The 72,089-nt window shown below is 47.3% G+C and overlaps 3 protein-coding genes across 3 annotated transcripts; 2 read left to right on the forward strand and 1 right to left on the reverse strand.

The window, feature by feature from the left end:
• The first annotated feature begins 4,112 nt into the window (after positions 1-4,112).
• On the forward strand, positions 4,113-4,515 carry LOC147978594 (E3 ubiquitin-protein ligase SINA-like 7). Its single transcript, XM_087514810.1, has 2 exons — positions 4,113-4,232; positions 4,315-4,515. Exons 1-2 carry the CDS (start codon positions 4,113-4,115, stop codon positions 4,513-4,515), a joined length of 321 nt encoding a protein of 106 aa, XP_087370936.1.
• Positions 4,516-4,518: 3 nt separating this feature from the next.
• LOC147978595 (uncharacterized) lies at positions 4,519-5,010 on the forward strand. Its single transcript, XM_087514811.1, has one exon. The coding sequence runs from the start codon at positions 4,519-4,521 to the stop codon at positions 5,008-5,010; it is 492 nt and encodes a 163-aa protein (XP_087370937.1).
• A 33,399-nt stretch (positions 5,011-38,409) lies between these two features.
• LOC147978596 (uncharacterized) lies at positions 38,410-39,000 on the reverse strand. Its single transcript, XM_087514812.1, has one exon. It carries the CDS (start codon positions 38,998-39,000, stop codon positions 38,410-38,412), a length of 591 nt encoding a protein of 196 aa, XP_087370938.1.
• Positions 39,001-72,089: the final 33,089 nt, after the last annotated feature.

Genomic DNA, 72,089 nt, shown 5'->3' on the forward strand with positions numbered 1-72,089 from the left:
AAATATCATTCTTACCTAAAGGAAGGTTATGGTGCCAATATGGATGATGAGGATTGGAACACAGATCTCCCTTTGTGTAGTTCCACCAAAATGAATCAATTGTTCCATTCTGACATTCCAGTTAAACATCACAAAAGTCACTACTTTTAAGAGGACCTTTTAAGAAGAGTTTTGTGCAGTGCACCAAAAGGTCGCAACAGCAACCAGGTGAAATGGATATCCCTGTTTACACAAAAAGCTACAGAGGAGACAGTCAGAGTCTCAAACAATTACAGGCAAAAACATTTGGCTAAACTTGTCATGGCTTATAATAGTGGCATGGCTTCATTTTTACCAGGGGCATTAGATTAAGAACAACTAAATATTTGGTATAAGGGCATGGGATAGTGGGTGCACCAGCAGTCCAGCACCATGTACCTAAACAGGGACATAAAGTGGTGATTCATAGTTTGTTGCCCCGAGAAACAAACATCCAAGAAACATATCTGGGTGGGTCCCATTTTTTCACCCTAGCCACCTACTCCTATGTGTGGATAGCAAATCTAGTCCTGGTCATACCACTGTGTTCAGCGTTACCCCTATATTTCCCTTTTTGACCAAGAGACCGGTTGGATGACCAGTCTGTACTACTTTCACCCCCTTCCCTTCCTGTTTGTACCAAGTTCGATGTACTATGTTTGGTTCTAGCCCTAGTATTGCCATATTTTGCCACACATTTTTGCCAACCTTGCCTAAGTTTAGGGGCTGTTTGGTTCTAGGCCTAGTATTGCCATATTTTGCCACAAAATGAAAGCCACAAGTTGGCAAGCCTAAGGGAATATTGCCACACTTTTTGTGTGTATGCCATGTGGGGTTCAAGTGTGGCTTGCCTAAGGTGTGGCTTGAACCAAATGCTCACCTAGGTTAGTCAAACTTGCCTAATCTTAGGAGTGGTAACCTTTGGCAAAGTTAGTCACAAACCAAACAGCCCTTTCTTGTTTGAACCAAGTACAAGATTCGACTCCATGAAGTAGCTTTACCTCTAACAATAGAAAAAAATAGGTGACGTTGGACCATCCGATCGAGAGGGGCTGAGAGGTAGAAAATGATGCACATGCAGTGACATAGAGAGCTGGGGAAGTAGAGCTAAGGCGGTTTCGAAGGAAGATATACCTGAAGGTCGTCGAGATGTGGATAGGTGGGCGGCGGGAGGTCGGATCCGCCCACACTAGGGCAACGACGAAGGGATCGAAGGACCTCCCGCACCGGCGCTCGGCCAGAGATAACGATGCGGCCAGTAGTGGGTCTCCTCCCTCGCTGTCGACGATGGCCTAAACGCTGCCCGTCCCGCCCTTCACCGGTGGGGGATACGTCCGGATCTCTAACCAGCGATGAGGATAGAAAGACAGTGTTTTTTGAAGGGAGAAAGATAGTGTTACCACCCCTATCTTGTTCAGATCTGGAGAGGATGAGAGTGTGTGAATAGAGCAACCCTATCAAGCAAGCGCGGAGGCTCCAGCCTATATATACGTAGTGGGGTTGTTTTCCTTTTTCACTCCAGCAAAACAATCGTTTAAAATTGTGTACTACGTGCCAGGTCGCCGTTTTTTTAGTTGTTGATTGTTTTTTGAGATAGCTACCCGCTTGTTCCAAGTGGTGTTACGGTGTGCCAGGTCGCACTTTGTATCGTTCAAGTCTGGTACAAGTCCCTCCATTAAATGAACAACCACCCCTCGTAAAAATTGTGAACAAGCCCACAACTAAAATTATCGGAAACGTGGATTGCCCCAACATGCATTATTATTTATATTTTTTACTTCCTCAGTTCCTATATATAAGTCTTTTTTATTAGCCACACTTAAGACAAGAATTTTTTTTATTAGCAGTGAACCCCACATGTCATAGACACAAAAAGTGTGGCAAGATTCCCTTAGGCAAGCCAAAGTGTGTCTAACAATTTGAGCAACTCAAGTTAGGCAAGTGTGGGAAAAATAATGTGGCAACATAAGACAAACATAGTCACAATCCAAACAGCCCCGTAATTTTTTTTGACATGCATGTAAATTTGGTTAGTTAAATTTATAGTCAAAATTTGGCAAGGTGCATCAAATCAACACATGTAAGTATCAAAAGGGAAGTCACGGCATGCATGCATGTGTTGTACTCCCTCCGTTTCCAAATATAAGTCTTTTTAGAGATTGCAACAAGTGACTACATACGAAGCAAAATATGTCTACATACATCCATATGTAGTAGTCCATTTGAAATGTGTAAAAAGACTTATATCGAGTGCAGTGCTTTGATGTGTTGCGCTAACTCGTACAAGACCGAGAAGTTTGATTAGTACAATGCCCTCTCCCTCGCAGACTGAGCTCCGGTGCCTTAACTGCACCTGCCTTTGGCTGCATGACAGGTGGGCCAACCACCTGTTGGGCCCACCTATCATAGACGCAAAGGCAGGAGCAGTAAGTCAATGAAGTTGTGTCCCTCCCTCGCGCATGAGCGTGGTGACTGGCAGGACTAGTAGGAGCTTTCGCTACACGCTTCTTGACGGCGGCGAACTTGCAGATGGAGTTGACCATCATGTCGTCCATGCAAGAGGCGAAGCCGGCGTCAGCGAGGGCTATGACGCCGGCGGTCGCCAGCACCGTCTGGAAACGCTGCACGGTGCAGGGCTGCAGGCCGGCGCCTTGGCACAGCCGACTGCCACTCGCGACCATCGCCTCCATAGGTGCTTCTGGCTTTTGGTCACTTGGTCTGAGATTGGAGTGAGCAGTGTTGCGGAGAGACTAAGGAGTAGATGGATTGGAGTGGTGGGGCGCCTTTATATGATAATCCAAACTCTGTTGCATTCACATCGTGCTGGCTCTATTCTGCTTCTCCAATTAATTCCCTCTGCATGTAGAGTAATTTGAGGATGCATCATTGACCGTTCAACGTCTCAGGAACTGCTACCCTCTCCCTCCTTGGCATTCAAGCACCTATGGAGGCGACTGCCGCTCGCGTCTATCGCGTGTCAGGAGACGTTCCCGTCGCTGATGAGGTGCCTATGGTGACTTCGTAAATTTCAAGATGATAGTATTAGTATACTCAATATTGTGCACCACGACCAAGGCCAAGAGGAAAACGAGAGAACTACGTATTTATTTACGGTGTAGATTCACTCATTTTGCTCCATATGTACTCCGTCTCGGTGTAGTCTAGTCACTTGTTGAAATCTCTAGAAAGGCAAATTCTCCTTTCTGGTTTACAGGGCTATACTAGCAAGTACTCCCTCCGTCCGAAAATACTTGTCATCAAAATGGATAAAAAACATGTATCTAGAACAAATAGACATTTAGATACATCCCCTTTTATTCATTTTGATGACAAGTATTTCCGGACGGAGGGAGTACTATAATAGTGGGCTCACATAGCAATTTTGTCTCATGCAAGAGCCTGGCTATATGCGTGCTCCATGGTTTGCAACTGCACGTTCAGGTTGCACTTGGCTCTTCGCCTCTTTGAGAAGACGAACAATGATGTTACTACTACTGCTTTTACAGTATCGAATCCACTGATGCATGTTCGTCCACCGCGAGCGGGAGGGATAGCTTGTTGTAGTACTATAAGCAAAACCATGTCCTTGTCTGCGAGCCACCTCACGCATGGGCGAGGAAGAAGGCGTGTAGTAGTAAAATCAAGCTTCTCCTCGTTGTACGAGTTGACGCTGAAAGACCCGCAGTGTACAATACTCCATTTGCTACAATCTCTAACATTTACCCCACCACAAATTAAAATATATATTCCTGTCTTGACCAGATGAGCGTGCAAACTAGAATCACCAGGATGACAGTTAGGGCCAGAAGATTATCTTAATCAAAAAAATATAGCATGGAGCCGACCCCAACGATTTTAAGCTTACAGCCACGGTATACGCTATCCTAGACTACTCTACACATGAAACTGCCACACGAGCGTCCGGTCTGCGCTTGGCTCTTCGCCTCTTCGGGAGTACTACTGCAGTGGAGGAGTACTACAGTATGCTTCTGGCCATCTAACACCGATTGAACTGCTGCATGTCCACTGCGTACGGGTGGGAGAGCATGTAGCAAACGAAAAAGCTTCTCCTAGTCCTGCGAGCCACCACGCTCATGGGTGAGATCATGCAGACGGAACAGGACCCGATGATGGAGCTCTCTATGGTCTCGATGGACCTCACCTTGCTACACTGCCCCTTGTGCCTCCGCCTCTTGCAGCCTCCAGTGTATGAGGTTCGAATACACCTCGTCCGTTCGGCTGATCGAGCAAGGTGCAGGTTTCTTGACTGATGTGTTGTTCGATTGCTTGGTGCAGTGCAAGGGAGGGCACCTCTCTTGCGCGGACTGTCGCGTCGAGCACCCCGGGAACCAGCGGCAGTGCCAGAAGTGCGAGCGCGGCGGTGGCTTCGACGCGCGGAACACGGCGGTGGACGCCGTTCTCTCCTCGGTGAGGGTGGAGTGCCCGCACGAAGGTTGTGGGCTCTACGTCACTTACCACAAACTTGCCGATCACTAGAGCATGTGTCCGCTCGCGCTCTGCAAATGCCTCGTGCCCGTCTGCGGCTACGAAGGCCCGCCGCCAGTGCTCTCCCACCACATCAACACCGTGCATCCCATGCCCGTGCACAAGATCCAGTACAGCAAGGCGCTCCAGCTGCAAGTGCCACTTTCGGAGCCACGGCTCTTGCTGTTCACAGAGGAGGACGGCCGCTTGTTTTTCTTGGTCGGCGGCGTGCTCGACATCGGCACGCCTATCGCCGTGTCGGTCGTCTGCATCAGAGCCAGGGCGTCCCCACTGCCGCACTACGTGGCCAAGCTGTGGGCGAACAGCCCGCCGGGGGAGCCCAAAGGCAGGACCGACGCTGTCAAGGTGGAAATGGAGGTGACAAGCAGCAGGGATCCCGGCGACGTTGCCGTGCAGGAGCTGACCTACTTCACAGTTCCACCCAAGCTGCTGGCCAGGGCTAAGCTGGTGTCCCTCCACATTCAGATTGACATGCTTACGTCCTAAATGATTCTACAGTGCCTTCTGTTTATCTTAGTAATATGCTAATATAGGGGTTAGCTCGATCTACTTTAGCTTAAGAGATGGTGGGTTTTGGTGGCGATGCAGCAATTACCTCGACATCAGATCAGTAGTGAAAGTAATTTCGAATAGTTGAATGGATATTTTGTGTCTGTTGGATATAAAGATCCTTTGGGTAAGAAGTAACAGCTTATATGCTTTTTTCGAAATGGAACAACGACACTAGTATAATTTTTGTTGACATGCACTAGTATTTTTGAAACGGACGTCGGGCTGTAGCTAGGCAGTTGGGATGCGACATCGGCCCATACCGCGGTGACCCCTGATTGGGACGCACCGACTGTGGATTTTCTCCCTCGCTGATGTCGACCGCGTCTACGCAGAACATTGTTCCCTTCCCCCAGCTGTGGGATTAGGCCGGATATGTGACCAGCGGTGTGGCCACCGTCGTTCTATGCTTGTGAAGAGAGCAACCCAAGCAAGCAGGCTTGTAGCTTAGGCTCCTGCTAGTGTATATATAGTGGTATTCTTTTTCTCTCCGTATCAACCATTTTATATTGTGTACGTGTCATTGAAGAGTGAAATGATGGTTGCTTCTTCCGACTAACTTACTGTGTGATTTGACTGCTCCTTTAGTGGCCCGTACACGTACTCCCCCTACGTGTATGCAACAGTCACACATACACATGGACGCAAAAGCGCGCGCTACGCCCTAATGCATGCATGTCCGAGCACATGACAGAACACACACGGTCATGCTCAAGTGCTCAACCTACACGTGCATGCACACACATACTCAGCCAGGGTAAGCTAGTGACCGTATAAACACCAGAAAATGTATATATTGAGCGCAATGAGCGAATTATGAAGTCCATTGACCGTATTTTTACAAATATACAGTGACAGACAATGTATTTATCTCATTTGAAATTAATCCATATTAACCGGAGGGGAGGCAGTATGGACTAGCATTACTTTGTTGTGTCCCAATAACTTGCCGAACGAGGAGAAGCTTGCAGGACGGCAGAAGCTTGCGCGCAGTGGCTTGTGGGATAAGGAGAAACTTTTTACTAATGCAAGCTCTCCTTCGCTCAAGCGGTGGACGTGCAACAGTTAATTTGGTGTCAGATTGCCAGAAGCATACACTGTACGAGTACTATTATTGTTGCACTTCCTGAAGAGGCGAACAACCAAGCGCAAAGTTTACTAGTACTAGTACTACTACTATAGTCTATAGAGGTATGTACTATACTAGTACTAGGAACCGGATGGAGGAGCGTCTGCACTCTTATTATATTTTTAAAGTGTGATAAAGGATTCTTCAACACATTTGGTTCTCTTCGAGGGTTCTCGCATGTGATAATGGAAGTTCATTGCATGGAACACTCGCCACAATTCTCGCTTAATTCTGGCTCATATCCTGTTACAAATAGGAGCGCTCGGTAATATTTCCTCGTTTTTTGTTATTCATCATGTAAACAGGTCAGCAAACCTTGCGGCGCATCTTTGTGCGAACCATGCTTGCTGCACTTTGAATGTGGCTGGGAGCTGGCTTGATGAAACACCTCGCTTCCTACTTCTTTTTGTGGGGTACCTCGCTTCCTAGTGACTAGTGTCTTGGCTGATTGTCCTAAGAATGCTTATATATATGAATAAAGCTCTCTCATTTACCCGCAAAACAGATTAAGCCATATTAACCGAAAAGGAGGGAGTATGGACAAGCACTACTTGTTGGTGTGTCCCATCAACTCGTAGAACGAAGAGAAGCTTGCAGGACAAGGTGAAGCTCGCTTATGACTTTTGACTAATGCAACGTACCCTCGGCCAGGCGATGGACATGCATCAGTTCATTCAGTGTCAGATTGCCAGAGGCATACACTGTACTAGTACTGAACATGCGGAGTACCATCATTGTTCGACTTCACGAAGAGGCGAAGAGCCAAGCGCAAGGTTTAGTAGTACGAGTAGTACTACTACTACAACCGCATGGTGGAGCCTCTGTACTATAATTTTTTTATTATCTGATAAAGTACACATTTATTCTAGAGAAGGGCGGAAAATGGTAGCCCAACATGTAATGATGATATCGATCAACCATGCTCGAATATATCTTGGCCTCCATGCGAGCCCGTCTGTGTGTTCTCGCTCCTCGTCTCTCTCAAGGAACAGTGGGTTGGCCATTTTGCTGTCAATTGAGATCGGTTTGCTCACACTCCGGTCCCACATGTCAGTGATATGCCAAGAGGAGGTGCGTTGACCGACTGGCCATATGTGTACTTGGTTTTGCACCTTCATACTACTCCTCCCTCCGTCATAGTTTACAGGGCGTGCTTCATTATGATGCATTTCCACCACCAGAGAGACTTTAGACGCATTCGGTTTAATGCTCAAGTAATTAGGGTGTGGTAACCGCAATTTTCTCTCGATGTAGTACTATGGAGTGGAGTAAGTGCATGCATGTGTGTACCCGGGGTGGAAGCACTGCATGCATGTGTGTATGCATTATTTCCTCTAGTAATAGACGCCGTGCTATAACTACCAATGCTATTTTTCAGGCTGATCGCTAGTCGCCTTGGTCCCAGAGATTTTCTCTTTTTCTGAAGCACGCTCTATAAGCAGTGACGGATGGAATAGTATGAGCGGATTCAAAGAAGAGCGTATTGATGGTTGCTTCTTCCGGGCAACTTACAGTGGGAAAGGTGGGGCTTATGATTTGACTGCTCATTACTCACTATTAATGTGGCGCAACGACCGGTCTGAGTCTCCCATGCGGCTGTGCACTACCCCCTCGGTTCTTAAATATACTCCGGAGTATTTGTCTTTCTAGAGATTTTAACAAGTGTCTACTCAAATATTTGTCTTTTTAGAGATTCAAATGGACTACTACATACGGATGTATATAGACATATTTAGAGTGTAGATTCACTCATTTTGCTCCATATGTAGTCACTTGTTGAAATATCTAGAAAGACAAATATTTAGCAATGGAGGGAGTACACATACGAAGCAAAATGAGTGAATCTATGCTACCTCTTTTAGCACTGCGTTGGTTTTCCCCGAAGAGAAAGGGATGATGCAGCAAAGTAGCGTAAGTATTTCCCTTAGTTTTTGAGAACCAAGGTATCAATCTAGTAGGAGGCTACGCGTGAGTCCCTCGCACTTGCACAAAACAAATAAATCCTCGCAAACAACGCAAATAGGGGTTGTCAATCCCTATAGGGCCACTTATGAGAGTGAGATCTGATAGATATGATAAGATAATATTTTTGGTGTTTTTATGACAAAGATGCAAAGTAAAATAAAGGCAAAGTAAATAGCAAAGTAAATAACTAATGAGTAGGAGATTGATATGACAAAGATAGACCCGGGGGCCATAGGTTTCACTAGTGGCTTCTCTCGAGAGCATAAGTATTCTACGGTGGGTGAACAAATTACTGTTAAGCAATAGACAGAATTGAGCATAGCTATAAGAATATCTAGGTATGATCATGTATATAGGCATCACGTCCGAGACAAGTAGACCGACTCCTACCTGCATCTACTACAATTACTCCACTCATCGACCGCTATCCATCATGCATCTAGAGTATTAAGTTAAAAACAGAGTAACGCCTTAAGCAAGATGACATGATGTAGAGGGATAGACTCATGCAATATGAAGAAAACCCCATCTTGTTATCCTCGATGGCAACAATACAATACGTGCCTTGCTGCCCTTACTGTCACTGGGAAAGGACACCGCAAGATTGAACCCAAAGCTAAGCACTTCTCCCATTACAAGAAAGATAAATCTAGTAGGCCAAACCAAACTGATAATTCGAAGAGACTTGCAAAGATAACCAATCATACATAAAATAATTCAGAGAAGATTCAAATATTATTCATAGATAGAATTGATCATAAACCCACAATTCATCGGTCTCAACAAACACACCACAAAAAGAAGATTACATCGAATAGATCTCCACAAGAGAGGGGGAGAACATTGTATTGAGATCCAAAAAGAGAGAAGAAGCCATCTAGCTACTAACTATGGACCCGTAGGTCTGAGGTAAACTACTCACACTTCATTGGAGGGGCTATGGTGTTGATGAAGAATCCCTCCGTGATCAATGCCCCCTCTGGCGGAGCTTCGGAACAGGCCCCAAGATGGGATCTCGTGCATACAGAAAGTTACGGCGGTGGAATTAGGGTTTTGGCTCCGTATCTGATCGTTTGGGGGTACATGGGTATATATAGGAGGAAGAAGTACGTCGGTGGAGCAACAGGGGGCCCACGAGGGTGGAGGGCGCACCTGGGGGGGTAGGCGCGTCCCCTACTTCGTGGCCTCCTGTTACGTGTCTTGACGTAGGGTCCAAGTCTCCTGAGTTGTATTCGATGAGAAAATCACGTTCCTGAAGGTTTCATTCGTTTGGACTCCGTTTGATATTCCTTTTCTTCAAAACTCTAAAACAGGCAAAAAACAACAATTCTGGGCTGGGCCTCCGGTTAATAGGTTAGTCCCAAAAATAATATAAAAGTGGATAATAAAGCCCAATAATGTCCAAAACAGTAGATAATATAGCATGGAGCAATAAAAAATTATAGATACGTTGGAGACGTATCAAGCATCCCCAAGCTTAATTCCTGCTCGTGTTGGAGAACGTAGCAGAATTTTAAAATTTTCTACGCATCACCAAGATCAATCTATGGAGTCATCTAGCAACGAGGGAGAGGGGAGTGCATCTACATACCCTTGTAGATCGCGCGCGGAAGCGTTCAAGAGAACGGGGTTGATGGAGTCGTACTCGTCGTGATCCAAATCACCGATGACCTAGCGCTGAACGGAAGGCACCTCTGCGTTGAACACATGTACGGTTGGGAAGACGTCTCCTCCAACTTGATCCAGCAAGGGGGAAGGAGAGGTTGATGGAGATCCAGCAGCACGACGGCGTGGTGGTGGAAGCAACGGTGTTCTCGGCAGGGCTTTGCCAAGCTCAGGGAGAGGGAGAGGTGTCACGGGAGGGAGAGGGAGGCGCCAGGGGCTAGGGTGCGGCTTCCCTCCCCCCCCCACTATTTATAGGACCCCTAGGGGGGGCTCCGGCCCTAGGAGATTGAATCCCCAAGGGGGGCCGGCGGCCAAGGGGGGTGGAGTGCCCCCCAAGCCAAGTGGGGCGCCCCCACCCCTAGGGTTTCCAACCCTAGGCGCAAGGGAGGCCCATGGGGGGGTGCACCAGCCCATCTGGGGCTGGTTCCCCTCCCACTTCAGCCCATGGGGCCCTCCGGGATAGGTGGCCCCACCCGGTGGACCCCCGGGACCCTTCCGGTGGTCCCGGTACAATACCGATTACCCCGAAAACCTTCCCAATGGCCGAAACTTGACTTCCTATATATAAATCTTCACCTCCAGACCAATCCGGAACTCCTCGTGACATCTGGGATCTCATCCGGGACTCCGAACAACTTTCGGGTTACCGTATACTAATATCTCAACAACCCTAGCGTCACCGAACCTTAAGTGTGTAGACCCTACGGGTTCGGGAGACACGCAGACATGACCGAGACGACTCTCCGGTCAATAACCAACAGCGGGATCTGGATACCCATGTTGGCTCCCACATGCTCCTCGATGATCTCATCGGATGAACCACGATGTCGAGGATTCAATCAATCCCGTATGCAATTCCCTTTGTCAATCGGTACGTTACTTGCCCAAGACTCGATCGTCGGTATCCCAATACCTCGTTCAGTCTCGTTACCGGCAAGTCACTTTACTCATACCGTAATGCATGATCCCATGACCAACCACTTGGTCACATTGAGCTCATTATGATGATGCATTACCGAGTGGGCCCAGAGATACCTCTCCGTCATTCGAAGTGACAAATCCCAGTCTCGATTCGTGCCAACCCAACAGACACTTTCGGAGATACCCGTAGTGTTCCTTTATAGTCACCCAGTTACATTGTGATGTTTGGCACACCCAAAGCACTCCTACGGTATCCGGGAGTTGCACAATCTCATGGTCTAAGTAAATGATACTTGACATTCGGAAAAGCTATAGCAAACGAACTACACGATCTTTGAGCTATGCTTAGGATTGGGTCTTGTCCATCACATCATTCTCCTAAGGATGTGATCCCGTTATCAATGACATCCAATGCCCATAGTCAGGAAACCATGACTATCTTTTTTGATCAACGAGCTAGTCAACTAGAGGCTCACTAGGGACGTGTTGTGGTCTATGTATTCACAAATGTATTACGATTTCCGGATAACACAATTATAGCATGAACAATAGACAATTATCATGAACAAAGAAATATAATAATAACCATTTTATTATCGCCTCTAGGGCATATTTCCAATAGTCTCCCACTTGCACTAGAGTCAATAGTCTCTTTACATTGTGATGAATCAAACACCCATGCAGTTCTGGTGTTGATCATGTTTTGCTCTAGGGAGAGGTTTAGTCAACGGATCTGCCACATTGAGGTCCGTATGTACTTTACAAATATCTATGTCTCCATTTTGAACACTTTCACGAATGGAGTTGAAGCGACGCTTGATATGCCTGGTCTTCCTGTGAAACCTGGGCTCCTTGGCAAGGGCAATAGCTCCAGTGTTGTCACAGAAGAGAGTCATCGGGCCCGACGCATTGGGTATGACTCCTAGGTCGGTAATGAACTCCTTCACCCAGATTGCCTCTTGTGCTGCCTCCGAGGCTGCCATGTACTCCGCTTCACATGTAGATCCTGCCACAACGCTTTGCTTGCAACTGCACCAGCTTACTGCCCCACCATTCAAAATATACACGTATCCGGTTTGTGACTTAGAGTCATCCAGATCTGTGTCGAAGCTAGCATCGACGTAACCCTTTACGAAGAGCTCTTCGTCACCTCCATAAACGAGAAACATATCCTTAGTCCTCTTCAGGTACTTTAGGATATTCTTGACCGCTGTCCAGTGTTCCATGCCGGGATTACTTTGGTACCTTCCTACCAAACTTACGGCAAGGTTTACATCAGGTCTGGTGCACAGCATAGCATACATGATAGACCCTATGGCCGAGGCATAGGGGACGACACTCATCTTTTCTCTATCTTCTGACGTGGTCGAGCAATGAGCCGTGCTCAATCTCGTACCTTGCGACCCAGGCAAGAACCCCTTGTTTGACTGATCCATATTGAACTTCTTCAATATCTTGTCAAGGTACGTACTCTGTGAAAGACCAATGAGGCGTCTCGATCTATCTCTATAGATCTTAATGCCTAATATGTAAGCAGCTTCTCCAAGATCCTTCATTGAAAAACACTTGTTCAAGTAGGCCTTTATGCTTTCCAAGAATTCTATATCATTTTCCATCAACAGTATGTCATCCACATACAATATGAGAAATGCTACAGAGCTCCCACTCACTTTCTTGTAAATGCAGGCTTCTCCATAAGTCTGCGTGAACCCAAACGCTTTGATCATCTCATCAAAACGAATGTTCCAACTCCGAGATGCTTGCACCAGCCCATAAATCGAGTGTTGGAGCTTGCACACCTTGTCAGCATTCTTAGGATCGACAAAACCTTCTGACTGCATCATATACAATTCTTCCTTCAGGAAACCATTAAGGAATGCCGTTTTGACGTCCATTTGCCATATCTCATAATCATAGAATGCGACAATTGCTAACATGATTCGGACGGACTTCAGCTCCGCTACGAGTGAGAAAGTCTCATCGTAGTCAACCCCTTGAACTTGTTGATAACCCTTAGCGACAAGCCGAGCTTTATAGATGGTCACATTACCATCCGCGTCTGTCTTCTTATTAAAGATCCATTTATTTTCTATGGCTCGCCGATCATCGGGCAAGTCAGTCAAAGTCCATACTTCATTTTCATACATGGATCCTATCTCGGATTTCATGGCTTCCAGCCATTTGTCGGAATTTGGGCCCGCCATCGCTTCTTCATAGTTCGAAGGTTCACCGTTGTCTAACAACATGATTTCCAAGACAGGGTTGCCGTACCACTCTGGTGCGAAACGTGTCCTCGTGGACCTACGAAGTTCAGTAGCAACTTGATCTGAAGTTTCATGATCATCATCATTAACTTCCTCTCTAGTCGGTGTAGGCACCTCAGGAACATTTTCTTGAGCTGCGCCACTTACCGGTTCAAGAGGTAATACTTCATCGAGTTCTACTTTCCTCCCACTTATTTCTTTCGAGAGAAACTCTTTCTCTAGAAAGGATCCATTCTTGGCAACAAAGATCTTGCCTTTGGATCTGAGGTAGAAGGTATACCCAATAGTTTCTTTAGGGTATCCTATGAAGACGCATTTTTCCGACTTGGGTTCGAGCTTTCCAGGTTGAAGTTTCTTGACATAAGCATCGCATCCCCAAACTTTTAGAAACGACAGCTTAGGTTTCTTCCCAAACCATAATTCATATGGTGTCGTCTCAATGGATTTCGATGGAGCCCTATTTAAAGTGAATGCGGCAGTCTCTAAAGCATAGCCCCAAAATGACAGCGGTAGATTGGTAAGAGACATCATAGATCGCACCATATCCAATAGAGTGCGATTACGATGTTCGGACACACCATTACGCTGAGGTGTTCCATGCGGCGTGAGTTGTGAAACTATTCCACATTTCCTTAAGTGTGTGCCAAATTCGTGAGTCAAGTATTCTCCCCCACGATCTGATCACAAGAACTTGATTTTTCTGTCACGTTGATTCTCAACCTCACTCTGAAATTCCTTGAACTTTTCAAAGGTCTCAGACTTGTGTTTCATTAAGTAGACATACCCATATCTACTCAAGTCATTAGTGAGGGTGAGAACATAACGATAGCCACCGCGACCCTCAACACTCATTGGACCGCACACATCAGTATGTATGATTTCCAGTAAGTTGGTTGCCCGCTCCATTGTTCCTAAGAATGGAGTCTTGGTCATTTTACCCATGAGGCATGGTTTGCACGTGTCAAATGATTCGTAATCAGGAGACTCCAACAGTCCATCTGCATGGAGCTTCTTCATGCGCTTGACACCTATGTGACCAAGGCGGCAGTGCCACAAGTATGTGGGACTATCATTATCAACCTTACATCTTTTGGTATTCACGCTATGAATATGTGTCACATTACGCTCGAGATTCATTAAGAATAAACCATTCACCAGCGGAGCATGACCATAAAACACATCTCTCATATAAATAGAACAACCATTATTCTCGGATTTAAATGAGTAGCCATCTCGAATTAAACGAGATCCTGATACAATGTTCATGCTCAAAGCTGGCACTAAATAACAATTATTGAGGTTTAAAACTAATCCCGTAGGTAAATGTAGAGGTAGCATGCCGACGGCGATCACATCGACCTTGGAACCATTCCCGACGCGCATCGTCACCTTGTCCTTCGCCAGTCTCCGCTTATTCCGCAGCTCCTGCTTTGAGTTACAAATGTGAGCAACCGCACCGGTATCAAATACCCAGGAGCTACTACTGTCAGATTTCGGGTTCCGGCAGACCCTTGAGGTTCGAACACTGGGGTGCGCGCGGAGATTTCGCCTCCTACCTACCTGCACCCCTCCGTCTTGCTAAGATCTAAGCTATGTAGAGAACAACACGAGAGACACAGGGTTTATACTGGTTCGGGCCACCGTTGTGGTGTAATACCCTACTCTAGTGTGTGGCGTGGTGGATTGCCTCTTGGGCTGATGATGATGAACCATACAAGGAAGAACAGCCTCGCGATGGTCTGTTCTTGGCTGGGGGGATGAACTGCTGGGAGGAGTTCAGTCACCCTTCTCTCTCTCTCTTTCTGATTGTTGATGCCCTGATTCTACGATCCTCCTTCTATTCTCCTAAACCTCTCTCTGCTCTTGTTCTTCTCTTAACCTCCTTCCCTTCCTGTGGGTGGCTGGTCCTATTTATAGAGGCCCTGGTCCTCTTCCCAAATATCGAGCGGGAAGGGAGCCAACAATGGCGGGCTAATTTGAAGGGGGACAGCTAGTACTAGCTATCCTGACAAAAGTAGTCTTCGCCTGCACAAAGCTCTGGTGGTGACGCCGTCTTGGGCTCCACGATGACCTCTGTCTTGCAGTCATCCTGGTCTTGGTCTTGTTGCACCGAAACGGCAACCTTTGCCTGATGCCTCGGTACTCCGCGGCTGCGCTTGCTCCCTTTGCACCAAAGAGGAAAGGAGGACACTGCGCGGGCTGGCACCCGCATGGCGCCCTTGGTCATCATGGCTTGCGTCACGAGCACCTCGTGAGGTACCCCGCCTTGATCTCTCCGCCTCCTCACGAGCCAGCCTGGTGAGGCCGTGCCCGAGGAAGCTCCGCGTCGTCCCCCCGCGAGGCTTGGCCCGTCACGAGGGTGTTGGGTCTGTGTTGATGAAGATGGGCCGTGCTGGGCACCCCTTCGAGCCATGTCGCAGGCCGCAGGCAGGCAAGTCTGGGGACCCCCGTTCCCAGAACACTGATAACTACGAGTACTGGTAAGGTACACATCAATTACATGTATATCACATATACCTTTAGTGTTGTCGGCCTTCTTGTCCGCTAAGTATTTGGGGCAGCTCCACTTCCAGTGACCACTTCCCTTGCAATAAAAACACTCAGTCTCAGGCTTGGGTCCATTCTTTGACTTCTTCCCGGCATCTTGCTTACCGGGCGTGGCAACTCCTTTGCCTTTCTTCTTGAAGTTCTTTTTACCCTTGCCTTTCTTGAACATAGTGGTTTTATTCACCATCAACACTTGATGTTCCTTTTTGATTTCCACCTCTGCTGATTTCAGCATAGAATATACCTCAGGAATGGTCTTTTCCATCCCCTGCATATTGAAGTTCATCACAAAGCTCTTGTAGCTCGGTGGAAGCGACTGAAGGATTCTGTCAATGACCGCGTCATCCGGGAGATTAACTCCCAGCTGAGTCAAGCGGTTATGCAACCCAGACATTTTGAGTATGTGCTCACTGACAAAACTATTTTCCTCCATCTTACAACTGAAGAACTTGTCGGAGACTTCATATCTCTCGACCCGGGCATGAGCTTGGAAAACCATTTTCAGCTCTTCGAACATCTCATATGCTCCGTGTCTCTCAAAACGCTTTTGGAGCCCCGGTTCTAAGCTGTAAAGAATGCCGCACTGAACGAGGGAGTAATCATCAGCACGTGACTGCCAAGCGTTCATAACGTCTTGCTTCTCTGGGATGGGTGCGTCACCTAGCAGTGCTTCTAGGACATAATCTTTCTTGGCAGCTATGAGGATGATCCTCAGGTTCCGGACCCAGTCCGTATAGTTGCTGCCATCATCTTTCAGCTTGGTTTTCTCTAGGAACGCGTTGAAGTTGAGGGCAACATTAGCGTGGGCCATTTGATCTACAAGACATAGTGTAAAGATTTTAGACTAAGTTCACGATAATTAAGTTCATCTAATCAAATTATTCAATGAACTCCCACTTAGATAGACATCCTTCTAGTCATCTAAGTGAAACATGATCCGAGTCAACTAGGCCGTGTCCGATCATCACGTGAGACGGACTAGTCAACATCGGTGAACATCTTCATGTTGATCGTATCTTCTATACGACTCATGCTCGACCTTTCGGTCTTCTGTGTTCCGAGGCCATGTCTGTACATGCTAGGCTCGTCAAGTTAACCTAAGTGTATTGCGTGTGTAAATCTGGCTTACACCCGTTGTATTCGAACGTTAGAATCTATCACACCCGATCATCACGTGGTGCTTCGAAACAACGAACCTTCACAATGGTGCACAGTTAGGGGGAACACTTTCTTGAAATTATTACGAGGGATCATCTTATTTAAGCTACCGTCGTTCTAAGCAAATAAGATGTAAAACATGATAAACATCACATGCAATCAAATGGTGACACGATATGGCCAATATCATTTTCTCCTTTTGATCTCCATCTTCGGGGCTTCATGATCATCATTGTCACCCGCATGACACCATGATCTCCATCATCATGTCTTCTTGAAGTTGTCTCGTCATCTATTACTTCTACTACTATGGCTAACGCTTTAGTAATAAATTAAAGTAATTACATGACGTTTATGTTGACTCACAGGTCATAAATAAATAAAGACAACTCCTATGGCTCCTGCCGGTTGTCATACTCATCGACATGCAAGTCGTGATTCCTATCACAAGAACATGATCAATCTCATACATCACATATATCATTCATCACATCCTTTTGGCCATATCACAGCACATGGCACATGCTGCAAAAACAAGTTAGACGTCCTCTAATTGTTGTTGCAAGTTTTACGTGGCTGCTATAGGTTTCTAGCAAGAACGTTTCATACCTACGCCAAAACCACAACATGATATGCCAATTTCTATTTACCCTTCATAAGGACCCTTTTCATCGAATCCGGTTCGACTAAAGTGGGAGAGACAGACACCCGCCAGCCACCTTATGCAACTAGTGCATGTCAATCGGTGGAACCAGTCTCACGTAAGCGTATGTGTAAGATCGGTCCGGGCCGCTCATCCGACGATGCCGCCGAATCAAGATAAGACTAGTAACGGCAAGCAAATTGACAATATCCACGCCCACAACTGCTTTGTGTACAACTCGTGCATAGAAACTACGCATAGACCTAGCTCATGATGCCACTGTTGGAGAACGTTGCAGAATTTTAAAATTTTCTACGCATCACCAAGATCAATCTATGGAGTCATCTAGCAACGAGGGAGAGGGGAGTGCATCTACATACCCTTGTAGATCGTGCGCTGAAGCGTTCAAGAGAACGGGGTTGATGGAGTCGTAATCGTCGTGATCCAAATCACCGATGGCCTAGCGCCGAACGGACGGCACCTCCGCGTTCAACACACGTACGGTTGGGAAGATGTCTCCTCCAACTTGATCCAACAAGGGGGGAGGAGAGGTTGATGGAGATCCAGCAGCACGACGGCGTGGTGGTGGAAGCAACAGTGTTCTCGGCAGGGCTTCGCCAAGCTCAGGGAGAGGGAGAGATGTCACAGGAGGGAGAGGGAGGCGCCAGGGGCTAGGGTGCGGCTGCCCTCCCTCCCCCCACTATTTATGAGACCCCTAGGGGGGCGCCGACCCTAGGAGATTGAATCTCCAAGGGGGGGCGGCCAAGGGGGGTGGAGTGCCCCCCAAGCCAAGTGGGGCGCCCCACCCCTAGGGTTTCCAACCCTAGGCGCAGGGGAGGCCCATGGGGGGGGCGCACCAGCCCATCTGGGGCTGGTTCCCCTCCCACTTCAGCCCATGGGGCCCTCCGGGATAGGTGGCCCCACCCGGTGGACCCCGGGACCCTTCCGGTGGTCCCGGTACAATACCGATTACCCCAAAAACCTTCCCAATGGCCGAAACTTGACTTCCTATATATAAGTCTTCACCTCTGGACCAATCTGGAACTCCTCGTGACGTCCGGGATCTCATCCGGGACTCTGAACAACTTTCGGGTTACCATATACTAATATCTCAACAACCCTAGCGTCACCGAACCTTAAGTATGTAGACCCTACGAGTTCGGGAGACACGCAGACATGACCGAGATGACTCTCCGGTCAATAACCAACAGCGGGATCTGGATACCCATGTTGGCTCCCACATGCTCCTCGATGATCTCATCGGATGAACCACGATGTTGAGGATTCGATCAATCTCGCATGCAATTCCCTTTGTCAATCGTTACGTTACTTACCCGAGACTCGATCGTCGGTATCCCAATACCTCGTTCAGTCTCGTTACCGGCAAGTCACTTTACTCATACCGTAATGCATGATCCTGTGACCAACCACTTGGTCACATTGAGCTCATTATGATGATGCATTATCGAGTGGGCCCAGAGATACCTCTCCGTCATACGGAGTGACAAATCCCAGTCTCGATTCGTGCCAACCCAACAGACACTTTCGGAGATACCCGTAGTGTACCTTTATAGTCACCCAGTTACGTTGTGACGTTTGGCACACCCAAAGCACTCCTATGGTATCCGGGAGTTGCACAATCTCATGGTCTAAGGAAATGATACTTGACATTCGGAAAAGCTATAGCAAACGAACTACACGATCTTTGAGCTATGCTTAGGATTGGGTCTTGTCCATCACATCATTCTCCTAATGATGTGATCCCGTTATCAATGACATCCAATGCCCATAGTTAGGAAACCAGGACTATCTTTTTTGATCAACGAGCTAGTCAACTAGAGACTCACTAGGCTCACTAGGGACGTGTTGCCTACTTTTGACATCATATATGTCATCTGCTTAGTTTAGACATCTTCTGTAATGCCACCTGTTAATTTCTATATCATATATGGGAATTATGTAGTCTAATGTCTTTGAGCCAGCCATAATATACGTGAAATGTGCAATGCCATCCTGTTTAACCAGGCATCATATATTTGAATGATATCTTGCCCATCATTTTCTTCATTACATTTCCATTTGTCGACAATGTTTGTACATTAAACTACTCTTCCTGTGAATCAGCCATTTGGGTGGGAGATTGAAAAATCTGGAGTGAAAACAAGGCCTTCAGAGCAGACAGTGCTACATGTCGAAGCAAATCTCTTGTTGGGTCCCGATAGCTCCTCAGAGATGGATTCAGAGACACATGACCAGTCCTATTCCCCCACTGAGGTGTATGCTCTAACTTGGCACGGTTATACTGCTCATATCATGCATATGGTGTCTTGCATTGCATAGTTTAGACATGATATACACAATATTCAACACCATGTTCTTAGTTCAGACATAAAATATCTAAGGGACAATTGGATTTTTACCCCTAGTTGGTTCCTACCCACGGGTTTTGCCCTTACCTTTCGAGCTTGCTCAGTTTTGCCCTTACTTTTTCCGTCGTGGTCCCTTGAATGCCCTTTGACCGTTTGACCAAAACTTTGAAAATTCATAACTAATTCATATGAACTCAAAAAAATGCAAATAAGCTATCAAAATGTTCAGATAAACATTACCTTTATGCACATATCATTTGCATTCAGGACAAAAGCACCCTTTATACTACCTGAGGTAATTAATGTTATTAACATTATTAAAAATAAAAAGGTATAAACAATATTTTTTTCATGAATAAAAATTACATGAAAATGTAGGTGATGTTTTCTGAACATCTAGTATCTTATTTGCATTTTTCTCAGCTCGTATCATCTTGTTAAGAATGTTCTAACGACTTTGACCATTATTTGGAAACTTCATAACAAATTGATACAAACTCAGAAAAATATAAATAAGATATCAGGATGTTCAGAAAAACATCACCTACATTTGCATGTAATTTTTGTTCACGAAAAAATATTGTTTATACCTTTTTATTTTTAATAATGTTAATAACATTAATTACCTCAGGCAGTTTAAAGGGTGCTTTTGTCCTGAATGCAAATGATATGCACATGAAGGTAATGTTTATCCGAACATTTTGATATCTTATGTGAATTTTTCTGAGTTCATATGAATTAGTTATCAATTTTCAAAGTTTTGGTCAAACGGTCAAAGGGCATTCGAGGGACCTCGACAGAAAAAGTAAGGGAAAAACTGAGCAAACTTGAAAAGTAAGGGCAAAACCCGTGGGTAGGAACCAACTAGGGGTAAAAATGCAATTGTCCCAATATCTAATGCCCTCTATTTAGCACATAAATCACTTATGTGAATTAAATGATGCGATCTTGATTACTTAGATAACATGTAGGTGAATTATGTCATGCAGTCCTGTTTAGTTATTCATCATATCTTTGAATTATGTTATGATATGTTATCCAGTTTAGATAGACATCATATATGTGAAATTATGTCATGCTATCCGTTTTAGTTAAACAATATACATGTCAACTATTTCATGCCCTCTTTTTCCCACACTATCTATTGCATCTGTCTCTCATACAATGTCTGTACATTCAACTATGTTTTTTTATCAGCCATTTGAATTTGAGCGGGTGATGCCAGCATCTAGCGGACCAAAAACATGATCTTCAAATAAAACAGTGCTACCTCTTGGTGGAGATAGCACCCCGGTTGTACATGCACGAGAACCAGCCCTACCACACATAACCCAAACTCTCGCAGATTGTAACCCTACTGCGATGGACAAAGAACCAGCTAAAACAATGCTACCTCTTGGTGGAGATAGCACCCCGGTTGTACATGCACGAGAACCAGCCCAAACACACATAACCCAAACTCTCACAGATTGTAACCCTACTGCGATGGACTGAGAACCAGCTAAAACAGTGCTACCTCTTGGTGGAGATAGCACCTCGGTTGTACATGCACGAGAACCAGCCCTACCACACATAACCCAAACTCTCGCAGATTGTACCCCTACTGCGATGGACAGAGAACCAGCTTCACCCAATCTAACCCCAACCCCAGCAGATAGTAACCCAGTTCCTGTTGACACAACACCATCTCCACCACAGAGCTCCCAAACAAGAGCAGTTAGTAAGGCAGCTCCAATGCCCAAAGGGCCAGTAGTACCACGGCGAACCCCAACTCCACCAGTTAGTACGCCTATTCCTGTGGAGGAAGCACAACCAGCTAGTCGTAGTTTAGCATCTATCGCATTCGATGTTGTTAAATCGTATGTGCGTATCTTCCCATCTTGGAAATATTATACTGAAGATGAAGGGAAATGCCAGTTGCAGGTGTTTGTCTAGGAGTTATGTGTAAGCAATGTTATTCAAGGCAATTACTTTGCTTTGTCCCATACGTCCTACCTCCATGATGGTTATAATACAGCAAATTTTCCCATTTTTCTCTATAGAGAAGGACCGATTTGGAAACTCAAGATGAGGTAACCTATGCTAATACCTCTGCTGTCTTCAAGAATGCTTGGTGGCAGTATCGGAATTACCTGAAGAAAACATACTTCACCGACAGAGAAACTCATCAAATTCCCTTACGTTCTCCTGAGACACATTTACTGGACGATGAATGGGAACGCCTTGTTCTGTACTGGTCCCGAACCAAGAATGTGGTATGGTCTATGAGCTCATTTTCTATTTTGAAGTACTATATTCTTGCATCTTACTGTACTCTATTCATATAGAACAAGTGCCTAAACCAGAAGAACAATTGTTCTAATTTAAGATTCCATTGATATCATAGTTCAAAAAAGCGCTAGGTGTTAATTGTGCATTTTGCCACCGCCTTGCGCTTTACTGACCAAAGCGCATGCTTATGCGCAGTTATGCATAGATTAAGCATAGTTATGCGCAATGCATTTTGCCAACGCCTAGAGCCTAGGCGCGCTTAAGCGCTCGCTTAGGCGCGCCTTTTTTAACTATGGTTGCTATCGTGCATACGGCTTTGCTCTTCTATCACTGTATTTACTCATACAAACTTATTTTTAAATTGAAGGATCCAATCGAAACTCCAATGGCACAACAGGTATGTTCACGCATGCTTCTTTAACAGGCTTGGTCTTATCAATAGCTTCGTTGATTTCAATTTCATTTGTGTATACAGTTCACTTCTCATATCATGCACATTACTAGCATCACAACAGAGCCAATCGTGTTGTCGTACATGTAGACCCGTGGTACCCATCTGAAATCTTGTTGTGCCGTGTAGTTTCCCACGCTTTGTATTCTTTCATTGCTGCTTTGTCTTGAACTGATATGATTTGGACCGTGTCTCTATTTTGATTTGGCAAGACAATGAAGTGACCATTGGACATAGATATATGTTTGTTTGATGCTTTTATTATGTACTAGTAATTAGCAATAGAAGACTTGGTAGTTTAATCCCGTCCACCTTACTAATGAACTGGTTCACCGAAATGAGTTTCATATACTAGTACATGCTAAACTTGTTATGTGTCTGCTTGTTTCTTCTTTTAGAATGTTGACAGAATATTGGGGAAGAGTGCCTTATTAAGCAATGGTAAAGGAAGTAATGCAGATAAGGTTCGGGATAGTGACACATCCTTGTTGGTCTCCAACAAAGCTGATAAAACAGCTAAGGAAGACTATCTCGAAGACAGTGAGACAACCCCAAAGTCCTGTCTTGGTTTAGTGTTCGAGTTACTGGCCACTACCACTTGCACAAGCTATTCAAACTCACTGTCTAAATCAGTTCAGTTTCTTGAGTCTCAACTACAAGATGAAAGACATCGATCAGCTGTGCTGCGACAAGAAGCGAAAGGACCGCGGAAGTCCCTGGAGCATTTAGATGCATACTTTCTGGTGCAACCGCAAGCATTGGAGGATTTTTAGTGCCAAACAGGACAAAGCTAATAAGCTTGCTAAGCTTATTGCCAGCATGGTGGATACCGTGTTTCTTGAGCTCTTCTAAGTTGCTTCATCTATGCTCTTGTTTTGCTGCCGGGTTTATTTGCACTGGTGGCCAATTTGACGGCAGTGTTTGTAATATGCTGCTTTGTTCCCTATATTTGCACTGGTGGTGAACATTGATGCCCAGTGGATGTAATATGTGTAATAGCGGTAATAGGCTAGCATTAATTGCTTGCTTATTTATTTCCTTATTGTCTTCTTTAGTTGTTTGCTTGTAGTCACCGCAGTTCTTTTTCTGTGTTTTTCTAGTGGCCACAATAACCTATTTTTGGAAACTAGGCCAAAATAATCATGGAAACACACGGACTGTTGTAACCATGGGCCTCCTGCGGACCATACGATCCATGGGCCTTCTACGGGCCATAGGATCCATTGGCCTTCTATACGGGCTGTAGGATCCATGGGCCTTCTACGGGCCGTATGATCCATGGGCCTTTTACGGGCCATAGGATCCATGGGCCTTCTAAGGGGCGTATCATCATTTCGCCAACCATGGGTCGTACTATTCATGGACAATAACAGGCCGTTACTAGGCCGTATTTGATAACTCTATGAAAACAGCCCAACGGGTTTTTTGACATGAAAACGGCCCAACGTATTAACGGGCCACAAACGGGCCGACTGTAACCAGGGGCTGAATTTGGCCCACAAGCAAAAAATGACAGTAGCGGGCCGTAAGTAACCGAATGCTAGAAATGAGCCCAAGAATAAATGGGCCCTGAGAAGGCCGAAAGATAACATGCGCTGGAAACGGCAAAACAGAATAATGGGCCGTTAATGGGTATAAAGTGATACACTGTTCATTACGGGCCAGTTTTACCACGGGCCGATAAGGTGCCGAGGGTTACTAAGGGCCTCATATGGGCCGAAAGCCGTCATGGGCCATACATGTGCCAGAAGTTAAAATGGGCTGGAATTATATTGGACGGCCCAGATAACGCTACTGGGCCTAATTCGGATAGGCCGTAAATGGACCCTGGGATAGCGGGCTGTAAATGGGCTATATGCGAACAAGTCATTAACAGGCTTGTCGTGGGCTGGCCCGCCACCTTTTGATCAAGTCAAATGGGCCGGCCTATTCACAGGAATGGGCCTCTGTTGGGGCGTGCCACGTGGCGACGTATCATAGGTGCTTTGGGTCCAATGAGTGGATGCCATCTGTCCCAACGGTGAGCCGACACGTGTTTCCTCCAGCCAATGATGATTTTACACGTGGAAAATCCCCATTGGTCGGGGCTGTTAAAGGGTTATCGGATCCAAAACCGGACCCGATAGCTTAACGGTGTTCCGTTATGGTGGATGCCACATGTCGGTCACCCTTGACGAAAGCACTTCTGTGACGCATGATTTATCGTCATGCAAGTGGACACTTCCATGATGATAATTTTGGTAATGTCATGGAACACTCCTACGACAGCACAGGTATGACTATCTTGATTCTGTCATAAATTTGTCATGGATGTACATGCATGAAAGAAAACGTGACCTACTGAGACAAACACGTATCATCAGGAAGTGTATTTTTTTGTAGTGGGAGCTTTGGGGTTTAGTGTTGAGTTACTAAGGTGATGATGCTCAAGAAAATTCAGCTCGAAAATATCATGGAATAATGCACTTGCTGTACAAACTACATTTTTAGGTCAGAATGCAAATGAATTTTCCTAGCAAAATTGGGCCACATGACCACTTGATATTTTTGCATAGGATGATGAGGCACTATCCAAAGGGTGTGTGTGAGAATTTTCTCAGATTTTGTGGGCAAGAAAAAGAGGGGTTGCTTTGGAGGGAAAGTGAATATGTTCCATTTTCAGGGTGAGAATGAATATTTTCCTTAGAAGAAATTTTTTCCAAAGCAATGTGAGGGTGAATGAGAGATCAAGAGAGGTTGTGGGAGGTGATAGGAGTCACTTGGGTGAAATTCAAAATAATGCCCAGGTGTTTAGTCCAGATGAATTAACTCAAAATCCAAATAAAAGCAAAAGGCAAGGGAAACTCATGATGGCAAAAACCAGGGTGTCACAAACCTCCCCCACTTAAGATGAATCTCGTCCTCGAGATTCGGTTGGTTGGGAAAACAATTCTGGGTAAGACGCTCTCATAAAGTCCTCTCTTTCCCAGGTTATTTCTTCCTCGGTGTGATGCTCCCACTGTACCTTATAAAATTTTATCACCTTACTGCGAGTGACTCTTTCCATTTCTTCCAATATTGGGAATGATTTCTCCTGATACATTAAATCCTTAGCAAGCTCTATCTCTGCCATATCAGTCCTTTTCTCGGGTGGCGAGATACACATTCTCAACTGTGAGACATCAAACACAGGGTGCACTTCTGACAATTCCGGTGGTAGTTCCAACTGGTAATCCACTGTACCAACTCTGGATATAACTGGGAATGGGCCAATGTATCTGGGTGCAAGTTTTCCTCGGGTCTGGAACCTCTTGACTCCTTTCATGGGTGTGACTCACAGGTAAACATACTCTTTGAGTTCAAAACTGATCTCTCGGTGCTTGGAATCATAGTAGCTCTTTTGTCGGGACTTGGCCACTTGTAGTCCATCTCGTATCTCTTTGAATTGTTTTTCAGCCTCCATCATTAAGTCGGTTCCGAAAATGCGGCTATCTCCGGTTTGAGACCAGTTTAGCGGGGTGCGGCACTTACGGCCATACAGAGTTTCATAGGGTGACATCTTGAGACTGGTCTGGAAACTGTTGTTGTATGAGAACTCTGCATAAGGTAGACAATCTTCCCACTTGGGTCCTTGGGCTAAAGCACATGCTTAGAGCATATCTTCGAGTATTTGATTTACTTCCTCAGTCTGCCCGTCTGCCTGAGGATGATAGGCGGTGCTGTACTTTAGTGCAGTCCCCAAAGCTTGATGGAGACGTGACCAGAATGCTGAGGTAAAGAGAGAACCTCGGTTAGAAGTGATAGCCTTTGGTACTCCATGTAAATTGACTATCCTGGAAACATATAGCTGTGCGAGTTGATCGGCTCGGTAGGTGGTCCAGATGGGAATAAAGAGCTTCGTTTGTCAGCATATCCACCACAACCCATACTGCATCATTGCTGCGGTGAGTATTTGGCAGGCCTGTGATGAAATCCATATAGACATCGTCCCACATCCATTGTGGAACTGGTAAAGGTTGGAGAAGTCTGACGGGTTTTTGATGTTCCGCCTTCACCTTATTACAGATGTCACAACAAGCGACAGAATATGCAATGTCGTTCTTCATTCCATCCCACCAAAATATTTCCCGTAGGTCTTCGTACATCTTGGTACCTCCTGGGTGAATCGAGTACAAAGATTCGTGAGCTTCGGTCAAGATCTTCCTTCTCTGGTTTGCTTGCTCAGGTACGCAAATACGACCTTGAAACCTTAGAGTACCTTGCTCATCTTTCGAGAAATCCTGGGTCTTTCCTTCTTGCATACGCTTGCCATGGTGTTGCAGGACGGCATCATCTAGTTGGGCCAAGCGGATTTCTTCCTCGATTGTAGGGGTGACTTCCGATATATTGGGGAGGTCAGCCTCACTGATAACCAGGTTAAGTTGAGCGATCTCTTCTTGGAGTTCGGGAGGCAAGGACTCTAGCAGGGCATTCAGGTTTGCAGGCTTGCGACTAAGGGCATCAGCAACCACATTGGCCTTACCAGGATGGTAGTCTATTCCAAGATCATAATCCTTGACCAATTCCAGCCATCTTCTCTGTCAGAGATTCAAGTCCAGTTGGGTGAATATATACTAGAGACTCTTGTGGTCAGTAAATATCTGACATCTTTTGCCAATGAGGTAGTGCATCCAAATTTTCAACGCGTGCACAACTGCGGCCAATTCCAAATCATGGGTCGGGTAGTTCCCTTCGTGAGGTCGTAGATGTCTAGAGGCGTAGGCTACAACCTTGCCATCTTGCATGAGCACACATCCTATACCTCTCCAGGATGCGTCACAATATACATCAAAGCTGCGATAGATGTCTGGGAGGGTCAACACAGGTGCTGATGTCAATTGGGTCTTCAACTCATTGAAACTTTTCTCACAGTCATCAGACCATACAAATTTCTTATCCTTCTTGAGGATTTCTGTCATGGGCTTGGCATCTTAGAGAAGCCTTCAATGAATCAACGGTAATATCCGGCTAATCCCAGAAAACTTTGGATCACAGTCACTGTCGTAGGTGCTGTCCAATCATGCACGTCCTTTACTTTGCTTGCATCCACGGCTATGCCTTCTCCCGAAAGAACATGCCCCAAAAATCCGACTTGCTTGAGCCAAAATTCACATTTGCTGGATTTCACATATAGTTGATGGCACAGAGTCTTTTCAAGACTGCTCTGAGATGTCCCTTGTGCTGTTCTTCACCTTTTGAGTATATAAGGATGTCATTAATGAAGACAACCACAAACTTATCCAAAAAGTCCATGAATACTTCATTCATCATGTGCATGAAGAAAGTAGGGTCATCGGTGAGATCAAAAGACATGACCGTATATTCATAAAGACTGTATCAAGTGGTGAACACGGTCTTAGGAATATCCTCCTTCCAGATTTTGAGCTGGTGATATCCGGTCCTCAAATCAATCTTGGAGAATACTTTTGCCCCACTGAGTTGGTCGAACAAATCATCAATCCTCGGAAGTGGGTATTTGTTCTTGATAGTGACATCATTCAACTGACCGTAATCCACACACATCCGAAGACTGTCGTCTTTGTTGTCCATGAAGATTGCGGGTGATCCCCATGGTGAAGAGCTTGGACGAATGTATCCTTTCTGAAGCATCTCATCAAGCTATTTCTTTAATTCCACTAATTCGGATGAAGGCATCCGGTAATACTTCTTGTATAACGGTGCGGTACTGGGCACAAGGTGAATTGCAAACTCAAGCTCTCGGTCTGGCGGCATTCCTGGTTGTTCCTCGCGAAATACATCTGGAAACTCACTGACCATAGGAATTAGATCCAATTCTTCAGCTATAGCTACGAAGACAATTTCTTTCTTGGGCATTGAGGGAGTCCTGGATTAGGGGGTCTCCGGACAGCCGGACTATATCCTTTGGCCGGACTGTTGGACTATGAAGATACAAGATTGAAGTCTTCGTCCCGTGTCCGGATGGGACTCTACTTGGCGTGGAAGGCAAGCTAGGCAATACGGATATGTATATCTCCTCCCTTGTAACTGACCTTGTGTAACCCTAGCCCCCTCTGGTGTCTATATAAACCGGAGGGTTTAGTCCGTAGGACAACATACAATCATACCTTAGGCTAGCTTCTAGGGTTTAGCCTCTACGATCTCGTGGTAGATCAACACTTGTAATACTCATATCATCAAGAACAATCAAGCAGGACGTAGGGTATTACCTCCATCAAGAGGGCCCGAACATGGGTAAACATCGTGTCCCCTGCTTCCTGTTACCATCCGCCTTAGACGCACAGTTTGGGACCCCCTACCCGAGATCCGCTGGTTTTGACACCGACATTGGTGCTTTCATTGAGACTTCCACTGCGTCATCATCATAAAGGGGGATGGCTCGTCTCGTTGTCAAAAACAACATCACTTCTGTGGGAGCCCTGGCTGTAGGCCAAACTCTCCGAGTAGGCGGCTTCGTCATGACCGCCCGCTCGCCCGCTGCGCCAACGATGACTTCTCGGTTCATCGAAAATAGCCTCCACATCAGCTCAAAATTCGCCGAGCAGATGGATCCAATGGAGCGCTCCTCTTTGAATGAGCTCTTGGATCGCATCGCCGCTCTGGGAGTCGCTATGGACTACGATCGGATCGGGCTTAAACCCGACCAAAGGGAGATTAACTCTCCGTCGGTCACCCATCAAATAGCGGTGGTGGAGGAACAATGCGACGTTTCTCCCTCTATCCCGAGGACGAACTTTGTCTAGATTCCTGAGCTCTCCGAGCCGGATACTCGCTCACGGGAGGACATATCCCTAACCCTGAACATGGAATCAGGTCGCATACCGAACCCGCGGAGCAACATCCCAGAGTTCGAATTTCCAAGATTGGAAACTCCCCCGCCCCGGGATCTCAGATTGGGTCAAGGTCTGGACTTAAATCCACCCACCCACCCAGATACAAATGATATTTTCCACATTAGGCAAGTGCCCCAAGAAATAGTACATCACTATTGGGCTAGATTCCTCCTTGTAATGAACAAGGTCAAGGACTGTCGTGAGGAAGACGCAATTTCATTCTTTTGTAACAATTGCAGGGACAAGGGGATCCTCAACTCCATAAGTCGCCGTGATATTACACACTTCGCCGACTTGGCGGCCATAGTACGGAAATACTGTGCGACGGAAAGCGCCTGGAAAACCCAAACACAATTCTGGGATAATCCGGCCCTGTGAAAACCCCAGTCCGAACTAAAAGGGTGCACTCTCATAAGTGGCCCCACTCAATTATAAAGAGACAAAAGCCCACTACAGGGCGTGGAACCGTATTGGAGGGATGGCTTAACGGGCCCTGCAAAATTCATAGTACATCGGATGCCATACCAACACATAGCCTTAGAGCATGTTGGGTACTCCGGCAGGTGGCCAAAAGCGATGAGGATCTCCTCATCCAAAACACCCCAAAACACCTCCCCGGGGATCACAATACAGTACTGACAGTCTTCGAGACCTTTGCCTCAAATAATAGGCGTACGCGAGTACTCCGCAGCCTTAGCGAATTCTGCCACGTAGCAGCAACAAATCCATGGAGCGACACGGCTATAACCTTCAATGCCAATGACGAACCTCAATTCGGAACAACCCGAGCACTAGCTGCTTTGGTCCTCAGTCCAATTGTGGACGGCTTTCGGCTCACTAAAGTGCTCATGGACGGCGACTGCGTATTAAACCTCATTTACGAGGAGACCCTTCAAAAAATGGGAATAGACAGCAACCGTATAGAGCAAAGCAGCACGACCTTCCGAGGAATTATCCCTAGTCGGGAGGCACATTGCGCTGGGAAAATCACACTAGATGTGGTGTTCGGCACTCCGGAGAATTATATGTCCGAAGAAATCACATTCCAAGTGGCCCCGTTCAGTATATCCGAAGCCCTTGTGGTGGAGGAGTTAACCGCGCTGCGCTCCACAGTGGACAGGGACGACGTGATACTAGACAAAATATCCAAGTCCACCTCCTTTAAACCAGTGGGCGAAATAGTCAAATTCCAAGTCCATCCAACGGATCACACAAAAACAGCATCCATCGGGGCACAGTTAAACCCCGCTGTAGATGCCGCACTACGGGAGTTTCTGCGCGAGAATTGGGACATATTCGCCTGGCATCCTTCAGACATGCCAGGAATCCCACATAGATTGGTCGAGCATAGCCTTAATGTTCTAAAAGGATTCAAGCCGGTCAAGTAGACTCTTTGGTGTTTCTCTGAACCTAAGTGACAAGCCATGGGAGGGGAGCTAGCCAAGCTACCGGAGGGCGGATTCATTAGATAAATAAAACATTCGGACTGGCTAGCAAACCTGGTGATGGTACCAAAGAAGGACAAATCCTGGCGCCTATTCGTCGACTTCAAAGACCTTAATAAGGCTTGCCCAAAGGATCCATTCCCCCTCCCTCGCATCGATCAAATCATCAACGCTACTGCAGGACACGAATCATTGTGCTTCCTCGACGCATACTCCGGTTACCACCAGATTAAGATGGCGGAGTCCGATCAAGCCGCAACAGCATTTATCACTCCATACGGCCCCTTCTGTTTTAACACAATGCCCTTCGGGCTCAAAAACACCGGCACAACATATCAGCGCATGATTCAGACATGTTTGGAAAAGTAGATCGGTAAGATTGTGGAGGCATATGTAGACGATGTGGTCATTAAAACTAGACACGTCGACTCTTTAATAGATGACTTGAGGCTCACGTTCACCAATATTCGAACATACGACATTAAGCTCAATCCGGAAAAATGCGTTTTAGGCGTTCCCGCCGGAAAGCTCCTGGGCTTCATCGTCTCCAGTAGAGGAATTGAAGCAAATCCGGCTAAAATACGAGCCCTGTAGAAGTTGGCTATCCCAACCGACCTCATGCAAATACAAAAGTTAACTGGATGTGTGGCAGCCTTAAGTCGCTTTATCTCCCGATTAGGAGAAAAGGCACTCCCCCTTTATCGCCTTCTTCGGTGCACCGAACACTTCGAGTGGACGGACGCAACCACATCGGTATTGGAAGACATAAAAGCCATCCTGGCCACCAACCCAATCTTGGCCGCGCCAAATGTCGGCAAACCAATGCTATTATATATAGCGGCAACGCACCAAGTTGTAAGTGCAGTGCTCATCGTCGAACGAGAGACAGATGGACATAAATTCCCGCTTCAAAAGCCGGTATACTATGTATCTACCGTCCTCACTCCATGCAAATCATGGTGCCCACATTACCAAAAGATAGCATACGCGGTATTCATGGCATCACGGAAATTACGACACTACTTTCAAGAGTGTTCAATCATGGTGGCCTCTGAAGTACCACTCAACGACATAATAAACAACCGCGATGCCACGGGCCGGATTGCCAAATGGGCCATCGAGCTCCTCCCGTTCGACATAACATACAAACCACGGCGAGCCATCAAGTCGCAAGTGCTGGCTTATTTCATCACCGAATGGATAGAAGTCGAACTCCCTAAAGAGTACGGCGCGTACTCTAATTGGATCATGCACTTCGACAGCTCTATAATGCTGGCTGGTCTGGGGGCTGGCGTCGTCCTGATGTCCCCCACCAGAGATACAGTTCAATACGTACTCCAAATACTATACAAATACTCCAATAACGCAGCCGAATACGAGGCCCTATTGCACGGTCTTCGGATGGCAGTTTCCATGGGCATTCAACGCCTGGAGGTGCGCGGGGATTCAAACCTGGCAATATCCCAAATAAATGGAGACTTCGATGCCAAGGATCCAAAAATGGCGGCATATCGCAATGCCGTTCTAAAAATGTCAACTCGGTTCGAGGGGCTTGAATTCCACCACGTGGCCCGGGAAAATAATCAGGCGGCGGATATCCTCGCCCATCTCGGCACTAAGCGCGACCCTCTCCCACCTAACATCTTCCTGGAAAAACTGTTTAAGCCATCCGTGGTATGGGAAGGGGACACCAGCAATAAGAGCCCGGACCCGGTCACAACACTGGATACCGAACACTCTGACACAATCGGAGGCTTTGCCATTGAAATAACACCTTCAGCCCATGTAATAATGGCCGTCATCGCCCCCTGGACAGAGCCATTCCTGGCCTACCTAACCAGGCAGGAACTACCCGAAGACCAAAATGAGGCACGCTGCATAGTGCAGCGATTTAAATCCTACAAGGTCCACGAGGGAGAGCTTTATAAGAAAAGCACTACCGGAGTCCTTCAAAGGTGCATCTTCGAAGAGGAAGGGCGGAAGCTTTTGGCAGAAATCCATCCTGGACTCGGCAGCCACCACGCCGCAGCCCGGGCCCTTGTAAGCAAGGCCTTCCATACAGGTTTTTATTGGCCGACGGCCCGGGCAAATGCGCAGCATCCGGTCCAACATTGCATCGGTTGCCAGCTTTTTGCAAACCAAAGCCATATGCCGCCCAGCGCCCTCCAAACAATCCCCATCACATGGCCCTTCGCGGTCTGGGGCTTGACATGGTCGGACCCCTTAAAGGGGGAACCCATAAGAAAAAATACTTACTGGTCATGGTGGATAAATTCACCAAATGGATAGAAGCCAAACCTGTCAAACGGCTGAATCCGGACCGGTGATAGACTTCATATCTTTGGTTGTACACTGTTATGGCGTCCCCCACAGTATCATCACTGACAATGGCACGAATTTTACAGTCGATGAGGTGAAACTCTGGTGCAGCAATATGGGCATCAAGCTTGACTATGCTTCTGTCTATCACCCGCAAACTAACGGTCAAGTTGAGAGATCAAATGGTCTTATCATGAGCGGCATTAAACCCAGACTAGTGCGGTCCTTAACGGAATCACACACGCACTGGGTAGAGGAGCTCGACTCCATACTATGGGGGCTACGGACCACGCCAAATTGCACTACCGGATACACACTATTCCTTATGGTGTACGACATAGAGGTGGTTCTGCCTTGCGACATAATTCATGACTCACCTCGAGTGCGCATGTATGAAGAAAAAGAGGCCAAGCTCAATCAGCAGGATAGTTTGGATGCCTTGGAGGAGGAGCACGATGTGGCAAAGGCCCGTTCCGCTTTTTATGAGGAACAGGCTCGAAGGTATCACAGCAGAGAAGTACGGGCCAAAACCTACAACGTTGGCGAACTAGTTCTACGCCTGCCGGAGAAGAAAAAGAACAAGCTCAAGCCCAAATGGGAAGGTCCCTTCATTATTGACCAGGTTCTGACCGGTGGAGCGTACCGTCTGCGGGATGCACCGGATAATCGAATCAAGCCAAACCCATGGAATGCAGCCAGACTCCGAAGATTCTACACCTAGCGCCGGACTATATGTTCGTCTCCTCACCCCCGTCAATTTTTCGCATATCTGTTTTTTTCTCTCTTCCTCTCTTTTTTTCTCATCCCGGCCCTAAAAGGCTAAACTTGTGTCTTGATTGCACAATTGCACCGTGCTTTCCACGCTCATTATACCTGGGGGCTTCTTACATAGAAGCTTAATATAATTATTTTTCTGGGTTTTATGTCCCGCACATGTGTCATTCTTTTGCATGCACCTTTTTTGCCATTATATGCATCGATATGACTTAAGTTTTGGACAAGCTGGGTTGCCTAGCTCTTGTATTTGTGCCCTACATTCCCGTTAATTCGGCTAGGGCATAAGGGGAGCACCTCTGCGATTGTTACTGTCGGGTCAGCCGGATGTGTACCTCAGACTGGGTGAAGCCGAAAGCTAGCGTTCTTAAGGGAATATTCGGTCGGGGAACAAAAGATGACTTTTATTTAATTTGAAAAAATGCCCCCAGATGTTTACAGCCTGCGTTCCTTTTCGCAGTTCGGACATGCACATTAGGGCATGCGTACCCAGGGAAAGGAACCCTTAACGGAACTATTCTCCCTGGAAGACATTTCTTACTACCCATGTAATATAACATAGCTAGTTGGGTACTTGTCTTTTCATGCACTTATGACCCCTACGCCTGGTTTCCATGCATACCCCAGTTTTTATATAATCGAGCAGGTACTCGGATACACTCCGGACTATCGGGTCCATAGGTCGAAGTGAAAAGGTCCACCATGACAAATGATTTACAATCTGGCTAGGGACATTACATATGTCACTTGAAGTACACAGTCACTAAGGATGACTCAATTCTTCTTCTATACCATCCAATAGGCTGTCTAGCCTACAATCCTGTTGTGAATACTTTGCAGCTAATTCTACTTGACCATACACTGAACTGACAGGGATCTCCTTCCCATCAGGCCCCACGGGTCCGACCTTGGCCATGCGGTTTGGGTCCTCTTTGGTGTATCGCGTCTTCACCATAGCCCAGGCTTCCCTCGCACCTTGTCGGCAAGCTGATATCTTCCATAATCAGAAGCGCCGATGTGCTCCCTTGATCTTCTCTACAAGCTCTCCCATGCCTCCTGGTAGGGATGCGGACGGCCACAAGGCTTGGGCAATACCCTGCATCATCTGCCGAACTTTCTCGTGCAGTTGTGAGAGCTCTGGTAGAAGATCACTCGAAGACCCGGGCATCTCTTCTGCGGGACGACCCGTCAGCATACCTGCAGACACAACTCTATTACTCGGCTCCGTCGCCGAACTCCTTTAAAAGTTCGTTCAAGCACTTACTAAAAATGCCGCGCCGATGCCGCTTATTCTCCTTTACGGAGTCCGCCAGCTGGGCCCGGACATCTTTCAGTTCCTCGCCCAGCCGGGTGTTGGCATCTTGGAGATTGTTTTTCTCCTTCCTGACTCGCATAAGCACGTGCTCACCAGCATTTAGCTGTCGATCAGCACATGCTGCATTCACCACTACGGCCTCCGGACAAACTCCGGGGTCACCTGCGACATCTATTGTTAGATTTGCATACATGCCGCATACTATCTGGTACATGTCTTCTTTGCAAGGGAAACAGGTGTTACCAGAGGGACCCTTCTCGGACTCCCTCAACGCGGCAACAGCGGCCCCTAGCTGGGCCTTGCACTCGTCCAGCTCTTGAGACAATTGGGAATTCTTCTCCGTAAGAACGTACTCAAATAAATGATCCTTAAATCAGTTGTGTCAACTGTTTCAAGTCTTAGGGGCTACTAATACATATAATCGTCAGATTTACTTACTCGTATATCCCTTACATACTGATCCATGGCTCTGGCTAGACCATTCTGAGCAGCACGGATGTACGCGTCTCCGGAATTGAAGGCATCAAATGCCTCTGGTGAGAAACAAGCGTCACGGAGTACGGCCCGGCGACGCCTGTGATTCATGGCGCTCCCCACTTCGGAATTCGTAGCGGATAGTCTGTACGCATCCTCTATAGGAGGAACATCCACATCTGCCTCGCGTTAGCTTCCGCCTCTATGTCCTGCCCTGGAGCCCGACTGGTCGAGGCGTGATCGGCAGCCTCTCCGGATATAGTCCGGCGGGCATTTTTTCTAGGAAACATGGATGTCTTTATATTTTAAGAAAGATGACGACCACGGAATGAGGTTTTGTGTTATACCTCAGTGCTGGCATCTCCGTCCTGACCGCCTTCCTTTTTTGCCTACCTGGCTTCGGCGCCTCTTGTTGTCGAGTTGCTGCAGGTTCGGCACGGCGTCCCGAAGGCCTTCCCTGTAAGACACCATACATGTACGGTAGGTGAAGTGCATAAAAGGGGATCCTTTTTTGGGAGTTGGGACTTTGTTTTTTCTTACTTGCGATGCAGGGAGTAGTCCCGGATGGTCGGCCGTTATGGCCACCATGGCATCATCGCAGCTCAACTGATAGAATTGCGTGTCTATCAGCTCCACGAATATGTCCGGATCCTCTTCAAGTCCGGGATCAAGGCCCCGGCCAGGGTCCTCGGGTTGTGGAGCTGGGCTATTGACCTCCTTTATCGCTTTTCGCAGTTCCTTCCATGAAATGGCAAGGTGAGTACCTACGATGAAGAGTGCGGGAAGGTTGAGAGTGAAAAGGGCACGACTCACCCAGCTTGGAGGGTTGTACATGGAGAATCCGTCCCGTGGTTTAATGTGGATGAACTCGTCTTCCTCTCCCTTGAACAACTCGGACAGAACTTTTGCTAAAGCAGCAGGTGAGTCCGGGCCCTTGCGCCCGCAACGGGTGGCATCGTCTTCCCCGTTAAAACACCACAGGGGGTGCCCATGATATTGAAGTGGTTGCACCCCCCGCATTATGCATATTGACATAACCTCGATTATTGTTAACCCTGATTGAGCCAATGCTTTTATCGGGTTCATCAGATAAAGGACTTCTCTGTTATCTTCCTCCTGGGGGCTCCATGTGCGCCAACTTTGATGTTTCTTCAGAGGTGCATTGTCAAACTCAGGAAGACCCCGCCGAACAGGGTCTGGAAGAGGGACGTCCTCCATGTAAAACCACTCCGAACGCCAGTCTTTGGACGTCTTCTTTGGAGTACCGGATGGGAATCCGGTCTCGGCGATGCGCCATATTTCGGCTCCACCCACTTGATAAAGTGACCCCTTCTGTGTGCGGGGCACAAGGCAGAATAGCCTTTTCCATAGCTCGAAATGAGCCTCGCAGCCCAAAAAGAACTCGCAAATGGCAACATAGTCGGCGTTGTGTAATATGGAAGCAGGGGTGAAATTATGCAACTAGAGGCCGTAAAACTCCAGGAGTCCGCGGAGGAACGGATGAATTGGAAATTCGAGTCCCCTTAGTAAGTAAGGGACAAGGCATACCCGCTCCCCCTTGGAGGGATTGGGTAAGCTCTCTGCTTTCTCCCCACCATTATAAGTGGCGAGCCCGGCTCGGATGGGGACCATATACGCCGGAGGGAGAAATCCCTGGGTCTGCAACTCTACTAATCGGCCGTGCAGGATGGAACACTTCTCCCAATCACCGGCCTTTGGGCTACGGTAGCGAGAGGAGGAGCTACGGTGGCTGGCCATGATGGAATGGATTTTTCCGAGCATGCTCCGATGGATTCTCGTTGTGGGAAGATGGTGTGGATGGGATCTAAGAATCCCCATCCCTTTAATAGACGATTTATTTACTTGGCTAGGGGCGAATGTAAAAATGCCCTGGCTCCTCGCATTCGCTCGACACGTGGAAGATAGCCCTTATTGGGCGTAGAAGCCAAGAAGTCCAACATTTATGGGGACTGGACACTACTTAACAGATATTCAAGATTTGGAGAAGAACCCTCCTTGCAATGCCGAAGACAATACTGCGCGCCGGACTCAACGTCATTGAAGCCTGGTTCGGGGGCTACTGAGGGAGTCCAGGATTAGGGGGTCTCCGGACAACCAGACTATATCCTTTGGCCGAACTGTTGGACTATGAAGATACAAGATTGAAGACTTCGTCCCGTGTTCGGATGGGACTCTATTTGGGGTGGAAGGCAAGCTAGGCAATACGGATATGTATATCTCCTCCCTTGTAACCGACCTTGTGTAACCTGGACCCCCTACCCGAGATCCGCCGGTTTTGACACCGACAGGCATGCTTCTTCGGGCAAAGAATTTTGTAGTTTGGCCTTCTTGGTTGGTCAATGTGACTTCTCTAGTCGCACAGTCGATGCATACTTGATGTTTGGTTAGCCAGTTCGTTCCCAAAATAATATCCAACTTGCCAGACTCGATGACTATAAACGAGGCGGAGAACATGACTCCCTTGATGTCAATCTCTAAATTACGGCAGGCCAGATTGCTTTTGAGCAACGATCCCGGGGATTGTACCATCATACTCTTTTCCGAAATCAAGCAAGAAAACTTGTTCTGGGCAGCAAAACTCCGTGAAATAAAAGAATGGGAAGCCCCAGAATCAAACAAAATTATTGCAGGTATGCAATTAACAAAAAACATACCAATGACGACTTCTAGGTTCTCTTGGGCGTCTTCTGTGGAGAGGTGATGACCTTGCCCTTGGATGGTCTTTTGGCCAGGGTATGGTCCCATGTGATTAACTTGCGGCTTGAATGTAGCATTTCATGTGCCGTTCGTGGGGCACTGTCTGGCGTAGTGTCCTGTTTGTCCACAAGAAAAACATGCATTGCTACGCTGAAAATCTTCGCTCACTGGGTTGGTCATGATATTCTTGACTTGGGTAGTGGTCTTGTTAACATTCTGCTGCCAATTGGGTTTAAACTCAACCTGTGACTGTTTCCAGGTATGAGTCCTCTGCACTGGCTGCCCATCCTTCTTAGGCTCGAACTTGCTCTTATGATCATTATTAGCAGGCTTATTGTCGTGCACGAGCTTGTGTTCTCTTTCTGCAATGAGGGCCTTGTTTACCAAAGGCTGAAAGTCAAGGAAGTCGAACATGCTGAGTGTGCATCGGAGGTGCTGGCTGAGTCCTCCAAGGAATCGATCGATCTTCCTTTGTTCCGTAGCCACATCATAGAGGGAATAACGGGCCAAATGGTTGAACTTATTTAGATACTCACGTCCTGACAGGCTTCCTTGGGTGAGAGCGAGGAATTCACGCTGCTTGACTTTCATAATACCGGTGGGAATGTGGTACTCACAGAAATGGTCCTTGAATTTATCCCAAGTAATATCATTGTCTGCAAGCCACATAGCTTTGGCATTATCCCACCATATAGCGGCAACTCCCTCAATATAGTGTGTAGAAAATGGAACCTCGTCGGCTTCCTCGGTGCGGGCAATTTCAAGCTTATTCTCAATAGTCCGCAACCAATCATCGGCTTCCAAAGGATCGATAACTTGACTGAAACTGGGAGGCTTAGTCTCTGACAGTCTGATAATTTGGAGTGATGGCCATTCTGATTTCCATCCTGCCCAACCATAGCTTGCACACTTTTCAATAGCTCAAGCAGATTATTGTTTCTTCTCTCTTCGGACATGCACATGATTTTTTTAGTGGTTGGCGGATGTGGCAGTGTAGGCAGTGGTTGTCGATACGGCTCAGGGGAATGCCCTGCCTGTCTTGCCGAACAACAAACAGGGACATCCTCACTAGCATGACTGCTGCTACCTCCCCACGTCATCCTATTGTTTGTTTTTCCCAATATGAAGCAACCGAGACGAGCAACATCCATAAAAGGGGAAGAAAAGCAAGTGACAAAGCCCGAAAGAAAGCAACGAGAAATCAAGGCGAATAATAAAAAGTTCTAAGATAATTATACATAGACTCATACATGAAAGGAAACATCATGACAGGTACGACTACGCTCATACATGAAACCTCATGACAAGTACGACTACATCCATACATCCAAGCATCATGATAACCTCGGGTACTCTGACGATTTAGTGCTCTGCTAGTCCTGTTGGGTCCTCTCCTGAGCCGGACTCGGATCCTGAACTGACGATGTTAACATAAACCTCCGGGTTAAGGTAACACAACGACGTTGCCTCGACGGCACTCCCTCAGGGGCAGGTTCGGGATGAGGCTGGAGCATAGGGGCTGCGGGAGTAGCGAGAAGTGAAGCCCACTCGACATGGGCTCTATGGGGAGACACGGTAGAGGTGCCCGAGCTACTCGAATGAGTAACTAGGGTAACTGGTGAGGGAGTCCTGGACTAAGGGGTCCTCGCGCGTCCGACCTATTGGACATGGGCCGGACTGATGGGCTGTGAAGATAAAAAGACCGAAGACTCTACCCGTGTCCGGATGGGACTCTCCTTGGTGTGGAAGGCAAGCTTGGCGACCAAATATGAAGATTCATTTCTCTGCAACCGAGCTTATGTAACCCTAGATCCCTCCGGTGTCTATATAAACCAGAGGGCTAGGTCCATAGATAGATCCTCATAATCAAAGTCAGATAGGCTAGACTTTTAGGGTTTAGACATTACGATCTCGTGGTAGATCAACTCTTGTAATACTCATATTCATCAAGATCGATCAAGAAGGAAGTAGGGTATTACCTCCAGAGAGAGGGCCCGAACCTGGGTAAACATTGTGTCCCGCGTCTCTTGTTACCATTGACCTTAGTCGCACAGTTCGGGACCCCCTACCCGAGATCCGCCGGTTTTGACACCGACATTGGTGCTTTCATTGAGAGTTCCACTGTGCCGTCATCAAAGGGATTGATGGCTCCTTCTACCATCTTCAATGACGTTGTCCAAGGGGAAGTCTTCCTCCCCGGACAAATATTCGTATTCGACAGCTTCGCGCTGCGGGCCAACTCACTTGGTCATCTGGAGCTGATCTAAAGCTAAGCCCCTGGCCATCAGGTTAGATTTGGAGGCTTGATCTACATCGCGGATATCCGCGGAGACTTGATCTTTGATGGATTCGAGACCAGGCAACCGCTCTCTGCCACCACGATGAACATGACGTAAATCTGTCATCGGAACATACCCAGGAGATAGTACCTATAGCTGCTCCAGCTTTAGATCCTGTCGGATTTCGGGTTCCGGCAATACCCTCAAGTTCGAACACTGGGGTGCGCACAAAGATCTCTCGCCCTCTCTAGCTCACGCACTCCACGATCTCACGGCCTAGCTCGACGAACTCGCAACACAAGAGACACAAGATTTATACTGGTTCGGGCCACCGTTGCGGTGTAATACCCTACTCTAGTGTGGTGCGGTGGATTGCCTCTCGGGCTGAGGATGAACACTCACAAGGGGAAGAACAGCCCCGCAAGGTGAGGTGTTCTTGTGCTTGGTCGGTTTGTGTGGCTGAGGTTGATCTCGATGATCCGGGTCTCATCCGTCCCCAGCTATGGTGATGGCTAGTCCTATTTATAGAGGCCCAAGTCCTCTTCCCAAATATTGAGCGGGAAGGGATCCCACAAGGGCCAAATTCGAAGGGACATAACTAGTACAAGCTATCCTGACAAAAGTGGTCTTCGCCTGCCAAAGGCTCTGGTGGTGACGCCGTCTTGGGCTCCACGATGACCTCCATCTCGTTGTCCTGCTGGTCTTGGTCTTGTTGCACCGATATGGAAACCTTTCCCTGATTCCTTGGTACTCCCCGTCTGCGCTTGCCTCCTTAGAACCAAAGAGGAAACAAGGACACTGTGCGCGCTGGCACCCGCCTGGTCTCGATCATCATGGCTCACTTCATTGGAACCTCGCGAGGTTTCTGGGCCTTGATCTCTCCGCCCCTCGCGAGCCAGCCTGCTGAGGCCGCTCCCGAGGAGGTCTCGTGTCGTCTGCCTCGCGGGGCTTGGCCCCTCGCGAGGGTCTTGAATGCTTGTTGGTGAAGATGGGCCGTATGGGCCCGCTTGCAGAGCCACACCATGGGCTGCAGGTAGGCAAGTCTGGGGACCCCTGTTCCCAGAACACTGACAGTAGCCCCCGGGCCCAAGACGCGCTCGGGCTTGGCTTCAAGGTGAAGTCAAAGGGCAAGTGCGGAGCGTCACGGGCCCCAATAGCCTGCAGCCTTGGTCGACGCTTGGCGGTCCATTGGACGTGGGCGTCTCCGCTTCCCACACTGCCTCGGCAACTGCCCGACTTGATGAGTCCCTGCTGCATGTGTGGAAAAACCATAATTATTACCTTAGATCATGGAGGCCGGCGGTTGGCCTTCCCTTAGCTTAAAATGGGAAGTGGGGGCGGAGCCCCCATCACCCGTCTCTTCCTTGCTTCTTCTCCTTTCTTGCTTCCCTCCTTGCTGGTGTAGTCATGGCACCGATTCGGAGGTTCTCGGCCATGGAGAAGGGCAAGACTCCCCTCAACGAGCCCGAGATTCTCCCGCCGAAGAAGAGGAGGTCCCATTGTCGCGAGATGGTCGTGAGGCCGGTGGTGTCGCGGTCGTGGTACGAAAGGCCGCCTCCTGGGTACCCGTTGCCCTTGTATGCTCACGCCGGTGGTTCCGGAGGGAGGGGCGATGGGCGCCGCCGCCTGCGCCAAGGCCGTGGCCGCCCATGCCACGGAGGCGCATGCCGTCGCCCGAGGGGTCCATGCCGCGGACTCCTCGCGCGAGTTCGTGTTGTGGGCGGTGATGCCCCCGAGCACTTGGATTCGCCTTCTAGAGTTCTTCACCGCCGAGATGCCGCCGAGAGGCCCTCTCAAGCTTTGGCTGCAGCATGCCGACTGTGATGCCCCAGCAACTGGAGAGGAAGTTGAGGCCATCGCCTCCGGGAGGATCTTCATGACTCGAGGCTGGGGCGAGATCGCCCGAGCCTGCCGTGCGAATGGCGCCCTCGCCATCCACTTTGAGTATGACGGCGCCTCCACACTGTTCTTCAAGGTCTTCAAGGAGGAAGGCCACCGCTTGGAGTGCTGTCCTGAAGGAGGTCGCCAGGACGATGCAGCAGCGGGCGCCGGGCCTCGCCTGCAGCTCCTCCAGTGACAGTGGTGACTCCTGGTGGTCCAGCGAGTGTCCCGAGCTGGTGGAGTCTCCGAAGACGACCGACGATAGCTACATGTCGCCAAGCTCTCGCCGAGCCCAGAGCAGGGCCGCAATGGCTGGCCGTCGCCGCCGATGATCTGGATGGGGTTGGCGTCAACCTTTCGTGGCCCATTGTGGATGATGGCGTCAGTGTCGTCCGACGCGTGTAGATAGAGCTCCTAGGGATTCCTTTCCTTTTGTTCCCTGCGAGGAATCGAAACAGACCCCGCGAGGGCGTGTAAAGCATCTGTAATGTCCTTTGTTCATATCGTCCTTATTATGAAAATTTGTGAACGCACGTCCTCCTAAGGCTAGGTCTCCCCTTTCCAAGCCCGTGGCAGCTTGGTGCTCTACGCCGACATGTCCCGGTCCCCGGGCAGGCTGCAGCCGTCGCTCGTATGCCAGGTCGCGATGCCGTGGTCAACGCCAGGAGGTGAGCGGGCTGAGGTCCAATAAGAGCTCCTAAGGCGCGATGCTCAAGAGGTCCCCTTTAGCGTGCAAGTAGCTACCTGAGGATGGTAAAGGGAGGCGACGTTGCCGCAGCAGGGCAGCGAAAAAGCGAGGATCTTATGCCGTAGCGCTAGGTCAGTCCAGGTACAAGACTTATCTTGGCGTTCCGGAGCTGGTTCTTCGTGTGGCGCCAGACTTGGGCGTCAGCCGCTGTTGGGTAGCTAGGTTAGGCCTGTGCGAGCCTCCCCTCTTCTTCATACTCTCCTGAGTGCTTTGCGTCCTCAGGTCCCGGCCCTTGAGCGAGCTCAGCCGCTGCTACTTTGCCAGGTCGCGATGCCGTGGTCAACGCCAGGGGGTGAGGGCTGGAGAGCCAGTAAGAGCTCTTGAGGCGCGATGCTCGGGAGCCCCCTTTTAATGTGCAAGCGAATCGCATGGGAGAATAGAGAGAGTCTGTGGTACCGCCTGTTGTAGTCCCCAGGGAGTTCCTGTAGGTTAGCGCGAGGAGAGGAACAAATCGCCGTGGTGATAGCCCGTACGTTGCTGGCTTGTGGGAGGGGACTCCCTACTGTGGAGAGCTCCCGGGGCGTGTACAACCCCGCCCTGACACATGGCTTGGACGGCAGGGCTGGAGGAGGTGTACCCGGGCACTCGTGAGCCAGTGCGGGACTCACAAGGCCCTACCTCAAGGCGGGTTGCACCTGGTCTGATTCTTGATGGTTGTGGTGGTCCTACAAGGTGGTTAGACAACCTGCGCCGGACGAATCTCCTGAGGTTATCGCGTGAGAAGGCCAAGCAGCCACGGCCCCAGGAGGTGACATGAACAGGACCGGCCCGCCAGACAGAGCTCAGCCGTTGGATTTGTCGACGCTGCAGGGACGGGCCCGAAAACAGATGCCGTGCCTAACCCTCTCATGCGAAGGGTCCAGAAGAAAGACGGTTGGCGCGTGGATCCCATTGTAGGTGACAATCAAGCAGGTGATACACATAGATAGATTATGCATGAAAAGCAAACATGCCACTGGGTCAGGCCCGAGTAGCTTGGGGATGATGCAGCCCGAGAAGCGCCCCCAGCAAGGTATGCTAAAGACATAAACAAGAAGGGATACATGCCGCAGGGACGGGCCCACGTGGCCTGGGAATGATGCAGCCCTGAGGGCGCTCCTAGCTAAATGAACTTGGAAAATGTCACTTGATTCTGTTGATGAAGGGGTGTTGAGGCAGCTGAAGGTACGCGGCGAAGGGGTTGCTCCTCACGAGCCACCGGGGCCGTGAGCCTCGGGAGGCTCTGGGGTCCCAGACGGTTCCTTGAGGACCGTTGCCATCTCCGCTAGGACGGCGTGATGCTTGTCCTCCTGACCCGCCATGATGCGCCGCAGGTTGCACTGGAAGCCAGCAGCCAAGCTCGGCAGGCCGAATGGCATGCGAACGTAGTTGTGCGGTGGACCCTCGTAGCGTCCAGCACGCGAAGGCCAGAAGCGCTCCTGAGATGCGGCCCGGTTAAGCCTTGGGATGTCGATGTAGACACGCAGCCCACCACCCTCGGCAGGGTGGGGAGCGGCGCCAGGCGGGCGGCGGCCGCCGCGAATTGCTCTTGCCTCCTGAAGCTCCTGAGTGGCTTTGTCGACGAACTCCTGAGAGCCAGGTGCTCCTCGCCTGGCGCCCTCCTGAGGGAAATGTGTCGTGAAGCACGCCTCCACGTTGTGCCCGAGAGCCTCCCTCATAATGTAGGAAAGGTCTGAGGCCCTCCAGAAGAGAGCCCGCGAGCCCTGCCTGAGGAGGGCGCTGGGCGCGCCTTCCTATGCGATAGAGGGAGGCGCCCCAAGTGCGGGCGCTGATCCTGATGTGGAGCCTCTTGCGGCGCCGTTCTCCTAAGGCCCAACACGGAGTAACTGCTTCTTCTTCTTGGAGATGGACTCGGGAGGGTACTCGCCCTTGCCGTCAGGGTCGTCGATTGCTGCAGCTTGGAAGGCACACTCGAGGGAGCACAACGCGTCTCTTTCTTCGCAGGGGACTGTGATTATTCCGCCGCTTCCTGGCATCTTGAGGACGTTGTAACCGTGGTGGGTCAAAGTCGGCATTGTACGGCTGGATACCCGAGGGCTGGATACCCGAGGATGGCATTGTACGGCAAACGGTTGTGGGCGACGTCAAAGTCGATGAGCTCGGTGCGGTAGTTGTCGCACTGTCCGAAGGTGACTGGGAGGCGGACCTGTCCTATCCGGGTGGTGGAGGCGTCGGTTACTCCTGAGAAAGGCTTGGTATGCTGAAGCTGATCATAGGGCACTTGAAGGTTGTCGAACATCTCGACAGACAGGACGTTAAGCCATGCGCCGCCGTCGATGAGAGTCTTGGTGACTTGCACGTTGCTGATAACGGGTGAACAGAGCATCGGGAGAGTGCCAGCGGTGGCCGCGCACTTGAGCTGGTCTGCTGAGCTGAAGGTAATGGCGCACTTTGACCACCTAAGTGGTTGTACAGCATCGAGCTTCGGAAGGACTGCGTTCACCTCGCGAGCAAACTGCTTGAAGATACGCTGTGAGGCTGGGGCTTGAGCTCCGCCCAAGATGCAGGCGATAGCACGCGGCTCCTGGAAGCCCCCAGCCCCCTCGCCTTGGTGGTGGTCGTCGTTCCTTCTGGGTGGTGGCAGCAGTGGAGGAAGCCCAGCATTGCCCTGAGGACGGTCCTCGCGAAGCTGATCCCTCTAGGCGCCCTCGCGAGGCTGATCCTGCCAGCGATCCTCACCAGGCTGGTCGCGCCACTCCTGGCGTGTGACCCGGTCGTCCTAGCGTCCTCCGCCGTGTCCTCCTCCTCGGCCGTAGCCTCAGTCGTTGCGCTCGGGGCATCGACCGAAGTGTCTGTCGCACATAGCTCTGAGCTCATGACAATCGTTGGTGTTGTGGTTGTGCACGTTGTGGAGGGCGCAGAACGGTCGGCTGCTCTAGGATGACTCAGGCTGGTCCCTGCCGTGCTTCGTGTCCGGCTCTGCCGTGAGTGCGGCCACTCCCTTGCGCTTCACGTCCTTGGCCTTGGCTTTCTTCTCTTCCAGGTCGGCAGCTGGGAGCTCGAGAAGAGAAAGGCACCCTTCCTCGGCCCTTGCGCACTTGGTCGCTAGGTTTAACAGCTCTAGGGATGTGCACAACTCCTCGTGGATGGCGAGCTCCTCCTTCATCTTGACGTCGTGGATGCCATCGGAGAACGCAGAGATGATGGCCTCGTCTGTCACCTTAAGGATCTTGAGACGAACGTTGTTGAAGCACTGGATGTACTTCTGGAGGGTCTCCCATGGCTGTTGCTTGATGCGGCGTAGGTCACCCATAGCCGGGGGCCGGTCGCGAGTGCCCTGGAAGTTGGCGACGAAGCGGTCGCACATCTCGTCCCAGGAAGAGATGGAGCCTGGAGGCAAGTTCAGGAGCCAGGAGCGTGTGCCATCCTTGAGAGCCATGGGGAACTAGTTCGCCATGACTTTCTCGTCGTCGTTGGCCGCCTCGATGCTCGGCTTGTAGAGCTGCAGGAACTCCGCGGGGTGTGGGGTGCCTTCGTAGCATGGAGGCAGGCCTGGCTTGAACTTTCCTGGCTAGGCGACGCTACGTAGCTCGAGGGTGAAGGCGCGCCAGCCCGCCGTGGCCACCGCGGGTCATCGTGGAGGCAGGGCTTGGTCGTGGTGCCCTGCATCACCACGGCATGCGGCGCATGGCCCTGTCGCAACAAGTAATCCTGGCATAGCGGAGCTGGGAGTGGTGGAGCGTTTGCTTGTGGGCGGGGAATCTCTTAGCAGCTTCTTTCTTCGTGCGCTGGCACGTGGCGCGGTGGGTCGCGCCGTTGGGCAGCGTATCTTGGAGCGAGGATGCCGTCTTGACGCGGGGGAGGCTGAGGTGCTCCCTGAACCGCACGCCTCAGCGCAAGGGTGCCATCTTGTTGTGGAGGAGGCGGAGGCACTCCGTGAGCCACACCGCCCGCAGCTGGGGGCGGGCGAGGCAGCGAGAGGGACAGCGCAGGGGAGCCTCTCGCGACGCTGACGAGCTCGGCGATGCGGTCCAACCAGTCCTCATAGAGGTCGTCAACTGGATGGAAGCGCAGGAGCTCGCATGCCATGAGCAGCCCAGCCTGCGCATCCATGGGTGGGCGGCGAGTGTGAGATGACGAGCCGGCCGGAGTCAGCGAGGGGGTGGCGGTGTGGCCGTCACGACACACGGAGGGAAGCAGCAAAGAGGCTTGCTGCTTGTTTACCACTGGACCGGTGACGGCGTTGGCGGCGGGCGACGGAGAACAATGGGGTGTCCCGCCAACGGGAGCCGTACGTCTGAGCGATGCGGGCGGTGAGGCCGGCCCGGCGCTCAGCGCGAGCCCAGCGATCGTCGGCCATGGACTTGGTGGAGTGATGAAGCGATGGGATGTGGAGCGATGGAAGGAAAGCTTCGGCGCACCCCTACCTGGCGCGCCAAATGTCGGATTTCAGGTTCCGACAATACCCTCAAGGTTCAAACACTGGGGTGCGCACGAAGATCTCTCCCCCTCTCTAGCTCACGTTCTCCATGATCTCACGGCCTAGCTCGACAAACTCGCAACACAAGAGACACAAGATTTATACTGATTCGGGCCACCATTGCGGTGTAATGCCCTACTCCAATGTGGTGCGGTGTATTGCCTCTCAGGCTGAGGATGAACAGTTACTAGGGGAAGAATAGCCTCGCGAGGTGAGGTGTTCTTGTGCTTGGTGGATTTGTGTGGCTGAGGTTGATCTCGATGATCCGGGTCTCATCCGTCCCAAGCTATGGAGGTGGCTAGTCCTATTTATAGAGGCCCTGGTCCTCTTCCCAACTATTGAGCGGGAAGGGATCCCACAATGGCCAAATTCGAAGGGATGCAACTAGTACAAGCTATCCTGACAAAAGTGGTCTTCGCCTGCCAAAGGCTCTGGTGGTGACGCCGTCTTGGGCGCCATGATGACCTCCATCTCGTTGTCCTGCTGGTCTTGGTCTTGTTGCACCAATATGGAAACCTTTGCCTGATGCCTCGATACTCCTTGTCTGCGCTTGCCTCCTTAGCACCAAAGTGGAAACAAGGACACTGTGCGCGCTGGCGCCCGCCTGGTGCCCGCCTGGTCTTGATTGTCATGGCTCACGTCATTGGAACCTCGCGAGGTTTGCCGGGCCTTGATCTCTCAACCCCTCGCGAGCCAGCCTGGTGAGGCCGCTCCCGAGGAGGTCTTGTGTCGTCCGCCTCACGAGGATTGTCCCCTCGCGAGGGTCTTGAATGCTTGTTGGTGAAAATGGGTCGTATGGGCCCACTTGTAGAGCCACGCCGTGGGCCGCAGGCAGGCAAGTCTGGGGACCCCCATTCCCAGAATGCTGACAGATCCGGAGCAGATCGCGCCATCTGAGGACGGGAAGCTCAACCCCGCTGCGGAAGCTGCAGACTCAGCGGCGTTGGAGCCGCACACAGACTTAACTTCAAGTGACATCTGTGTCACCGGAACCATGGACTCGTCTTCGGCTACAGGTTTCGAACCTTGCGCGTCCACGTACGTTGAGCTTGAGCGGTCATCGATCGTCGAATTTAGCTCCGCTGATATCTTACGACACTCAGTTTTGGCGCGACGTGTTAAACTCGTTAAGAGCTCTATCCTTAGCTGGGGGCTCATAGCCGAATTGTATCCAGTTCGAACTGGAGGCTGACGCTGGAGAATTTTGCTTCCCACCCACCGCCCACTTCATACACACTGTCGAAGACTTAATCGACACGCTCGATTACGGCTCCGAAGACATCGACGGTATGGACGACGATGCTGATGAGGAGCCGGGCCAAGACCCGGCGTTTACCGGACGCTGGACGACCACCTCTTCTTACGACGTGTACATGGTGGATACACCTAAAAGAACTAACGACGATGACAAAGAAGAACCAGTTGAGGACGAACCTCCCGTGATACAACCAAAACGCCGGCGTCAGCAGCATCACTATAAGTCGCGTCATGGAAAAGACGGCGATACTGGCATAGGGGGAAATAATATTCCAGATGATGCCAAAGATAACGAAGACCCCATTGAGATAACCTCCAAACAAGAGGAACGGGAAAACGGGCAAGTTGGCCCTGACGAACATGTCATAAACGACAATTCGGAGGACAGTAATTATCTTCCACTCTCTCAGGATGAGGTGAGCCTCAGCAGCGAGGATTTTATCGTGCCTAAGGAACCTCAGGAGCAGGAGCACTTTAAAGCGCCGGCTAATAGCCACTACAAGGAGCCTGAAAAAGAAGCAGCAACAGCTTCATGCTGACCAAGATCTGCTCAATGACAGATGGACTGATGTCCTAGCAGCTAAAGAACACGACCTCAAGCGCCCAGCCAAAAGTTACCCGAAGCGCAGATTGCTACCTCAGTTCAACGACGAGGCGCCGGAGCACATACCATCATCGCGCAGTGCGGCTGACCGACCACCACGTGGTCGGGATAAAGCGGCAACTCAAGCCGAACACCAGCCTGCCCCGCCTCATCGTAAAAGAAGAGGTAAAACAGCTCACGGTCATACATATGACCTTCGGCAGGACCTGGACAATATAGCAGGACATACCAGATCGATCTACGGATCGCAAGGACGTGCCCTGACACATGACGATGGCTATCTATTCAGACATGACAAGCCTAGTCACACCCGGACCAAAAACCGTAGACTGACTCCATCAAAGCTACATCGCAATGTGGCCCAACATAGAGGCGCCGCACACCCTCTTTGCTTCACAGATGAAGTAATGGAGCACGAATTCCCAGAAGGGTTTAAACCCGTAAATATCGAATCATATGATGGAACAACTGGCCCCATGGTATGGATCAAGGATTTCCTTCTCCATATCCACATGGCCCACAGAGATGACCTTCATTCTATCAAATACCTCCCGTTAAAACTCAAAGGTCCAGCTCGGCACTGGTTAAATAGTCTGCCTGAAAACTCTATTGGCAGCTGGGAGGATTTGGAGGACGCCTCCCGCGACAACTTCCAAGGTACATATGTCCGGCCACCAGACGCCGATGACTTAGGCCATATAGTTCAACAGCCCGGAGAATCGGCCAGGAAGCTCTGGACTAGGTTCTTAGTTAAAAAGAACCAAATCATTGACTAACCGGACGCAGAAGCCTAAGCGGCCTTCAAACACAGCGTACGGGACGAGTGGCTCGCCCACCACATCGGTCAAGAAAAACCAAAATCCATGTCAGCCCTTACCGCTCTGATGACCCGCTTTTGCGCGGGAGAAGATAGCTGGCTCGCTCGTAGAAGTAACAGCGCCAACGATCCGGGCACTTCCAAAGTCCAAAACGACAATGGCAAACCTCGACACAGCAAACACAAACGTCGCAATGATAATGAAAGAACGCGCGACACAGCGGTCAACGCCGGATTCAGTGGCTCCAAACCCGGTCAACGAAAAAAATCCATTCAAGGCAAACCGAGACAAACCATCCAATTTAGACAAGATATTGGATCGGCCCTGGCAGATTCATGGCAACCCCGATAAACCAGCTAATCACACCAACAGAAGCTATTGGGTCTTCAAGCAGGCCGGCAAGCTCAACGCCGAACACAAGGGGAAAGGCCGCCCAGTGATAGCGATGACGAAGAGACTCACCAACCAAATACCGAGGGTCAAAAGCAATTTCCCCCTGAGGTAAAAAACAATGAACATGGTATACGTGACACACTCCCCTACAGAGGAGCATGAGATGCACTCCCTCCGGACTGAGGATCATACTACGTTCCCTCCAGCCGAAGTACAAATCGGTCTTATTAAACCGCATACCTTGTCGGCCATTAAGCCGCCGGTCTCCATTCAGCAGGACCGACCAATTATGGACCGGGACTAGCAGTTCGGCTTCCGCCGTCCGCCTCATACACCCGCGAAATATGTACCACGCGTACATAACAATGCACTTAAAATACCATGGGCATCGGCGGAGGCACAATACGGACGGCCCTACAAGTACTCCCATAACCTCCTTCTTTTCTTTTCTAACCACTCTTTCTTTTTCATTATCCTTTACCACAGGTGACTCGTAGGCTGGTCATCTCACCGACTCTATCGGAGTACCGGTTTATACATTCATCCAAAAGCTACTCCCTTTAAGGAGCCCCTTCATAGAGGAAAGGCGGCGCAGACGTGCGAGAGGAGGTCCAAAACAACTTTTTGTAGACCGCACTCTCTATTTTGCGAGCCTGTAAAGTGCCTTCTACCTCAGCCGTCGACCCTTACCATGTCAAATAGCCGGGGTCGTGGCATTATTATATACAAAACAACGATTGGCATATCACTCAAGTTCTAGTGAATATAATTTGTATCCAATATTCACTTTTCTCTAAAAAAAACTGCATTTTGTTCCTTGTGTTATTTCACACGCCCTCACATAACTCGCTAGGGGCTCGATATGGGGACAAAATAAATTGCCAACAAGTCCGAACAACTTTATAGCATACTTCGGCGTCGTGAGTTTGGCCTTATATGCATCAGCTCTGAATCAGGTCTTGGGTCAATAGTTGGGTTGCCCGGCTCCTGTGCTTGCTACCTTATGTTCCTCTCTATCGACTAAGGTAGTAAAGGGAGAACTATTGCGATTGTGTTTCCGGTTCATCTGGTCAAACACCTCAGTAGAGAAAGCCAAAAACTGACTGTCATGATGCGGCAAGAGCTGGTCAACCACTCGACGACTTATCGGAATCTTTCGCGATTCCACCCGTATTACACGAAGGACCTTTCTTCAGGTCGTACATGTACACGTACCACATTGGGATAACCGCCTACATACTAGGGTTTATATCGTAGACCCACCATAAAACTCCTATGGCTAAGTGAAAGTGTTAACGCCCTGTAGTCCGATTGCCTCGTTCACCGCAGTGACACCTCCTTCATGGACCAAGACGTTGGGTTAAGAGTGATCAAGTGCTTTTCCAAACACCCCCACATTTTCTACGACGGGGCTGAAGCGGACGACTGGAAGACTTTCAGATTATACAAAAATGGACACACCGGAGGAACCAAAAGCTTTTAAGAAAATATCATAATATTGTCTTTTACAATTTCAATATATTTCATTCGAATATCATATCTTTCGAGCAGTGACCCTCTATCAAGCGGGCACCCTCTAAGACATCCTCGAAATAATGTTCGGGTGCATGATGGTCCTTACCCTTGAGGGGACTCCTCGCTGCAACGTCGGTGGCCTTCATCTTCTCCCAGTATGTTTTGACACGGGCAAAGGCCATCCGTGCACCTTCGATGCACATTGAACGCTTAACGGCGTCGATACGTGGCACTGCATCCAGAAGCTGCTGCACCAAACCGAAGTAACTATTCGGAATGGGATTAGTAGGCCATAGTCGGACTATGACGTCCTTCATGGCAGAATCGGATATCCTGTGGAGCTCGGCCCACTGGGCCATCTGTTCATTTAGTAATAGCGGACGCTTTGGCGGGCCGAACTGTGACCAAAAAAGCTTCTCCGTGGCACACCCGTCCTGCGCTTGGTAAAATCACGTCGCATCGGAGGTACTCTTCGGCAGGTCCAAGAATGCCTCTGGCGAGCACCGCATCTGATTAAGCGGGGAATACTTCGGATCATCAAATTTAGTTTGTAACAAGAAAGGCTTACCAGCCGCTATCTCCCCAGCTTGCCAGATCTCCTCCCAAGCCTCTCTAGACTCGGACCGTGCTTCTCTCGCCTCTTGTAAGGCCTTGTCGAGACGGGCCACTTTGGCTTTATTATCCCTCTCGAGGAATTCGCACTGGACAGTGGTTTCCTCTAGCTCACGTGCCATGTCAGAAGTTCTCTCCTCACACGGGCGCCGAGCAACCTGTTCGGTTTTTAATTCATCATCTGCCATATTGGCAGCCAAATTGCAAATTCGTGCTTGCTCCTTGGCTAGAGCAAGTTCAGCACAAAGGGCCTCTACCACAGCAACACCATCTGCAGTTATGCGTGTCTCAGTATACAAATCTAGCTTCGTGCATATATTATCATACACACATATACTGACTGCCCCAAAAACATACCTTGCGCCTCGTCAAGCCGCCTGTTGATAAGCGTGATATCATCCTCTGCCTCATCAATCTTCCGCTGCAGATCTGCAACCTCTATGGATCGGGCAATAGCCGGGGAGGTAACAGCCTGTGTTCCAAGTAGTCAGATTATTTCCTGGACATATCTTTTGGACCCTCTGATCGCCTCCCTTGGAAAGCCAATCACAGTCTCAGGGGCTACTATCTATACACAGGAGTACTTTGTGAATAAAACAAAATCTAAAAGCATTACAGCACAAACCTCGAAGCCTCTCAGCAGGCTCCTGAAGGCCTCATTCAATCCGCTTTTGCGGACAGGACTTTTTTCAACCACCGTACCCATCAAGGTACGATGGTCCTCGGAGACGAACGCCTGTCACAGCATGTTCGTCAATATATCCGGCGCTTCCGGATCTCTGGAAGCTGCTGTAGCAGCACGGCCTCCCTTCGAAGGGATCCGTTCATTCGCCCCTAGAGTTGTCTCTGGTTGAAAGCCGGACAGTCCGGGGCCTTTATTGTTGGCCCTGGGACCCTGGGCTACCGAAGTATCACCTTCGGTTAGTGTTTTCATCAGCCCTCGCATCACTTGTTAATCAGGAGAGACCCTCTGGAGCGACACCTCGAAGTCGTCCGCCCTATTGGGCGAGGAGACTGGTGGAGGCGTCTCACTTTCCATCATCTTCGGGAGAAGATCCCCTGAGGAAGAGGATTATTGAGGAAGACTGTGCGTCGAGCTGCAAAAACATACATTCTAGATGTTACTCTGGTCACAGGAGAGGAACGGGGTATGTGTAAAACACCCTTGTTCGCTTACGATTTAGGCTTGTCCTTGCCAGGGGACTACGCGATAACGTCATCCTCCAAGCTCGAGCCGCCCGACAGGGGCATCTTCCCTTGCTTGGGAGCCATTTTCTCCCAATCTTTGGAGACGGCCCTTTTCTTACCATGGGGAGAATGAATGTTGGCTTCCCCTTTACTTTTGTCTTTGGTCAATGGGATTTTCATCTCCTCGGACACAGCATCTAATATATCTTAGGGATGGAGGCCACCTTTGGTCCTCCCGCTCTCCGTCTTGTCCTCCTTCACAGGCATCTGGTACGGGGCCGGGGCCAAAATCCTTGTTAATACGGAATGCGCTGAGTCTTTGGGAAGGGGGGCCGAACACCTGATTTGCTCTACTTTCTTTATCCAGCCCTGGAAGAGGATAGTGTGATCAGTGTCGCACTACGGCATACATTGCTGAAATATTGTTCAGAAATAGAGCGCTTACCGAGGTATCCAGATGGTTGCGGTCGAGGCCGATGTCCTCGGTGATGTCCGACCACTGTTTTCGTTTCTCGAAAAACAGCTTGCACATTCCTTTGTGCGTAATACCGATGAAGTCTTGGAGGGTCTATGGTCCTTCCGGATTAAATTCCCACATACGATGAGGTTGTCGTTGGCACGGCAGAACCCGGCGGACCAGCATTACTTGAACCACGTTGATAAGACTGACGTCCTTCTCAAGGAGGCTCTAGATGCGGCTCTGTAGAGTCTGCACTTCGTCAATTGATCCCCAGTCCAGCCCTTTATTAATCCATGACGCAAGATGTAACGGAGGGCCCGATCGAAACAAAGGTATAGCCGCCCACTTGGTACCGCGGGGTTTAGTGACATAAAACCACTTTCGCTGCCGTAGGTCAGGAGTTTCGGTGAAAGAGCCTTTTGGCCAGGGAGCATTGATAAGTTTGCTCACTGTAGCACCTCCGCACTCTGCATGTTCCCCGTCGACTACCTTCGGCTGCACACTAAAGGTCTTGAGCCATAAGCAGAAGTGTGAGGGAATGCGGAGAAAGGCCTCGCACGTGACCATGAACGTCGAGATGTAAAGGAAAGAATCTGGGGATAGATCGTGAAAATCTAGTCCGTAGTAAAACATGAGCCCTCGGACGAAGGGGTGAAGAGCGAATCCTAGCCCTCGCGGGAAGTGGGAGATGAATATGACCCTCTCGCCGGATCTGGGAGTAGGATTAACTTGTCCTCGAGCAGGGAGCCCATGGGGGATCTCTGCGGTCAGGTATCTAGCCGCACGAAGCTTCGTGATGTCCTCCTCCATAACAGAGGAGGCTACCCATCGGCCCTGTGGGCTGGGTCCAGACATGATTGGGAAGTTTGAAGCGATGAAGTCGAGCCTTGGGTGCTAGAACTTGAAGTTGGAAGGACTGAGGAAAAGGTTGGCTGATACGTCGCCAACGTATCTATAATTTTTGATTGCTCCATGCTATTTTATTATCTATTTTGGATGTTAGTGGGATTTATTTTACACTTTTATATCATTTTTGGGACTAACCTACTAACCGGAGGCCCAGCCCAAATTGCTATTTTTGCCTATTTTAGTGTTTCGAAGAAAAGGAATATCAAACGGAGTCCAAACAAAATGAAACCTTCGGGAACATGATTTTCTCAACAAACATGATCCAGGAGACTTGGAGTGGGTGTCAAGAAACAATGGAGGAAGCCACGAGGCAGGGGGCACGCCTATCCCCATGGGCACGCCCTCCACCCTCGTGGGCCCCCCGTTGCTCCACTGACGTACTTCTTCCTCCTATATAAGTCCACGTACCCCCCAAACATCCAGGAGCACCACGGAAACCTAATTCCACTGCCGCAACCTTCTATACCCGAGAGATCCCATCTTGGGGCCTTTTCCAGAGCTCCGCCAGAGGGGGCGTTGATCACCGAGGGCCTCTACATCAACTCCATGGCCTCTCCGGTGATGTGTGAGTAGTTTATTTCAGACCTACGGGTCCATAGTTATTAGCTAGATGGCTTCTTCTCTCTCTTCGGATCTCAATACAAAGTTCTCCTCGATCTTCTTGGAGATCTATTCGATGTAATCTTCTTTTGCGGTGTATTTGTCAAGATCCGATGACTGTGCGTTTATGATATAGTTTATCTATGAACAATATTTGATTCTTCTCTGAATTCTTTTATGTATGATTGGTTTATCTTTGCAAGTCTCTTCGAATTATCAGTTTGGTTTCGCCTGCTAGATTGATCTTTCTTGCAATGGGAGAAGTGCTTAGCTTTGGGTTCAATCTTGCGGTGTCCTTTCCCAGTGACAGCAGGGGTAGCAAGGCACATATTGTATTGTTGCCATCGAGGATAAAAAGATGGGGTTTATATCATATTGCATGAGTTTATCCCTCTACATCATGTCATCTTCCTTAAAGCATTACTCTATTCTTATGAACTTAATACTCTAGATGCATGCTGGATAGCGGTCGATGTGTGGAGTAATAGTAGTAGATGTAGAATCGTTTTGGTCTACTTGTCGCGGACGTGATGCCTATATACATGATCATACCTAGATATTCTCATAACTATGCTCAATTCTATCAATTGCTCGACAGTAATTCGTTTACCACCGTAATACTTATGCTCTTGAGAGAAGCCACTAGTGAAACCTATGGCCCCCGGGTCTATCTTCCATCATATTAATCTTCCAATGCTTAGTTATTTCTTTTGCCTTTTATTTTACTTTGCATCTTTATCATAAAAATACCAAAAATATTATCTTATCATATCTATCAGATCTCACTCTTGTAAGTGATCGTGAAGAGCTTGACGTTGGTTGCGAGGTTCTTATTTGTTTGTGTAGGTGCGTGGGACTTGAGCGTGATCGCCTATTGGATTGATAGCTTGGTTCTCAAAAACTGAGGGAAATACTTACGCTACTTTGCTGCACCACCCTTTCCTCTTCAAGGGAAAACCAACACAATGCTCAAGAGGTAGCAAGAAGGATTTCTGGCGCCGTTGCCGGGGAGATTCGCGCCAAGTCAAGTCAAGACATACCAAGTACCCATCACAAACTCTTATCCCTCGCATTACCTTATTTGCCATTTGCCTCTCATTTTCCTCTCCCCCACTTCACCCTTGCCATTTTATTCGCCCTCTTTTCCTCTTGCCCTCTCTTTTCCCATTCCCCTTCTCCTTTTTCTATTTGTCTTTTTCCTTGTTTCTTGTTGCTCGTGTGTTGGATTGCTTGCTTGTCACGATGGCTCAAGATAATACTAAATTTTGTGATTTTACCAATACCAACAACAATGATTTTCTTAGCACTCCGATTGCTCCTCTTACCGATGCTGAATTGTGAAATTAATGCTGCTTTGTTGAATCTTGTCATAAAAGATCAATTCGCCTGCCTTCCTAGTGAAGATGCCGCTACCCATCTAAATATCTTTGCTGATTTGTGTGATATGCAAAAGAATAAAGATGTGGACAATGATAGAAAATATTGTTAAATTGAAGCTATTTCCTTTTTCCCTTAGAGATCGTGCTAAAGCGTGGTTTTCGTCTTTGCCTAAAAATAGTATTGATTCATGGAATAAGTGCAAAGATGCTTTTATCTCTAAGTATTTTCCTCCCGCTAAAATCATCTCTCTTAGAAACGATATTATGAATTTTAAGCAACTTGGTCATGAACATGTTGCACAAGCTTGGGAGAGGATGAAATTAATGATACGTAATTGCCCTACACATGGTTTGAATCTTTGGATGATTACACAAAAAATTTATGCCGGATTGAATTTTGCTTCTACAAATCTTTTAAATTTGTCCACGGGAGCTACTTATATGCAAATAACTTTAGGAGAAGCTACTAAACTCCTAGATAATATTATGGTTAATTATTCTCAATGGCACATCGAAAGATCTACTAGTAAAAAAGTTCATGCGATAGAAGAAATTAATGTTTTAAGTGGAAAGATGGATGAACATATGAATTTTTTTGCTAATAAGAGTGGTCCTACTGATCCTAATGATATGCGTTTGTCTACTTTCATTGAGAATAATAATGAATCTATGGACGTGAATTTTGTTGGTAGGAACCATTTTGGTAATAGCGTGTATAGAGGTAATTTTAATCCTAGGACATTTCCTAGTAATTCCTCTAATAATTATGGTAATTCCTACAACAATTCTTATGGAAATTATAATAAGATGCCCTCTGATTTTGAATCTAATATTAAAGAATTTATTACTCCGCAAAAGAGTTTCAATGCTTTGATTGAAGAAAAATTGCTTAAGATTGCTGAGTTGGCTAGGAACGTTGATAGAATTTCTCTTGATGTTGATTCTTTCAAACTCAGATCTATTCCTCCTAAGCATGATATCAATGAGTCTCTCAAAGCCATGAGAATTTCCATTTATGAGTGCAAAGAAAGAACCGCTAGGATGCGTGCTAAGAAAGATTGCTTTGTGAAGGCGTGTTCTTCTAGTTTTCATGATAATAAAGATGAAGATCTAAAAGTAATTGATGTGTCCCCTATTAAATCTTTGTTTTGCAATATGAATCTTGATAATTATGGGAATGAAGATGAGCCACCTTTAACTAGAAGGTGTTCCAAAAATTCAGAGTTTTTAGATCTTGATGCAAAAATTGTTAAAAGTGGGATTGAAGAGGTCAAAACTTTAAATAGCAATGAACCCACTATTTTAGATTTCAAGGAATTTAATTATGATAATTTCTATTTGATAGAATTTATTTCCTTTTTGCAATCTGTGCTAAATTATCCTCATGCTTATAGTCAAAATAAAGCTTTTACTAAACATATCGTTGATGCTTTGATGCAATCTTATGAAGAAAAATTTGAGTTGGAAGTTTCTATCCCTAGAAAACTTTATGATGAGTGGGAAACTACAATAAAAATTAAGATTAAAGATCATGAGTGTTATCCTCTGTGTGATTTGGGTGCTAGTGTTTCCACGATTCCAAAAACATTGTGTGATTTGCTAGGTTTCCGTGATTTTCATGATTGTTCTTTAAACTTGCACCTTGCAGATTCAACTATTAAGAAACCTATGGGAAGAATTAATTATGTTATTATTTTTGCAAATAGGAACTATGTGCCCATAGATTTCATTGTTCTTGATATAGATTGCAATCCTTCATGTCCTATTATTCTTGGTAGACCCTTCCTTAGAACGATTGGTGCAATTATTGATATGAAGGAAGGGAATATTAAATTATAATTTCCATTAAAGAAAGGCATGGAACACTTTCCTAGAAAATAAAATTAAATTACCATATGAATATATTATGAGAGCCACTTATGGATTGCCTACCAAAGACGGCAATACCTAGATCTATCTTTGCTTTTATGCCTAGCTAGGGGCGTTGAACGATAGCGCTTGTTGGGAGGCAACCCAATTTTATTCTTATTCTTTGCTTCTTGCTTTTTGCTCCTGTTTAGTAATAAATATTTTTTCTAGCCTCTGTTTTGGTTGTGTTTTTTGTGTTTAATTAGTGTTTGTGCCAAGTAGAACCGTTGGGAAAACTTGGGGAAAGTCTTTTTGATCTTGCTGTAAAAAACAGAAACTTTAGCGCTCACGAGAATTGCTGGCATTTTTATTTGGAAAGTTCTATTTAGTTAATTGTTTTTTAAGATGATTAATATATAAATTCCTCACGTCCAGCAATTTATTTTAGAATTTTGGGGCTCCAGAGTTTGCGTTAGCTACAGATTACTACATACTGTACTGTTTTTGACAGATTCCGTTTTTCGTGTGTTGTTAGCTTATTTTGATGAATCTATGGCTAGTAAAAGAGTTTAAAAACCATGGAGAAGTTGTAATACAGTAGGTTTAACACCAATATAAATAAAGAATGAGTTCATTACAGTACCTTGAAGTGGTGTTTTGTTTTCTTTCGCTAACGGAGCTCACGAGATTTTCTATTTTGAGTTTTGTGTTGTGAAGTTTTCAAGTTTTGGGTAAAGATTTGATGGATTATGGAAAAAATAGTGGCAAGAGCCTAATCTTGGGTACGCCCATGGCACCCCAAGGTAAAATTCAAGGACACCAAAAATCCTAAGTTTGGGGATGCCCCGGAAGTCATCCCCTCTTTCGTCTTCGTCTATCGGTAACTTTACTTGGAGCTATATTTTTATTCACCACATGATATGTGTTTTGGTTGGAGCGTCTTGTATGATTTGAGTCTTTTCTTTTTAGTTTACCACAATCATCCTTGCTGTACAAACCTTTTGAGAGAGGCTCACATGATTTGAAATTTATTAGAATACTCTATGTGCTTCACTTATATCATTTGAGCTATATAGATTTTGCTCTAGTGCTTCACTTATATCTTTTAGAGCACGGTGGTGGTTTTGTTTTATAGAAATAATTGATCTCTCATGCTTCACTTATATTATTTTGAGAGTCCTTTAGAACAACATGGAAATTTGCTTTAATATAAAAACTTTCATAGAAGTGCATTGAATACTATGAGAAGTTTGATACTTGATAATTGTTTTGAGATATGGAGATGGTGATATTAGAGTCATGCTAGTTGAGTAGTTGTGAATTTGAGAAATACTTGTATTGAAGTTTGTGATTCCCGTAGCATGCACGTATGGTGAACCGTTATGTGATGAAGTCGGAGCATGATTTATTTATTGATTGTCTTCCATATGAGTGGCGGTCGAGGACGAGCGATGGTCTTTTCCTACAAATCTATCCCCCAAGGAGCATGCGCGTAATACTTTATTTCGATAAATAATAGATTTTTGCAATAAGTATGTCAGTTCTTAATGACTAATGTTGAGTCCATGGATTATATGCACTCTCACCCTTCCACCATTGCTAGCCTCTCTAATATCGTGCAACTTTCGCTGGTATCATACACCCACCATATACCTTCCTCAAAAAAGCCAACATACCTACCTATTATGGCATTTCCATAGCCATTCCGAGATATATTGCCATGCAACTTTCCACCGTTCCGTTATTATGACATGCTTCATCATTGTCATATTGCTTGCATGATCATGTAGTTGACATCATATTTGTGGCAAAGCCACCATTCATAATTCTTCATACATGTCACTCATGCATCATTGCACATCCCGGTACACCGCCGGAGGCATTCACATAGACTCATATTTTGTTCTAAGTATTGAGTTGTAATTCTTGAGTTGTAAGTGAATAAATTGTGATGATCATCATTATTAGAGCACTATCCCAAGTGAGGAAAGGATGATGGAGACTATGATTCCCCCACAAGTCAGGATGAGACTCCGGACGTAAAATAAAGAGGCCAAAAAAAGAAGGCCCAAATAAAAAATGAGAGAAAAAGAGAGAAGGGACAATGCTACTATCCTTTTTCCACACTTGTGCTTCAAAGTAGCACCATGATCTTCATGATAGAGAGTCTCCTATGATATCACTTTCATATACTAGTGGGAATTTTTAATTATAGAACTTGGCTTGTATATTACAATGATGGGCTTCCTCAAAATGCCCTAGGTCTTCATGACCAAGCAAGTTGGATGCACACCCACTTAGTTTCTTTTGTTGAGCTTTGATATGCTTATAGCTCTAGTGAATCTATTGCATGGCAATCCCTACTCACACACATTGATATCTATTAATGGGCATCTCCATAGCCCACTGATACGCCCAGTTGATTTGAGACTATCTTCTCCTTTTTGTCTTCTCCACAACCACCATTCTATTCCACATATAGTGCTATATCCATGGCTCAAGCTCATATATTGCGTGAAGATTGATAAAGTTTGAGAACATCAAAAGTATGAAACAATTGCTTGGCTTGTCATCGGGGTTGTGCATGATTTTAATATTTTGTGTGGTGAAGATAGAGCATAGCCAGACTATATGATTTTCTAGGGATAACTTTCTTTGGCCATGTTATTTTGAGAATACACTATTGCTTAGTTAGTATGCTTGAAGTATTATTATTTCTATGTCAATATTAAACTTTTATCTTGAATCTTTGGGATCTGAACATTCATGCGACAATAAAGAAAAAATACATTGAGAAATATGTTAGAAAGCATTCCACATCAAAAATTCTGTTTTTATCATTTACCTACTCGAGGACGAGCAGGAATTAAGCTTGGGGATGCTTGATATGTCTCCAATGTATCTATAATTTTTGATTGCTCCGTGCTATTATATTATCTATTTTGGATGTTAATGGGCATTATTTTACACTTTTATATCATTTTTGGGACTAACCTACTAACCGGAGGCCTAACCCAAATTGTTGTTTTTTTTGCCTATTTTAGGGTTTCGAAGAAAAGGAATATCAAACGGAGTCCAAACGGAATGAAACCTTCGGGAACGTGATTTTCTCAAAAAACGTGATCCAGGAGACTTGGAGTGGGCGTCAAGAAACAACGGAGGAAGCCACGAGGTAGGGGGCACGCCCTCCACCCTCGTGGGCCCTCTGTTGCTCCACCGACGTACTTCTTCCTCCTATATAAGTCCACATACCCCCCGAAACATCCAGGAGCACCACGAAAACCTAATTCCACCGCCGCAACCTTCTGTACCCGAGAGATCCCATCTTGGGGCCTTTTCCGGAGCTCCGCCGGAGGGGGCATTGATCACGGAGGGCCTCTACATCAACTCCATGGCCTCTCCGGTGATGTGTGAGTAGCTTATTTCAGACCTACAGGTCCATAGTTATTAGCTAGATGGCTTATTCTCTCTCTTTGGATCTCAATACAAAGTTCTCCTCGATCTTCTTGGAGATCTATTCGATGTAATCTTCTTTTGCGGTGTGTTTGTCAAGATCGGATGAATTGTGGGTTTACAATCCAGTTTATCTATGAACAATATTTGATTCTCCTCCAAATTCTTTTATGTATGATTGGTTTATCTTTGCAAGTCTCTTCAAATTATCAGTTTGGTTTGGCCTACTAGATTGATCTTTCTGGCAATGGGAGAAGTGCTTAGCTTTGGGTTCAATCTTGCGGTGTCCTTTCCCAGTGACAGCAAGGGCAGCAAGGCACGTATTGTATTATTGCCATCGAGGATAAAAATATGGGGTTTATATCATATTGCATGAGTTTATGCCTCTACATCATGTCATCTTACTTAAAGCATTACTCTATTCTTATGAACTTCATACTCTAGATGCATGCTGGATAGCGGTCGATGTGTGGAGTAATAGTAGTAGATGCAGAATCGTTTCGGTCTACTTGTCGCGGACGTGATGCCTATATACATGATCATACCTAGATATTCTCATAACCATGCTCAATTCTATCAATTGCTCGACAGTAATTCGTTTACCCATCGTAATACTTATGCTCTTGAGAGAAGCCACTAGTGAAACCTATGGCCCCCATGTCTATATTCCATCATATTAATCTTCCAATACTTAGTTATTTCTTTTTCCTTTTATTTTACTTTGCATCTTTATCATGAAAATACCAAAAATATTATCTTATCATATCTATCAGATCTCACTCTTGTAAGTGACCGTGAAGGGCTTGACAACCCCTTTATCGCGTTGGTTGCGAGGTTCTTATTTGTTTGTGTAGGTGCGTGGGACTTGAGTGTGATCTCCTACTGGATTGATACCTTGGTTCTCAAAAACTGAGGGAAATACTTACGCTACTTTGCTGCATCACCCTTTCCTCTTCAAGGGAAAACCAATGCAGTTGTAACGCCCTGAGACCGATGTGCCAGGTGTCTTCCAGTTATTCGATGTTGTTGCCTTGTCATTGCTTGCGTGTCATGCATCTCATATCATGTCATCATGTGCATTTCACTTGCATACATTTTCGTCTCATGCATCCGAGCATTTTCCCCGTTGTCCGTTTTGCAATCCGGCGCTCGAATGTCACCCGGTGTCCCTTTCTACCTCTTTTAGTCTGCGGGTTTTAAACGTTTTCGGATTGGACCGAGACTTGTCATGCGGCCTGGGTTTACTACCGGTAGACCGCCTGTCAAGTTTCGTGCCATTTGGACTTCGTTTGATACTCCAATGGTTAACCGAGGGACCATAAAGGCCTCGTGTGTGTTGCAGACCAACACCCCTCCAAAGTGGCCCAAAACCCACCTAAACCCCCTCCATCATCACGGTCGTTCGATCACGATCGCGTGGCCGAAAACCGCACCTCATTTGGACTCTCCTAGCTCCCTCTACCAATATATATGTGTGCCCTCCCCATCCATTTTTCGCGGACGAAACCCTAGATCTACTCCTCCCCACGCCGCCGGACCAATGGCGTCGCGCCACCTGTCCCGCCGGCCCTCTCTCTCTCCCCGCACCGCGCCCGGCCCGGGGAACCCGAATCGGGCCCCCGAGAGCCCATCGTCGCCGCCGGCGCTGCCCGTCGCCCACCACCGCTCGCCTCCCTCCGGTTCCGCTCGCGCCGCCCTACCGCCGCCAACGCCGCCCCGTCGTCGCTCCGGCGAGCTCGGACCGCCTCCACCTCAACTCCGGCAAGTTGCGTCGAGTCCGGCCACCGCGTCTACAGCTCCGGCGAGCGCCTCGTCATCCGTGTCGATCTGGATCTGGATCTGAAAAAACCCTAGCGGTTGACTTTTGCCCTCATCCCTTTAATTTGTTGCATATTTCATCGCATCATATCTCTGCAACCGTGGCTCCGTTTTGCGCGTGTAGCATATCAAAATGTTCGTCTCGACGAGTACATCATTTCATCTCATTGCATCATTTCCATTTGAGCTCATCTTGTTGCCCGAAATGCTGTTGGAAGAGGGCTATGTGATGATAGTTTCAGATCTGTTTCAGCAAATGCACTTTTGTCATTTTTGCCATGATTAATGTGTGCATTCTATGATCCTGAGCTCTACATGTGTTTTGTAGAATGCCATGCCATCTTTAAAGGGGTGTATGCCAAGTGTTTTTGTGATCTTTGTGGTGACTAGCACAAGCATACAAAGTAGCTTACTCAATGATGCTGATTTCAGGGACTTAGAATTTCACTAAGTCCTTGCCCTGTCATTATTTTTTATGCCATATGTTCATGTTGTTTCCTAGTGATCCGTGCCTCTTTTGAGCATGATCAGTAAGGATGTTTTGTAGATAATGTTGTGATCTATCCATCTGTGTCTTTGTTTGCATTTATGGAGCACCCTAGGTTGAGTCAATCGAGCTCTACTTTTACTATAAAATGTTCCTGGCAGATTGTTAACATGTTTTGCAATTTTGCCAAGCTTGTTGTTGTTGATCTGTGCATGCTATATTGTTGCTCTTGCCATGTCTAGCTTCTACGTCATGTCTATTTGCTGGGTGTGTGCTTATTTTGTCATGCAATGCCCCGTAGTGAGTGCATCGAGCTCGTAAACATGCCTACTCGTTATCTGTTTTGCCATGCTCTAGTTTTTCACTAAGTCTGAATCTGTTTATGTTTTTGCCATGTTCACATGCTTGCAATTGTATTTTCTGATCCCTTTTGGCTCATTGTCACTAAGGGACTTTTGTTATATGCTTTGAGTAGCTTCATGCCATGCCTTGTTTTGCCATGATATGTTCCTGTAGCATGTAGTTATCGTGCTCTAAACATTGCTTCCTGATGATAAATTCCTAACATGATGTTAATTTCACTAAGTCTGAAACCTGTTATCTTTTGCACTTTTGCCATGTTTGTTTGAACCTGTTATTGAGCGAATTAGCTGTAGCTCAGTGTTCATCTTTTGTCAAGAATCATGAGTGGATCCCTATCATGTATTTTGTTGTCATGTTGGAGTGCTTTAGCATGTTGTTCTTGATGCATTTAGGTGGTCTCGTGCTGATTATTGCAGACCGGTGCCATATTTGTTTTGCTTGCCATTTCCAAACCGTGCATCCGATTCCGGTGATCTTTATATCGATTTCGACCGAAATCAACTCACCTTTCCAGTGGCACTCTTGGATTTCCATGTTGAGGCCAGGTCCAATCATTCCTTTCCAAATCTTGCATATGCATCGCATACCGCATCCCGCATATCATGCCATGTTCATGTGTTGATTGTTTACTATGTTGTGTTCTTCTTTGCGGTGTTGCTTCTTCGGGTTGGTTCCGATAACGTCGCGTTTGTGAGGACCTGTTTGACTACGTCCGTTTGTCTTCTTCATGGACTCGTTCTTCTTCCTTGTGGGATTTCAGGCAAGATGACCATACCCTCGAAATCACTTCTATCTTTGCTTGCTAGTTGCTCGCTCTTTTGCTATGCCTATGCTGCGATACCTACCACTTGCTATATCATGCCTCCCATATTGTTAAGCCAAGCCTCTAACCCACCTTGTCCTAGCAAACCGTTGTTTGGCTATGTTACCACTTTGCTCAGCCCCTCTTATAGCATTGTTAGTTGCAGGTGAAGATTGGAGATTGTTCCATGTTTGGAACATAGATATTTTGTTGGGATATCACAATATCTCTTATTTAATTAATGCATCTATACACTTGGTAAAGGGTGGAAGGCTCGGCCTTATGCCTGGTTTTTTGTTCCACTCTTGCCGCCCTAGTTTCCGTCATATCGGTGTTATGTTCCTTGATTTTGCATTCCTTACACGGTTGGGTTATAATGGGAACCCCTTGACAGTTCACATGGAATAGAACTCCTCCAGCAAGGCCTAACATTGGTTTTACCATTCACCACCTAGCCTTTTTCCCTTGGGAGACGCGCATCCCGAGGGTCATCTTTATTTTAACCCCCCCGGCCAGTGCTTGTCTAAGTGTTGGTCCAAACTGAGCGATGTCCGGAGCTACCAGGGGCAGCTCTAGGCTGGCCCACCCGACGTTTGGCTCATCTGGTGTGCCCTGAGAATGAGATATGTGCAGCTCCTATCGGGATTTGTCGGCACATCTGGGTGGCTTTGCTGGTCTTGTTTTACCATTGTCGAAATGTCTTGTAACCGGGATGCCGAGTCTGATCGGATTGTCTTGGGAGAAGGAATATCCTTCGTTGACCGTGAGAGCTTGTGATGGGCTAAGTTGGACACCCTGCAGGGATTTGAACTTCCGAAAGCCGTGCCCGCGGTTATGGGCAGATGGGAATTTGTTAATGTTCGGTTGTAGAAAACCTGAAGTTGATATTAATTAAAATACATCAACCGCGTGTGTAACCGTGATGGTCTCTTTCCGGCAGAGTCAGGGAACTGAACACGGTGTTGGATTAATGCTTGATGCAGGTTGTTCTAGGATTACTTCTTGATCATAGTTGTTCGACCGTGCTTTTACCTTCTCTTATCGCTCTCATTTGCGTATGTTAGCCACCATATATGCTAGTCGCTTGCTGCAGCTCCACCTCATACCTTTTACCCTTCCTATAAGCTTAAATAGTCTTGATCACGAGGGTGTGAGATTGCTGAGTCCCCGTGACTCACAAATACCTCCAAAACCAGTTTGCAGGTGCCGATGAGACCGTGCAGGTGACGCAACCGAGCTCAAGGAGGAGCTCGATGAAGACCGTGTTCGTTATGTTGTTTCCGTTTTTCAGTAGTGGAGCCCAGTTGGGACGATCGGGGATCTGTGTAGCATTTGGGGTAGTCTTCTTTTATTTTGGTTCTGTAGTCGGACCTTGATTGTACCTGGATGATGTATTGCTTTATTCATGTATTGTGTGAAGTGGCGATTGTAAGTCAACTATGTATCTCTTTCCCTTATGTATTACATGGGTTGTTGTGAAGATTACCTCACTTGTGACATTGCTTTCAATGCGGTTATGCCTCTAAGTCGTGCTTCGACACGTGGGAGATATAGCCGCATCGAGGGCGTTATAAGTTGGTAATCAGAGCCTTCCCCGACCTTAGGAGCCCCCTGCTTGATCAAATCACTGGCGTTGTTGAGTCTAGAAAAATGTTTTGAGTCATTTAGGATTTTATATATATCGGAGAGTTAGGAATTATTTTTACTCCTCAGTCCCTTTGTCGCTCTGGTGAGGCTTCCTGACGTAGAGTTTTGACTCTTCTCTTCTCAAGTTTCACTAAAAAAAATTAGGATCACGCGGGTATCTTGGAATCATTCCGATGGTTTTCTGACGAGAACATTGTTCTTGGTGCCTCCTGACATTTAGGGGTTGTGGCAGTGTCCCGGGGAGTTGAGCTCCGAGGTGTTGTCGTCACAATTTTATCGTTGCAGTTCTGGAATACCTGAGTTTCGCCGACATCAAAAATCTCTTTTATGCAGTTGTTGGTGAGATAACCTCGACGCCACCCAGTACTGGGGCGAGAGTTCGGGAGTATTGCCATAACTCGTATAACGGATGCTTTTCGAAGGTTGAGGTAAATGATTTCCGAAGATTTCTTGGTTATGTGTTGAAGGATGGATACAGCTAGATGTAGGATTTGTTAGCTTTGGGTGAGATATTATGCTTCCCCTGTATCCCCAACACCTGATTGCATAATCGGAAAGTTTTGGGAGTTTATAAGTGGGAATTCAAGTAGCTCTTAGGATATCTTTCCTACAGATATATGATATGAAAATGGGGTTCGACGTCTAGTGGTCCGCCTATCCACGGTTGGTTTTACAGTGGTCTCATTGTTTCTTAAAGAGTCCTTGGCTATGCCGACTCGGGGACGCTTCGTATGTCATGTGCACTGCCTTGTACATGATGGTGCTGTACGATCGAGCCCGTGTAGGCCCCACCACGAAAACTTTGAACGAAATCTCTATCATATGTTTGTTCCGGCTTATTCTGCAAGCCAATCCTTTTTTTGTTTTGAGTTGTGGTATTCGAGTTGCTTCAATGTCAAGTGTTGATTCCATACCTTTCCTAAGCGGCATTCTCATACTCCTATGTGAATACCAATTCTTTTTTCGATCATCGAGATTGTCATGTCAATCCTTTTTCAACTGGCGTGTTTCTCTTCAAGTGGATCCAATCATTTCAATCATCCGCAAGATCAAGTTTCTGTTCTTCTCAACGGTGTTTGTTTCATCCGTCTCCAAGTTGCCTTTGTTTTTCCCGCCCACCCACCCTTTTTCTTCAAGGAATAAGATTTCTTTATCAAGTATCTATCTTATGATTATGAAGTCTCTCCATTCTTTTCCGTCAATGTTCTTACCCGGTGATTCTCATGAAGATCCTAACGGAGCTTCTAGTTCACCTTTATTCGTTCTTTTTCTTCTCCGGTGGATCCAAGTCAAGCTTTGTTGATCATATCCTTTCCTCATTTCAAATGTTTTTCCATACCGGTGCACCTCTTAATAATCCACTTCTCGTTATTTAATTGTTCCGAAGTAATGAAGAAATCTCAGAAGTTTCGTGTTTCCACTCTACATTCGTTCAAGTTCTTTCAAGGATGTTATCTCTTTCAAGCCATTTAATTCAACCGGTGCAATCTCTCTTTGTAATCTTTTCAACGGTGTTTTCTCTTGAGTGGGTCCATAACCCACAGGTATTTTTCTAGGATCTTACGTGACTCTTCTTAATTTCCCGGAGCTATCTTAAATTCTTTTGAAGTTTGACGTAAGAATGAATTATCATCAGTCAAATGTCTTTCACCAAGATTTTTCAAATTCTTTTCATCATTGGCTCAATCTCTTCGATTTTGATTATTCCGGAGTGCTTCAATAATTCATGGTGGTGTTTCTCGTCGTAATTCTCAGATTTTAAAGACCGAAGAAGATTTTCTCTCTCAATCTTGCGCCATTCTCTTCAAGATTCATGATTCCAACTTGTTGCCATCCTCTCATAATTGTATTCGATTGTGAGATTTCTTTTCATCCATCCGGAGCAATTTAGGAGCCTTTTCAGTTTGATCATCCGGAGCCCATCATCTAAGATTTAATCATTCCAGCTTTCGGCTCTCATACTCTAAATCATACCAGTGCTTAAATCAAGGATTCTCTAATCAGCTCGTAATCTCTTCGTTCGCATGGATCTAAATTCTCTCAAGCATCTTCATTTATTTGCTAATTCTTCTCGATGTTTCTTCATGTTTTATTCGTTCCTTTTCAATTCTTACGGTGTTTCGTTCAAGAGTTCTTCTCCTTCGTTATCATACAGATTTATTCGTTGTTCTAATCCTACCGGTGGATCGTTGAAGACCTTCTCAAGTTTGCGCCATATCTCTCTTAATATTTTCTACTAGAATAAGTAGTATGCCAAATCCATTGTGTGTCATCTATTTAAATTGGTGAAGGATAAGCATAATGTAATTCTTATTCTTGTTTCATCCAAATGATTCAATTCCTTATTCCGGAGGTTCATCGAAATTCTCAGTTTCTATTGTTTCATCTTTTCTTTTCCCGGAGTTCCAAGCTCTCATCATCACGGAGATCCATCTAAATCATTACAAGGTTTCACTTTGTGTTTTCAACTTCTCTTTCTTTTCGTTATCCTTTTTGTTACCGGAGTTCTTCATCAAGGTTCTACATGATGGTTCATCAAGGATTTAATTTCCTTCTCGAACTGTTCATCAAGATTCTTTTCAGAGGAGCTCAAGCATTCTTCATCTTGCTATCCGAAGTGCAATTCTTTTTTTCCGTATCATTGGAGGTGGTTTTATGTCATTCTTGATAATTTGAGTTCATGTTTCATGATTCACATGTTGTTAAGAATGAGGTATTTTAAATCCATCAATCTCGTCATTTGAGTTATCTGGGGTTATTTTTCACCTAAAGCTTTCCCTAAGGATTAAAGCTATTAATGGTGATAATATATGATCCAAGTTCTCCATCTACCCTCCCGGTGAAATAGTTTCTCGTTTCCTTGTGGATATCAATCCAATCTATCGTTTCCGTTAGGGACAGAATTTCACCTCAGAGTTTTGAGATGTTTTCCATAAGACCACAACAAGTTTACTCTTTTCATTGTTGGTTTCCCAACAACTCCGTTCGACCTTTCTCCTAAGGATGCCTTTTCAAGCTCTTTTGTGCCAGAAGTGGGCATTTTCTTCTCCATCCTCCTATTTCAATTATCTATCTTCCATTCTTTTGTTCCGGAGGCATTGTGATGTTGCTCTTTTCAACCCATCATCTCTTTTTGTCAAAGATCATATTCTTTTCATGTTTATCCTATTTAACCGGAGTGTTGTGACCTTTTGCTCAAGTTCTTTTCGCCTGAACAAGTCTTGCATCTCTTTTCAATCAGAGTTCTGTCCGAAGTTGTTCTTCCTTGTTCCTCTTTTCTAACGGAGTGTTTTCAACTTCGTTCATCTCCGTTGTATTCTTTTCTCGAAATGGCTTAACCTTTTCAAGGTTCTTTGGTTTCACTCATTGGTCAAAGAAGCAACTTAGTTTCACCTCTCGTCTTCCTCTTCCATTTTTTCCCTCCGGTGCCATTCTAGATGTAACACCCATGATGCGGCTATATCTACCACATGTCGAAGCACGACTTAGAGGCATAACCGCATTGTAAGCAATGTCACAAGTGAGGTAATCTTCACACAACCCATGTAATACATAAGGGAAAGAGATACATAGTTGGCTTACAATCGCCACTTCACACAATACATGAATATAGCATTACATCAACCAGATACCAACAAGATCCGACTATGGAACCAAAATAAAAGAAGACCACCCCTAATGCAAAAGATCCCCGATCGCCCCGACTGGGCTCCACTACTGACCAACTGGAAACGAAACAACACAATGAACAAGATCTTCATCGGGCTCCTCCTTGAGCTCGGTTGCGTCACCTGTACGGTTTCATCGGCACCTGCAAACTAGTTTTTGGGAAGTATCTGTGAGTCACGGGGACTCAGCAATCTCACACCCTCGCGATCAAGACTATTTAAGCTTATGGGTAGCTAAAAGGTATGAGGTGGAGCTACAACAAGCACTACCATATATGGTGGCTAACATACGCAAATGAGAGCAAGGAGAGAAGGCAAAGCACGGTCGAAAATCTATGATCAAGAAGTGATCCTAGACTACCTACGTTCAAGCATAACTCCAACACCGTGTTCGCTTCCTGGACTCCACCGGAAAGAGACCATCATGGCTACACACGCGGTTGATGCATTTTAATTAAGTTAAGTGTCAAGTTCTCTACAACCAGACATTAACAAATTCCCATCTGCCCATAACCGCGGGCACGGCTTTCGAAAGTTCAAAATCCTGCAGGGGTGTCCCAACTTAGCCCATCACAAGCTCTCACGGTCAACGAAGGATATTCCTTCTCC

This window comes from Triticum urartu, chromosome 3A, assembly GCF_056163025.1.
Source record: "Triticum urartu cultivar PI428250 chromosome 3A, HENAU_Tu73, whole genome shotgun sequence".
NCBI classification, from domain to species: Eukaryota; Viridiplantae; Streptophyta; class Magnoliopsida; order Poales; family Poaceae; genus Triticum; species Triticum urartu.

Coding starts and splice junctions, on each gene's coding strand:
- LOC147978595 (XM_087514811.1), top strand. CDS start 4,519: ATGTGTCCGCTCGCGCTCTGCAAATGCCTCGTGCCCGTCTGCGGCTAC.
- LOC147978596 (XM_087514812.1), bottom strand. CDS start 39,000: ATGTGGCTTGCAGACAATGATATTACTTGGGATAAATTCAAGGACCAT.
- LOC147978594 (XM_087514810.1), top strand. CDS start 4,113: ATGGGTGAGATCATGCAGACGGAACAGGACCCGATGATGGAGCTCTCT. Junction 4,233..4,314: donor TGCAGCCTCCAGTGTATGAG/GTTCGAATACAC, acceptor TGCTTGGTGCAG/TGCAAGGGAGGGCACCTCTC.